This window comes from Giraffa tippelskirchi, chromosome 4 (genome assembly GCF_054371585.1).
Source record: "Giraffa tippelskirchi isolate mGirTip1 chromosome 4, T2T-mGirTip1v1.2.pri, whole genome shotgun sequence".
NCBI lineage: Eukaryota > Metazoa > Chordata > Mammalia > Artiodactyla > Giraffidae > Giraffa > Giraffa tippelskirchi.
In genome coordinates, this window is record NC_137278.1 from 110,568,997 (window position 1) to 110,641,085 (window position 72,089).

Here is a 72,089-nt window from a genome sequence, read left to right on the forward strand (position 1 = left end):
AGAAACGCTGGGCTGGAAGAAACACAAGCTGGAATCAAGATTGCCGGGAGAAATATCAATAACCTCAGATATGCAGATGACACCACCCTTATGGCAGAAAGTGAAGAAGAACTAAAGAGCCTCTTGATGAAGGTGAAGGAGGAGAGTGAAAAAGTTGGCTTAAAGCTCAACGTTCAGAAAACTAAGATTATGGCATCTGGTCCCATCACTCCATGGGAAATAGATGGGGAAACAGTGGAAACAGTGTCAGACTTTACTTTTTTGGGCTCCAGAATCACTGCAGATGGTGATTGCAGCCATGAAATTAAAAGACCCTTACTCCTTGGAAGGAAGGTTATGGCCAACCTAGATAGCATGTTTAAAAGCAGAGACATTACTTTGCCAACAAAAGTCTGTATAGTCAAGGCTATCGTTTTTCCAGTGGTCATGTATGGATGTGAGAGTTGGACGGTGAAGAAAGCTGAGCGCCGAAGAATTGATGCTTTTGAACTGTGGTGTTGGAGAAGACTTTTGAGAGTCCCTTGGACTGCAAGGAGATCCAATCAATCCATCCTAAAAGAGATCAATCCTGGGTGTTCATTGGAAGGTCTGATGTTGAAGCTGAAGCTCCAATACTTTGGCCACCTCATGCGAAGGGTTGACTCATTGGAAAAGACCCTAATGCTGGGTAGGATTGGGGGCGGGAGGAGAAGGGGGCGACAGAGGATGAGATGGTTGGATGGCATCACCGACTCGATGAACATGGTTTTGGGTAGACTCCGGGGGTTGGTGATGGACAGAGAGGCCTGGCGTGCTGCAATTCATGGGGTCGCAGAGAGTCGGACACGACTGAGCGACTGAACTGAACTGAACTGAACTATAAGGGATATCTGATGAAGGAAATGGCAACCCACTCCAGTATTCTTGCCTGGAGAATCCCATGGAGAGAGGAACCTGGTAGGCTACGGTCCACGGGGTTGCAAAGAGTCGGACACGACTGAGCAACTTCACTTACTTTCTTTATAAGGGATATCATATGATTTTTCTCCTTCTCTGTCTGACTTCACTCAGTATAACAATCTCTAGGTCCATTCATGTTGCTACAAATGTCATTATTCCATCCTTTTTAATGGCTGACTAATAGCCCATTATAAATATTTCCCACATCTTCTTTATGCATTCCTCCATATAGTGGACATTAAGGCAGCTTCTATGTCTTAGCTCTCATTTTCCGTGGGTTGGAGGTCCAGCCATAGCTGACTTGGTCCTCTGTGGGGCTGCAGTCACAGTGTCAGGCAGAACTGGGCTCTCATTTAAAAGTTTAACTTGGCACACATCTGCTTCAAACTCAGGTAGTTATTGGCAGCATCTACTTTTTGTGAATTGTTAGACTAACGGCTTCAGTTTTTGCTGGCTGTCAGTTTGAGACCTACATTAGTAACCTGACATCTGCATTTCCCCAACATGGCCATTTGCAACATCAAAACCAGCAGAGGAGAGATTCTTAGCCAGACAAATATCATAATCTTATACAGTAATAAATCATCATGGATGTGACATCTCATCCCATTACCATGTTCTATTGGACAATCCCATCACACTCAAGGGGAGGGGCTGCACGGGGTCATAGGGACCAGAAGGCAGGAATGATCGGGCTCTCTGAGTCTCTCCTGAACATATGCTGATACACATTGCTTCCAAAATCACTGTTTTGGTTTAACTAGGAGTGTGTAAATTACCTTCTTAAATATTTGGCAGCTGTATATTATGATTTAAAATGTTATCAGTTATGTTCTACATTTATAGTAGAAATGGACCTTAGAGAGGCTGAAACATTTTTACCATAAGAATTGAGATGTATTCACACAGGCTGGGAAATATTATATCTTATTTATATTAGATATTTTTAAATTATATGTTAACTCTTTTAGACTGCTAGAAAATGTGTTATATTGCTGTGTTTGTAACTTAGCAACCTAAGGAGGGTAATGTAATATCACCAAAGACAACATCATTATTTATGTTCTGGAAGAAACTTTTTCTACATGTTTGAGGCAAAAATTGTCTTTTCAGGCAGCTTCTTAGTTACCTTGAAAAGCTTAGAAATATTTTTAAAATAGAAAAAAAAATACTCCATGTGACATCTTTCGTACAGTGAATCCACTCAAGCTCCCAGTGATCTAGTATATATACTCAAATTACAAATCGTCAGTTAAGAAGCACATTTTAGATTTTTTTCCCAAAAATTTGCCTTGCTGACCTCTTTTTATATACTAGAATATTTATTAGAAATATTAAAGTATTTTCTTTTTAGAAAATTATGATATGACACTTTCATTCTTCTTGTACTTCTTCTGTGCCTCCAAGGTTTCTTAAATATTCCTTATGGTATTTCTGAAAATAATTTGCCAATATTTCTTAATGCAAAAATAATGTAGATCATCTGGAAATCATAATGACAAAACTATCATCATCATCATTACATGAATAATTCACAAATACCTGATACCAGGGTAGCTCTAATCTCTGTAGCAAAAATAAATATGTCCTATCAGAAATGAACTCTCTGCTTTCCCTCTCCTCAAAAAAGAAGATAAAGAGTGTTCTCCTCCCTTAGCATATTTGGAAAGAAAGAGGTTTGTCTTATATCCCTGATGAGTCATTCCCCATATGGCCCTTGCTTCCCTGTGTTGTCTGGCCTAACTTTGTCCACTGAAGCTCAGGCTGTTTTGCTCCAGACTGAACACAGGCCCCTTTTGTATCATCCTTCATGGCACCACTAACCAAGACTACTGATGGGAACTGCCCTCTGCTAAAATTTGGGAAGTAATAGGGCCATTTATTGCACATTACTGAAGAAAGAACAACTTATGATTGTGACACTCAGGGTTCTTAAAAGTTTTATTTTTTTTTTTAGCTTTCTCTGAGTTGGAGAATGTGTCTTTGGCCAATATTCTTATCTGACCTCTGCTCTTTGTGAGATGCTCAGCCTCCACTCTGACCTCTCCATCTCCTGTTCCAGCTGCCTGGAGGAAACTTCCAGATGTGTTCTTTTATTCTGCAGAGCACTCTACTGTCCTCCTAGGTCACATCCATAATGTCTTGGCTTTCATAATTCTGAAAGAAACTATCTAGCTGTTTTACTGAGTAAGAGTAGTTCGCTGCTTAAAAATAATTCTGGTATCTTCCCAAGGCACCTAATTCAAACTCTTGGTAGGTTTAAAAAGAACAACTTTTCATCCAGCTTCATAATAATAACCATTACCATTCAGTAAGACATAAAGTACTCATAATTATCATTTATTGAGCTCTTCCATCGTGCAGTGGACCTTGGCCATCGTCTGTGTTTTATACTTTACGTATTTTGAATCATTTAGTTCTCAAAATATCTCCATTATTATTCCATTTTACGATATAGTGATTGTGAGAAGAAGCTGTGTTTTTAAAATCATGTATATCCCCACAAATCTACCAAATGAAAGCTCTGATATCCCAAGATTTCAAAAGTAGGGAGACCCCATCTATGGAATTTGATAACTTTCCAGCTAAATGGGAGAACCAGGTGTTTCTGGCTACAGAATCTCCCAAATTAATCACAAATTAATATACAAACATAGAGAAAATTCTTTTGAAGAAAGATGTGCACTCTTATGATATTATCTGTTGTGGTAGCTAGAATAATGTCCCCACCCCCTCACCCAGGTATCTACCTCCTAATTCCAGGAACATATGAATATGTTAGATTACATGACAAAGGGAAATTAAGATCATAAATGGAGTTACAGTTGCTAATCAACTGACCTTAAAATAGGGATATTATCCTTGATTATTCCATGGGCCCAGTGTCGTTACAAGGGTCTTTTAAATGTGGTAGAGGGAAAGAGAAGAGTCAGCATCAGGGTGATTCCATGTAAACAAGACTTGACTGGTCATTATTGGCTTTGACGCTGGGAGCAGGACTTGAGCCAAGGAATACAGATGGCCTCAAGAATGTGGAAAATGTGAGAAAATAGAATCTTTCTAGAGCCTCCAGAAAGGAAGATCACCCTGCTGACACCTTTATTTAGCCCTATAAGACACACTTTTACACTTCTGATTTCCAGAAATATAAGATAATTCATTTGTATTTATTTAAGCTATTAAATTTGTGGTAATTTATTACAACAGCAATAGGAAACTAATACATCTGTTTTAACTTTTTATTGTCTTATTCCACCATTCCAGTTTGAAAATTATGCTTGATTGATGTATAAGTTGACACATTACATCAACACTATCTGTTTCAGTTTTCCTTCCCCTTGACATTTCCAAGTAGCAGAACTTATATTTTTGTTTCTTCTTGATGCTTACAAATTTCAACATCCATTTTGTTTATCATTTAAAGACAACAACTAGTCTTCTTTGGAATTTAGGCTTCCATAATTTATTTCAGTCAAAGATAAAGTATAGCAACAAAATGTTCTTTAGATAGCATGAAGCCTGGAGGAGGTGAAACACAATGAAACACAAAAACTGGGAGTTCTTTTTAGGTAGACATTTTCTAGGTAAAGGACATGGAGTGGCAGCCACGTGCAACCATAGTACAGCCATAGCGAAACAGCCATGTGCAACAACGTGGTTGAAAAAACAGAGGCTCAAATGGGAAGATTACTGGAACAGACAATGTAAATAGGACAGGAAGTGAGAGATGAGATTGGAAAGGATCATAACCTAGATTAAAAGGGGTGTGAATATCCTAGGAAATTTGGATTTTATCTTAGAGGTTATGGGGGATTTAGGGGAACATTTCATCAAAAAGTTTAACTATGAACTTGATCACAGTTGAGTTTGGAAAGTAAATGGTGGAGACAGGGCAGTGAATAGAATTATGATGCAAGTCTAGAGATGGGGAAATGGATCAAGAGGGCTTTTGGTACCCTAGGAAAAGGAAAACAGTAGTTACAACATATGGCGGTGGCCCTGGGGGTAGAAAGAAGTAAAGAGATTTGAATGATATTAAGACAGAATCAGTAGTACCTGTTGACTTAATGTGGACTGAGAATGCAAAAGAAATTATGTTGATGCCATAGACAACAAGCTGTAAGTATGATCACCAATTTGGAGAATGTAGCAGATTTGAGATAAGATGTCATGCTTGGTTTTGGTTGAGTTTGAGTTGCTCTGGTTCATGGTGTTAGAAATGTGAATCACTATCATTTTCTCCTGGATTTGTACTCGGTGTTCCTGTTGAATATCCTGTTGAGTTTTTAGGACCTAATTCTTGCAAGTTGGTAAGTGATCAGAGTCTTCCTTTGGCATGTGTTGTCCTAGCCTCTGCAAGAAATCTGTGATCATGTGCAGAGACATCTTACATTATTTTAAGTCCACTTTTGTGTTACTTGTTTGCAAAATAACAAAATAATTAAACTTTGGAACTTCATAAAGACATGGTGAGAAACCACATAGAGACTTGATATTTAATAAAGAAGTAGTGGTACAGTGAAAGCTTAAGAAATAACAAACTGATGTAGCTGAAGCAAGTAAAATAGACAATGACATGACAAGACCTGTAAGAGGTCAATATGACATTTGAGACAACTGGTGAAAAGGTTTTCTTGACTGCTTCAATATTTTGCTTCGGCCATAACAAAGATCTGTGAATGACATAATAATGTCAAATAAATGACAATGGAACCTGTTAATCTCAGTCTACTCTTCTGTTTATTGAGCTGAATGGGACAGTTGTTTGCACCTCACAAAGTAAAAATAAATTGCTATTGGACTTGTTCTAGTATTAAAGGCTTGTTAATATTTATTGAGGATTACCTATTAATGTCTAGTACTGTGCTGAATGTGATGGGGAAGTTAAGGAAAATATAATATGGGATTCCTATCCCCAACGAGCTTACATATCTCTTAGGAAACACTAGATTAACAAGTATAAGAAACCATGAAAGTTATTTTAAAAGACTAAATAAAATCAATTATCTATGTTTCATATATAAATAATTCAATAAATGCTAGCTAAATTCACCTCTAGTATTTTGTTTTATTATTATGGCAGTTCTAGAGAGCAAAATATTATTTACTCTATGGAAATGATATAACTCCTTGAAAATATATTTCCTAAATGTTGCTCGGAAGTTTGTAAAGAGGAAAGATTATGCGTTGTTTAGCTAACCAACCAATATATCAAAAAGGTACATCTACTAATTACCAATTGTGATATTTCTAGCATGTAACTTTTGTGTAATTTATGAATAGCCTGTATAAATGAGAGCATATGATTAAGCTGATGTGATATGAATTGAGGTTTGGGACCTTTGAAGATCTGCCTTTATAAATAGCCACAGAAGAGTGACTTCCTACAAGGACAAAGGATGGATATTTTAAAAGTCTAGGAGAGCCTGTCTGACATGTTAAGTCTGTGCTCTGCAGAGCAAATCCCTGGCTTGCCTTAAAAAAGATTGATTTTTGATGTAAAGGCACATTTATTCAGACCTTTGAAAGTCTGAAAAGTGTCTGTAAGGGTTTGCTTCTCAGTGGATTGGAAATCTATTAGTATATAGCCAAGAGGTCACTGAATAGCAGAAATAACATTTTTCAAGAGTTCTGATGCAAAATTTGTTGAGACATACCAAAGTACTCCATTTCTAAAAGCACAGCACTGAAGCTCTTCTAACAGAAATAAGACTAAGAAAATACATGCTCATGAGTATATTGCTGTGGCCATGCTTCCTTCAGGTTGTAGTAAAAGTTAACCAAACTTGCAGACACTTAAAAAAAATCTGGGAACTTATAAAAAATATTACCAACTAGGAAATATTTTCATGGCATTAGCCATAATATTTAATGATTCTGGCTTCTTCCAAATCCATTATGGAACAAAGTATATACTTTATTGTCTGTCAGCTAAGTTGCATTTTATACATGTATAAGCTGTGTTCATAATGATGCTTTACCAGCCCACAAGACAGAGTAATGCCTTTTGTATCTTCTTTCGTTTGGTTTAATACTGTTAATTTCTAAAGTGTCATCCCTGTTTTTCAGTTTGACTCCCTTTCCATCAGTTTTCCACTCTGCCATCATGATGAACTCTTTAAAACCCAAACAAAATCGTGTTACCCATTGCTTCAAATCCTTCCATCATCATTGTTACCATCAGGATAAAAGCCAACACCAGAAGCAATGAAACGACTGGGGCAAATTACTTGGACAAGCAGTCAGTGTATGTACACCAGCTGGCACGCTAGCCTCCACATTGGACCCCGAACACAGAAGGAGTGCTGCAACCGTCAAGGTGAGATAGCAATTGGGAGATGACAGTTTCTAAGGTGCATTTTGTATGCCAAGAGTCCAGATTAAGCAGATTCTACCCATAAATAATATTTTGCTCAGTTTGTTATTTTTATATCACATATAATTGAAATATAAGTTATACTCAAATTCAATAGGAGTTGTTTCCTTACTATAATACTTTACAAAGAACTGTTAAAAAGGAGATAAAAAGAAAGATGAGAAATCATGTATAAGACAGAAGATATTTCCTCAGTTACCTTTTTGTTAACATACTCTGATCCCTCCACATTTCTCCTATCTTGGTGTGGGCTTAAAAAATGTGCACAAGGTGAACATTGCGAGTTACTTTTTATTTGTGGCAAAAGGAGGACAGCATTTCAATCGGCTCTGAGAAACGTCCAGAAAGAGCTAGGGGGGAAGGTCAGTATATATGTGACTTTAGTGGAGGGACAGTACATGCAATCAAAATCATATATATATTTTTTTTTTTTCATAAAGTGTGCTGGTCACATGGAGTAGTCATCACCAGGATGGATTTTAGTGCTTTTCTAGATATGAGGAAATACAAGAATTAGGTTCATAAAATTGGCTCCTGAAAATACCTAACTATCTGAGGACCTGTTCTGCCAGTTTTTCCCAAAGCACAGAGTGCCTCGTTTTTGCTCTCCACCCTGATATCTTTTCAGAATGTGTTGAAAGAGTCAGCAGTTATGGCAGCACATCGTTTAATCCTTGCAGAGGTAGGCGCCAAGTGCCAATTTATACTTGACGCAGGTTATTAACAAAAGTGCTACAAGACAATATGTTTTCCTTCTCATTTTCTCAAATTTTTATCTCCAGAACTAGCATTTCTTTGTACTTAGTTTTTCCTGTTGACTTCTAATTTCCTCTGTGCTAACTCCTACCTTCCCAAACTTGGGGTCCACATTCTTCCATGAATGTGTAATTAAGTGTCATTACTTTCCACAGATACTGCTGGCTCAAGTTTCTCTCTTCTCAAAATCACTAAAGCTCACATTTTCAGCAAAATAGTTCAGTGTTCTTAAGGGAGAACATAAAATTTATGCACTCTCTCTCTATATATATATCACTTTCTTTGCTACTTTGATGGAGAAGGAAATGGCAACCCATTCCAGTACTCTTGCCTGGAAAATCCCATGGATGGAGGAACCTGGTAGGCTACAGTCCATGGGGTCACAAAGAGTCGGACACGAGTGAGTGACTTCACTCACTTTGCTACTTTGAAGTTACTTACCTACTTCCCAGAGAAGGTTTTAATTCTTCTTTCACACTATGAAATATTTGTTTCATAGTCCTTTATTCTATCCTGTATTCTGACTTTATATCTGAGACTGCTAATTGTCTCCCAGTTATGCAGACTCCCAATATGCAGTCTTTATTTCTTCTTTTTAATCAAGAGCCCCAGTAGGTTTACTGAAACAGAGTCAGACAGCCAGAGATATATATTTCAACCATTCTTGCATATGGGCAGTGGGCTGTGAGAATAGGAGCTGTACCATTTCCAGATCAGCTGCCTTAAGCTTCTCTTGTGCTTCTTGCAAACTGATTCATGAACCCAATGGAGAGAGAGTTTGGACTACTTGGGAAAGGAAAACAGCCTCGGGAATGGTAGAGGAATAAAATAGAGAGAACCTGACTTTCTGTATTATTTTGTGGGGTTAAGTTCCCACCAATACTCACCTGTAACTTTAGGGAGCAGAATACTTATTTGAATGAGTGTATTTGGGGATTTGTTGTATAAACAGCTTAGCCAGCACCAACTTAACTGACAAAGCATCTTGATAACACTTTTAAAATCCCCGAGAATATCTTCCTTCTATTCAAAGACTACCATTTCTTTTTTCCATCTCAGCCATGCCCGTATATTTTAATAACCTCTGTATACCAAGAAGTGTAATATCAAAATCCCCTCTTGAGTCGTGATTTATGGTCCTTAATTGTTACATACTTTTAACTCTCTTCTTAGCACCATAATTCTAGACTGACTGGTCTCCTTTATTTGCCTGGATGCCTATTTAGGAGTATCAAGAGACGGAATAGTCAAGCGAGAAGAATTAAGCATCTGTTTGAAAAAAGAAGGAGAAGGTATTTACCAATATCACATGCTGCTGAGAAGTCAGATAAGATGAAACCTATGAGACAAAGGTTGTAACTGGATGTAGAAAGTTCAGGAATGTGGCGAGTTTAGTGGTTGGATTGCTTTGAGGAATAAGTAGACGCAGATGATGTTATTAATTCTAGAATTCTATAAATGTAAGGGAAAAGCAAGAAAAATTTAGTAAGTCTTACTCTGTGTCACATTTCAAACAGAGACTTTCCTTACTGTTTAACTCCACTTTTGCTTCCCCTGTTTTTCCCTGAACACTTATTTTTACCCTACGCGTTCTCTCCCAGCTTATTCAGAAGATTGAAATGGTTTGACTGATCAGATTTCACCTCCTTCAGTCCAAAACAGTCTCCATGCACGTGTTGACTGGAAAACATGCACAACAGAAAAGTTCAGCGTTATGTTTCATTTGGTGGACATTCTTACGATGTCAAGTCTGGAAGGCAGCATCTCCAGTAACCCACAGAAAACTGCTCCGAGGAGGTGAGGGGGGAGCTAGGATCTAGTTTTGCAATAAAGGGCAGGTGGTTGGAAGGTGTAAAGATTATTGTTAATTGAAGAAAGCTAGATATCTCAAGCTAAGAGATTTAATGCTTTTCTTTGTATGGGAAGATGGAAGAGTCGGGCTCAATGGGATAATTCCTTTGATCTGCGCCCGCAGCTCTTTGGGGCCTGTGTATCCTGCCTTTTCTCAGGCTGCTCCCTTGGGATTGGCTGCAGTCTAGTGACTGCTAGATGGCAGGTATCTGCTGTTTCCTTCCTGAGTTCCCTGAGGGCTCACCACCAGGAGGCTGCAGTTGCTGATGACTGGGGCGTCTTTTGTGTACTGGCGTGGCCGACAGTATTTTCTTTCTCAAATGTATAATCTCACTGTTGTTTCCTTGTGCTTCGAACAAGCCTCCCTCCCTAGTTTGTGTTACAGTCTGCAACCATAGACATGATTGATTTGTCTTAGGCCACTTCTATAATGACCACCTTCTCTTTGCCTGTAGTAGCAAATTCGTGTCTCTTCATCCTAAGTAAAATTCTCCCCTCAACCTCAGTTGCTTTCAAGCTGCTTTCCAGTCCTTTCTTTAGTTACCAAACGTGTTGCAAGAACTTTGGCTTGGTGCTTCCTTTTTGTCTCACTATGCCAGAGTACCATGTGATTTGACATCTTTCTAGTATTCTATCTCAAAAATCAGTGATCCTAATCATCTTAATGTCATTATCTGACTTAGGCATTCTACACGCTTCTTTCTTTTAGCTTTTTTGTCCAAATTTTTTAAAAATTTAATTTCTTTGTTGACAGAGATAGTATCTACTTTCTATAAAAATTTTGCAATATGCATAAAGTCATTAAAGTGACATATAACGTAAAAATGTAACCAGATAAGGTTATTTTAAATTGTTTTGGTTTTCTTTCTAATCTCTCATCTGATCTATTTTAAAAGATGTTTCCATGGTTATAAAATTTTTTACTGTTTTTTAAGATAAAAATATAAAAGCTCAATTCTACCATGTTGACACTTTGCTCATTTTTATTTAATATTATAAATTATAATGTATATTAAATCTGCCAGTGGTGTGCTGTATCCATCAGTTACCATCGAATTACTACAGATGTTATTTTATGCCTTGTTACCATTTATTATGGGAAAAATATTCATCCCTACAGCCTTCATTTATATTATTGCCTTCATTTATAAAATGTGACTGTGTGCATTTGAATCTTAAATTATGCATTGTCTATTATTATTACTGATACTCCTGATGTTTTAAAATTCTGTTTGCTTATATAGATTGGCCCACAATTTTAATTCTGTTTGCATACCCTTTTCTATTATTTCCTTTCATCCACTCATTCATTAATTCTCTCAAATAATATTTTTTGTGTCAATGTTGTATCTTATATTAATGATATAATGGTGTATGAGATAGGCCCAGTGCATGCCTTCAGAGGGTTTATAGTCTAGTGGATGATATAAATAAGATGATTATAGTACAATTCATAAGCATAGTAATGGGGAAATTATGAGTATTTTGAACATTTACAGTGTGTCTCTGAACTACAATTGGAAGAGTAGGAAAAAGTTTCTAGCATGGGGACAAGGGGAAGAACTCAGAACAGGTAAGTAACAGAAAAGTAAACACCACACAATTCTTGATTACCGTCTTAATTGTGTGAAGAAAGTTGAGTTTTATTCTAAGGACAAAGAGAAACAAACCATGTACCAAAGTCTTTATTCAAAGGAATGAAAAGATGAAAGGGGCACTTTAGAAAAGATAACTCTGGTTGTATTATGGAGAAGACTTGGGGAAATACAAGTTCAGATGCTAGGAAAACTGTAGGAGGTTATTCAGATTATCTAGAAGTAATTAAGCCCTTAGCTAGGTAGTAGCTTTGTGAGTGGAGAAAATTGAAACATTTGAGAGATATTTAGGAGGGAGAATTTTTATCTCATGTGTCTGAAGCTTAGGCAAGAGACCTAAGCAGGAGACCAAAATTTGAGAGTCATAAGCATGTGTGGTAGATATTCACTGGAGCCTTGTGGTTGGATGGATAAGCACATCCAAGGAAAGTGCATAGAACAGAGGCCCTAAGACAAAAGCTCAGGGAGTGGCAACATTTAAGGATTTAAGGCAGTGAAACTCAAGGTGGAGAGAAGAATGGATGTGGCAAGTCCAGTTGGGGGATTCCTAGGGCTAAGAGAATGCCCAGAGAACAAGTGGAGAATGTATGGTTTAAAACAAACAGAGTATGATTTATTTGTTTTACTTCCACTCACACTCATATTTATTTTTGAAATCTCAAGTAATATTGTTTTTAAGAATAATAACAAGGGGTGAAATGTTTAGGCTATCCGAAGGAGTCTAGGTGGATTTTTAAGACGTGAGCAGCATAGCGACCTTGGCCAGCGGAGTTTGGAGTAGAAGGTCTAGGATTGAATGGTCAATAGGAGATGAAATATTTGAAGGCAAAGATTGGCTGTGAAGAGAAGAGAGTGGTATTGAAAAATTAAAAGGGGAAACAGGATTGAATCAGGGAGGTTTGTTCTTAAAAGGGAAAACTGGAAAATGTGTAACTAGTGAAAAGGCTTCAGGAGAGGGGAATAAAGTATGATCTAGAAAACAAGTCATTGCAAAAGAAGAAAGGGCATGTGAGCATTGTCTTCAGACAAAAGTTGTAACACCTTTTCCATTGAAACTGGAGGCAAGGAAGAATGATTAAGCTATATGTAGGTTTCTGGATTTGGCAAAGTTTAGGATTAAATGTTACTCTTCTGTTTTATCTTAGAATTCTGCCTTTTTATAGAGAAATTTAAATAAATTTCACTGTTTTAAACCTATAATGTTTAATTAATTTTATTTAGATGTGCATGTACCTATCTATATGTATGTGTTTATATACATATGAATATATGTGTCTGTGTGAACGTATGTATTTATGAATGTGTGTATTCATAAATGTATGCATGATTGTGTATTAATGTGTTTGGTATAAATGTACACATTTTGTTTACATATGTGCATGTGTGTAGGTTGCAGGCAGCATAGTTTGAAGGTTAAGGGTAAACTCTGACAGGGATCATCTGCTTCTAATCCTGGCCTCACCATCTACTAGCTGTGTGACCTTGGGCATGTTACCTCACTTCCTCAAACTTTGCTTTTCCACCTGTTGTGATGAAGTAACAGTAGTGCATATTTCATATGGTAATTTTAAGGGCTAAATGAGATAAGCCACGCAAACAGAAAACAGAGCATGTAATAAAATACTCTGTTATAGCTGTTATTTAAAATTTGTATGCTCTCCGTGTTTTACATTTTGTACTTTGGCTTCTTTTTATATATTTTTGTTTTGTGAAGACTCCTTTGTTTTTTATATTATGTACCTATTTTTGAAATTGGTATCTTATTTTTAATTAAATTTTTAAAATAATTTGCCCTCTCTCTCTCTGTCTTATTTTCCGTGTTGAATGAAGACTCTTTAGTGTCTTGGAATATTTAGATATTTAAACTTCTGTTATCATCAAACTGTGCCTGGTTTTAGGTGACACATTCATCTTTAAAAATGTTAAAAATCTCTTTAAAGAAAAACTGTGCATGCCTAATATTTTACAAACACATTTGCCACATTTTTAACTATTTCTACATTTTTTCTGTATGTTTAATTCTGTTCAATATCCATCATCAGACTTTTCTTCCACAGCTTGCCATCCTTGAACTTGCTTGTTACATTCATCAATCACCTATGAATCTTTTAAGAGAAACTTTTTCAAAATTGTTGTCTATTTTATGACACTCTATACAGGTATTACCTTCACATTTGAAGAGCAGCTAGACAGAATGTGGAAATCATGAGTCTTAGTCTTTCCCTTCAACCTCTAGGAATATTGTCCCCTCATGATTTGGTATTTGGTTTTTGAAAGGAGCACTGCGCCATCTTGTTTATTGCTGTTACTGTGTTTGAAGCATTCTTTATGCTTAGAGTTTGCCAGTGTCATCAGATTATTGTATGTGTGTGTGTGTTGTTTTTGTTATTCATTTGGTTGGAACATGACTAGTCTTTCAATCTCAAAACACAGATTTTTAGAAACTGGATAATTTTTTTTGGAATTTGTCTTTGATTATCGTTTAGTCTACTTATTCTGCTTTCTCTTTGGAAATCTCTCTGACAGAGGCTGCATTTCCTTTTGCCCTGCCAGTTTTCTCATTTTCTCTCTATGCACCCTCTCTGCCCTTTTATGCGCAGTTCCTCAGTTTATTCTCAGTCCTGCCCTGTGCATCACTAATTAAATTTTCTGCAATGTCAGGTCTGCTAATTATTGATTCAGGCTAAAGTGTTTTTTTTTAATTCAATAATGTGCTATTCATCAACAGTTTTTCCTCATCTTTGTCATCTCTTTCTATTTCATAGGGGCAGTGTTTCACTGATTTGTTCTTCTTTCTGTTGTTTTTTAAGGATAATGTGAATTTACTGAGTCAGACTGTTCTTGTATTGAAATGCTTTCTCATGTGTCTCTTACTGTTTTTTGTGTGAAGTATCTTTTAAAAAATAAATGTGCATTTCATATAGTTTTGCAATTATTATAAATCATAGTATTACAATTATATATTGCTCTGGGTTTTGTCACAAATTGTCACAATTCTCCATCCAAATCTATCATAGAGGATCCCCTCAAGTTGCCCTCAATCTTCTTCCTAAAAATCTTAATAGAGTGTCTCACTTTTCACATTAAATTAACATGTCCAAACTAGACTCAGTATTATCATCTTCTTCTGAAGTCCCATAGCAATTATATTATCATTCTGCCAGTCATCCAGGATTAATCAGAGTATCTTTCACTCTACTTTTTACCCTTTTTAAAAGGCAGAGTTCTCAGTTCCAGTGTTCCACGTGGTGTTCCCTTTACATGTGGGCCACTCCACGTCATGTTGTACATTTAATACCTTAATATCTCCTTGGTCTTAGCAGGTTGTTCTTAGTGCTCAACTCTAGTAATGTATTTCTTCAGAAACTTTCAGGTACTGAGATAAGCAGTGAGACAGATTACCCTACAGAGCAAACAGGAATTGGCCATAAGCCAGGTTTTCAGCTCGTATGCTGGTCAAAGAGTTATCAGGAGTACAAAAGTTTCAGTAAGTGGAGCTTGAGAGAGAGTGGAGAGGAAAGCTCTAATGTGAATCCCAGTTCCACCTCTCACAGGGAAAGCTGGGGATGTATTTTTTTTTAACCTAAAGTAAAACTGGGAAGGGAGGAGTCCCAAGATCACTGCAATATTTTAATGGGCATCTTCTGCAATTTTGGGGGGATAGAGTGGGCAGATAGTTGACTCCTACTTTCAGAATTTTAAAAGCAGGGGAAAAAATGACTTGATAACAAATCTAATAGCTAGAGTAAGGAAGCTGTTTTGGTTGTGGCAAAGAAGAATGAATGCTTGAGTATCCATGAACCACAGGTAGGTTAGGTGCTAAAGGCAGTCTTTGGGAGTCATCTTGTGTAAAGTGCTACCTGCCGCTCTCAGTTTCTGGAATCTGGATGATGTGGGTTGTAGAGAGAGTCATTGAGTACCCAGAATAGAGATTCTTTTAATGAGTTTAGGGAACCACAAGTGAGAGATTGCCAGTGATTGAACAAATTCCTGAAAGCCCATGGACGCTCTAGTGAGGAAAAGGGTCTGCTCTAGACAGTTGCCAAACCCACTGGGTGCAGCTCAGGACAGTAAGGTCTGTCTTCTCTTCCCTTCTGCTCTGCCCTTCCTGGGTTTAACTTACTGTGATCAGAAACTAGCATACTGTCAGTTTCCACTTCCTCCCTGCCTCACCGCCCCCACAGTGGATCTTTTCTTGGGAGTAAAGGATACATGTCAGTATTAAATCAAGTGGGACATAATATTTTACTTATAAAACTGAGATACTAATTTTGATTCAAGATGATCATCTCCTTTGAGTGACCAAAAGAATCATAAGAATCATAAGAGTTTTCATTCAGTAGAAAAGAAACAACTAAATACATTCCCCAAACAATGGGAGACTAAATTGTTTTATGATCACATCTTATGAGTCATACTTATCCAGTGTACTGGTTATATAAAGGAGTTTGAAGAACGTGTCTCTATTTGAGAACTATTCTCCACAGGCTGAAAGAATAATAATCTGAAGTGGGAAAGATGAGTCAGGAAGATCATCTCTTCCTGTCTAAGTCTTCTGTATCATCAAGATACCACTTCAGACGTTAAGTCACTACTGATTTTCTTCCACCACTTTTACTGTCCAAAGGTGATCAGTTATTAACTCAGTGATCAGTAGATATTAATCAGGTGCCTACAATGTTTCAGATATTGATCTGATGCATGGCATGCATCAAAGAATGAAACAGATAAAAATCTCTATCCACATGAGATTTACATTCTAGTTGGTAGAAATGGATAAGAAATAGAACACATGACACCCTAGTAACTTCTACAGTATACCAGAAGATGATAAGTACAACAGAATAAAGAAAATGTTAGGCAAAGTCATTTGAGTAAGGCAGACTCATTTGAAAAAGATGGATTAGAGATAGAATTTTAACTTTAAATAAGGGAGTCAGTAGGCCTTCTTTTCAAGATGAGATTTAAGTCAAGTCTTGAGGAAGGTGAGAGAGTTAACCATGATGGCATTTGGAGGAAAGAGAGTTCCAGAGCCTCAGTGTGGTATTGCATTGGGTTATCTGCAACAGCAAGTAGTCTTAAGTGGCTTGCTGGAAAGGGAGAAAACTTTCTTCCTCTAGATTCTCTTAGCCAGTCTAAGAATTGAATTGACATGAGACAGAGTAACAAGAGAAAATAAGATTTTGTATGTATGGGGACCCCACGTGTATGAGAAGTTAGAGACAGAAAGGTAAAATGAGGTATATGTGCCATCCTGAGCTAAGGAATAGGATAGGGGTCCAGAGCTTCCAAGGGGTGTCATTTACAAGAGGACAAGAAGAGCAGATGTTGTTAATTAAAAGTTTACCCTGCCATTTAGATAAAAGTTTTCTCAGGTAATAACTCTTTCCTGGGAAAAATTCCCAATTTAAATTATTCTGTGTAGTTAATGGGTAAGGCAATAATTCTTCTTGAACATATGGTCTCAATTGGCTTTAGCTCAAAATAATCCTCATGCAAAAGTGACACCTTTTGGGAAGGCTTGGTCTGAACCCCAACAAGCTCAACAGGGTGAGCTAGTGTGAGCTAGGAGAAGGAGGTGTAGGAGATGAGATCAAAGATATAATAGCAATCAAAATGTGCAGAACTTTGAAGATCATCACAAGGACTCTGACATCTCTATTGAGTGAGGCAAAAAAGAGCTAAGCAGGGGAGTGACATACTCTCTGACTCATGATCTAAAAGAATGGCTCCTTTCATCTTCTGTAGCCTTCTATACTGGTCATGCCACACTTACCAGAGCTGATTTTTGCAATGTGGTTATTTGTGTGTGTTTCCTCTTTTAAATTACAAATGCACAGATGAAAGAGGCTAGGGCTTACTCAGCTTTGTATCATGTGCAGCAAATAGTCAGTATTTTGTGTATAAATAATGCTCGGCCTGCATTTGTCAGACTATGGCTTTATATTGGTTTAGGTGAAGGATACTGATGTTGTTTGGCATTCAGAGAATTTTTCATCAACTAGAATATCTGATTATCCTGGCCTCATTTTCTTATGCCAAATAGCATAAAATTGCCTTTTTTGTAGACTTGACTATCCTGTATTCTCTAGAATAGCAAATGGTTCTTTCAGGTCTCCAATCAGAATGGGATCTAACTTTTTTTTTAAAAAGTGTGTGTTACTGTCTTAAATTTCTGATTTCCCTATGGGGCCCGAGCTTTCTAAATATCTTGTTCATTGTTGACTCCTTAGTGTCTAATTCACTGTTTGACACATAGTTAAGTAATCCTAGACATTGTTGAATGAACACATAAAAGAATGAAAATAGTGTCACATTACCATAACATTCTTTATGACCATAAAGGATCCTCCAATTGAATGTGAATCATCCAAGTTTATTTCCATATGTCTTATGGCTAAAGGCAGACTTCTAGAGTAAATCATGGCATTTTATATTGCTTTGACAGAACATAAAGAAGAATGAATGAAAGAAAAAGTACATAAGGAAGAGGAAGGAAGGGAAAAGCAAAGGAAAGAAGGGAAGGAATGAGAAAGGAAAGAGGGATGGAAGGGAGAGAAACACTGACAGGTGAAGGGAAGTGAAGGGAAGCAGAATCTGCCACCTCAAAATATGCCTCTTTGGCATAAGTATTATTTCAAGCTGGGTGTTTTTAAAGACAATTGACTTGAGAGACACTCTGAAAAGCAAGTACAAGTTACCTTTTTATATCAGACAATTACATTTGTAAGGGAGATCTCCTTTTGCAAGGGTATGACCCTCTCAATACCAGGGAAAGAAGGGCAACTAAATCTCTATGAAACCTTATCTGTAGAGAAGTCATGGACTTCAGTTTACACAGCAATCATACCCTTGTGCTTTGCCTGATAATCTCCCATTAACAGACCTTCTCCCACCTCAAAATCCGCACCCCCCCACCTCCTATGTATCTTTTGTCATTAGCTACAGATGGTATTTAACGTGGTGGCTTGGGCCATTTCAGGAGTTAGTCAGCTTTCCTTGGTCTCTCCCTTATAAACAGGAGGTATTCATGTAATTAAATCTCTATTCATTTTTCTCCTGTTAATACGATGTTTTATCACGAGGAGGCTCAGCCAAAACCTAAAAGGGTAGAGGGAAGACAATTTTTCCTTCTCCACCAAGGAAGAAAGGAGAGAAGAAGGCAGGCAAATTCCTCATTTCTGCTGAGGCTACTTCTCTCTCCATATGCTTGTAAGTTTCTCACTTTGCCCTTTGCACACACTATGTTCCATATTACTTTGCACCCCACCACTCTTAATGGTTAAGCAGTGAAAGGTACATTAGAAAATATTTCTGACTTGCTTGACATGGAGTGATCAAAAAAAAAAAATCCATTGCTCAGTGGGATTTTTATTCTGTAATAAAGAATAAAAAACTAGAGCTGCTTGTCAAGCAACTGGTGAGATTTACCTTGACTTTTTTACATATTAGGCAGCAAGCGTGCAGAGCAGAGCAGCCAAGAACCTAGTGATTAATGCAGCTGGCTGAGGAAATCAACTCCAGTGAACTTCCTTCATTGTAGAATGCTTCTAGACTACAGCTTAATAGATACTTCCAGTGTTTTCACCCAGTCATTCTGGTGTGTACAAGATGAAAGCAGGTTTAGATAGATTCACTGTATCTCTGGGGATGTTCTGATCCAAAGAGGTCCAAATTTAAGATTTGAACAATTCAGGTTCCTATGACTTTCAGAGATGGCAAGGCACTATTTCTAGGGAGATAAAAGGTGTACTTCATGAAATCAGGTGTTCTAGGTCCCTGACCATTAAATCTTCTTACATAAAGCAAGACACCTGGGCCATTATTTCGATCGGCCATTATTTCGAATGGAAAATGCAGCATTCCCAAAACATCAAAGCACTGAAACTTATCCTGCCGATATCTCACATGGTCTTGTAAGGTGTCAAAAACATGTTATCTGCGGCTCTTTTCAGAATCTCACATGATAAATATAGCATCAGCTTTGTCCAGAAGGTAAGGAAGGAATCCTGCAGCAAAGCATAAGAGAGAGGTAGAAATATAGAGGTGGACAGAACTGCTTTTCCCAGCAAAGTATCATTCAGCCTTCTTCAGCTAACTTATCCAGACATTCTTTATTTTCTCTGTTATATATACACTAACATTGAAAAGAAAATATAACAGGAAAACACAAGAAAGGAATGAAATGAGCCTTTTTATCGGCAATTTTGTTGATATGAATCACAGTTTCTTTTCATAATATAATCCAGTTATTGAAAGAAATGGTCTGAATGATTTTCATCTGTATTTTGCTCAAACTCTATTACTGGCAATACTTACCTGACCTTATTGGATTTATTTAGACATCAGTTTTTATGTCCTGTCATTGTATCAGATGCCAAGTAGACAAGTTCTCATAGGTTAGAGCATTTACCTTGGAATTAGACAACGTGGATTCCAAGGCTGAGTTAAATTCTGACGTGTTCTACCACCTTCTTTTGGTTTGACTTTGATAAATGATTCATTGTTCTTATCATCAGCTTTGCCTTCTGTAAAATGAGGATAAGGATAAAACTATCTTTAATAGTTGTTATAAATATTGAAAAGAAAGTGAATATAAAATGCTTTTAAACCATTAAGAAGACCTGCAAGTGTGTAGGGGGATTACTAGTACTACCATATGGCCAAACCTTAAATCTGTATTACTTGTGATTGTGCATTTTCCACCTGTTTACTCTCAATAGATCATCGTTGTACTGAGTTGACTAGGATCACCAAAACAATATGCATACAAATCACAATCCTTGAATTGTGAATGTGACCTTCTATTGAAAAGGGTCTTTATAGACGTAATTAAGGGTCTTGAGATGATGGCATCCTGGATTTGGGTTAGGCTGTACAACAGTGACAAGTGTCCTCTTAAGAGAAAGCTAGATGCATAGCCACAAAAGGAGAAAGCAAAATACGGAGGCAGGGATTGGAGTTACATCACCCTAAACTGAGAAGCGTCAAGGATTCCTGACAGCCACCAGAGGCTAGAAGAGAGGCAAGGGATGAATTTTCCCTCAGAGCCTCAGAAGAAACCTACTCTGCAGACACCTTGATCTCAAACTTCAGGCCTCCAGCATCATGAGAGAGTAACTTTCTGTTGTTTTAAGCCACCTAGTTTGTGATGATTTGTTCCATGGCAGCTCTAGCAAACTAACGCAATTTCCATGATGTTATTATTAGAGTAACCATCTTGGACTATTTCAGAGCTTAATGAATGTACTCTGGATTCAAAGTTAATTTCATTTATTTTTAAAATTTATTTATTTATTTTTGGCTGCATCAGGGGAGGGGGTTCTTAGTTGGGGCATGCAGAATGCTGCACATGGGCTCTCTAGTTGAGGTATGTGGGCTCAGTAGCACACAGGCTTAGTTGCCCTGTGGCATGGGGATTTTAGTTCCCCAACCAGGGATTGAACCTATGTCTGCTGCATTGGAAGCTGATTCTTAACCACAGGATCACAAGGGAAATCCATCAAAGTTAGTTTTAATTAGAGGAAAAAGCAGACTCCAAGATGCTTTTCAAAGTACATTGCATTTTACACCAAAGGATATGCATCTGTTTGGGTAGAATGATTTCACCATGTATGCTCAGTCACTCTGTGGTGTCTGACTCTTTGTGACCCAGTCGACTATAGCCCTCCAGGCTCCTCTGTCCATGGGATTCTCCAGGCAAGAATACTGGAGTGGGTTGCATTTCCTCCTCCAGGAGATCTTCCTGACCCAGGGATAGAACCTGTCTCATGTCTCCTGCATTGGCAGGTGGATTCTTTACCACTATGCCACCTGCAAAGCCCCAGTTTCACCTTGGAGATTCTGAAATTTGTTCGTTCTTTCAAACATCATGTATAATTCAAAAAGCTACATTTCATGTTTGAAATAATTCAAAGAAATTTAGGTTCCTTTTGCAACCCCTTCTAGAGTAAATAGTCCATCATTTCATTTGTGGTATTCATAGATAGTCCAGACATTATTTTATACGCTCAGTGTTATTTGCAAAAATAATTCTTAAAATCACATTTTTCAGATCATATTACCTTACTAATAGACCTAATTATTAAATATTATTTATTAGAATTAACTTTTAATTTTTGAAATAATACATGTTAATAAAATATGTGACCTATTCACATTTCTTAATATAGTAGGTATATTGTATCATAAGATGAAGGTTTCTCCATTTTTCTAATGCTTTCTACATCTTCTGTCATAAGTCATGCTCCTGATTCTGTCTTTATTCTTGGAAAAAAATGAATTAATTGGATGGGAAAAGTAAAATGGGATCAGCTGTTTTACTAATCACATTTATTGGATTTGTCTTCTTTTTAACTGTGTAAACAGCCCTTGCTGACCCAATCTCATTTATTTTTAGCTCTGTATGAAATTAGGAAGGAGCAGGGTGGGAGAGGTTTGTGTAGACATTCAGCAAAAATACTACCAAAGTCCCCTGCTGTTTTTCTGGATCAGAGGGGGTTTTGTGAATGAATCATTGTACAGATAAAAAGTTCTCAAAGACTATTATGAAAGTCTCTCAGTTGTGTCTGACTCTTTGGGACCCTGTGGACTATACAGTCCATGGAATTCTCCAGGCCAGAATATTGGAGTGGGTAGCCTTTCCCTTCTCCAGGAGATCTTCCCAACCCAGAGATTGAACCCAAGTCTCCCACATTGCAGGTGGATTTTTTACCAGCTGAGCCACCAGGGAAGCCCAAAGATTAGATTCCTGAAAACAGATCTGTTTGAATCTTGTCAACTCAGAGGAGCTCCAAGGAGGATGCTCAGTTGAGTCCTTGGGCCTGTGCTCTTCTTAGGTTTAACAAGAAGGATTAGGCCTGAGGTTCTTAACGCTTTTTATACCAGGTACCCCTTTTCAGTCTGAGGAGGCCTATGGATCCCTTCTCTAAATTATGCTTTTTGCTTTTTCCTTTTTATTGAAAAATAATTGTAGATTCACAGGAAGTTGCAAAAATAATACAGTCTGTTAATTCCCTCAATGGTGAGATCGTAGGTAACTGCAACACAAAACCAGGAAATTTACCTCAGTACAGTACTATTAGCCAGAGTGCTGCTGCTGCTAAGTCGCTTCAGTTGTGTCTGACTCTGTGTGACCCTATAGATGGCAGCCCACCAGTCTCCTCCGATCAGCAGACAAATGGATAAGGAAGCTGTGGTACATATACACAACGGAATATTACTCAGCCATTAAAAAGAATACATTCGAATCAGTTCTAATGCAGTGGATGAAACTGGAGCCTATTATACAGAGTGAAGTAAGCCAGAAAGAAAAACACCAATACAGTATACTAACACATATATATGGTATTTAGTTAATCGGTAAAGATAACCCTGTATGCGAGACATCAAAAGAGACACAGGTAAATAGAACAGTATTAAGGACTCTATGGGAGAGAGCGAGGGCAGGAGGATATGGGAAAATGGCATTGAAGCATGTAAATTATCATATGTGAAACGAATCGCCAGTCCAGGTTCGATGCATGATACAGGGTGCTCGGGGCTGGTGCACCGGGATGACCCAGAGGGATGGGATGGGGAGGGAGGTGGGAGGGGGGTTCTGGAAGGGGAAAACATGTACACCCATGGTGGATTCATGTCAATGTATGGCAAAACAAATACAATATTGTAAAGTTAAAAAATAGATAAATAAACTGTTAAAAAAAAAAAAAAGAACACTGGAGTGGGTTACCATTTCCTTCTCCAATGCATGAAAGTGAAAAGTCAAAGTGAAGGCGCTCAGTTGTGTCCAACTCGTAGCGACCCCATGGACTGCAGCCCACCAGGCTCCTCTGTCCACGGGATTCTCTGGGCAAGAGTACTGGAGTGGGTTGCCATTGCCTTCTCTGTAGCCAGAGTGCAGAACTTATTTGATTGTCATAGGTTTTACTTGCAGTCATCTGTGTGTCTGTATATGTATCTATCTGTGAATCACATTTTTTTGTCCGGCATTGCTGAGGTTGTTGACTTGGAATTATTTTCTCCTGCTTCATTTCTCTGATCAGATCTAAATTTATCATCCAGTTACACCTTCTGCTGTATATTGTCATAATATCTTCAGTCAGCTCAGTCGCTCAGTTATGTCTTACTTTTTGGGACTGCATGGACTGCAGCACACCAGGCCTCCCTGTCCATCACAAACTCCTGGAACTTTCTCAAATCCATGTCCATCCAGTTGGTGATGCCATCCAAACATCTCCTCCTCTGTCATCCCCTTCTCCTGCCTTCAATCTTTCCCAGCATCAGGGTCTTTTCCAATGAGACAGTTCTTCCCATCAGGTGGCCAAAATACTGAAGTTTCAGCTTCAGCATCAGTCCTTCCAATGAATATTCAGGACTGATTTCCTTTAGGATTGACTGATTGGATCTCTTTGCAGTCCAAGGGACTCTCAAGAGTCTTCTCCAACATCTATTCTTCGGCACTCAGCTTTCTTTATAGTCCAACTCTCACATCCATACATAACTACTGGAAAAGCCATAGCTTTGACTAGACAGAACTTTGTTGGCCAAGTAATGTCTCTGCTTTTTAATATGCTGTCTAGGTTGGTCATAACATTTCTTCCAAGAAGCAAACATTTTTTAACTTCATGGCTGCAGTCACCATCTGCAGTGATTTTGGAGCCTAAAGAAATAAAGTCTCTCACTGTTTCCATTGTTTCTCCATCTATTTGCCATGAAGTGATGGGACTGGATGCCATGATCTTAGTTTTCTGTATGTTGAGCTTTAAGCCAACTTTTCCACTCTCCTCTTTCACTTTCATCAAGAGGCTCTTTAGTTCTTCTTCACTTTCTACCATAAGTGTGGTGTCATCTGCATATCTGAGGTTATTGGTATTTCTGCCGGCAATCTTGATTCCAGCTTGTGTTTCTCACAATGTACTCTGCATATATGTTCAATAAATAGAGTGACAATATACAGCCTTGACGTGCTCCTTTTCCTATTTGGAACCAGTCTGTTGTTCCATGTCCAGTTCGAACTGTTGCTTCCTGACCTGCATACAGGTTTCTCAAGAGACAGGTCAGATGGTCTGGTATTCCCATCTCTTTCAGAATTTTCCACAGTTTCCTGTGATCAACACAGTTAAAGGCTTTGGCATAGTCAATAAAGCCGAAATAGATGTTTTTCTGGAATTCTCTTGCTTCTAGAAAATAATATCTTGCTAACATCTTTATAATTGTCTCAGATCTGTAAATGCTCATAAAAGTTTATTGATGAGAAAATGATAAAAGGAAATAAAAATGTAAATCATAGATCAAATATTCAGCCCTCCTGTATATATGGAACACTTGGTAGGTACAATAAATTTTTTGCTTAGAAACTAGGAGATTGTATTCGGCAGAGAAAAATTCAACACCCATGACAGAAGCCGTTAGAAATAATTTGCCAAAATGGAGAGGAGAATATTAAGTTTATTGTAAGAATCTTCTATTATTTTCAGGCTATTTAAATGTTTAGAATTCAAGGAATATTACTTTGATTGAACGCTTGAGGTTAAGACCCAATTTTGGCTCTGTGGCCTGAGGTAAATCATCTAACTTCTTAGAGTCTCAGCTTATGCAGCTGCAAAAGAGGAAACTATGTGCTTCAAAGCCTTTGACTGTGTGGATCACAATAAACTGTGGAAAATCCTGAAAGGGATGGGAATACCAGACCACCCGACCTGCCTCTTGAGAAACCTGTGTGCACGTCAGGAAGCAACAGTTAGAACTGGACATGGAACAACAGACTGGTTCCAGATAGGAAAAGAAGTACGTCAAGGCTGTATATTGTCACCCTGCTTATTTAACTTATATGCAGAGTACATCATTAGAAACACTGGGCTGAATGAAGCACAAGTTGGAATCAAGATTGCTGGGAGAAATATCAATAACCTCAGATATGCAGATGACACCACACTTAATGGCAGAAAGCAAAGAAGAACTAAAGAGCCGCTTGATGAAAGTGAAAGAGGAGAGTGGAAAAGTTGGCTTAAAGCTCAACATTCAGAAAACTAAGATCATGGCATCTGGTCCCATCACTTCATGGGAAATAGATGGGGAAACAGTGGAAACAGTGAGAGACTTTATTTTTGGGGGCTCCAAAATCACTGCAGATGGTGACTGCAGCCATGAAATTAAAAGACGCTTCCTCCTTGGAAGGAAAGTTATGACCAACCTAGACAGCATGTTAAAAAGCAGAGACATTACTTTACCAACAAAGGTCCATCTAGTCAAGGCTATGGTTTTTCCAGTAGTCATGTATGGATGTGAGAGTTGGACTATAAAGAAAGCTGAGCGCTGCAGAATTGATGCTTTTGAACTGTGGTGTTGGAGAAGACTCTTGAGAGTCCCTTGGACTACAAGGAGATCCAACCAGTCCATCCTAAAGGGGATCAGTCCTGGGTGTTCATTGGAATGCCTGATGTTGAAGCTGAAGCTCCAATACTTTGGCCACCTGATGCAAAGAGCTGACTCAGTTGAAAAGACCCTGATGCTGGGAAAGATTGAAGGTGGGAGGAGAAGGGGATGACAGAGGATGAGATGGTTTGATGGCATCACCGACTCGATGGACATGAGTTTGGGTAAATTCCAGGAGTTTGTGATGGACAGGGAGGCCTGGCGTGCTGCGGTTCATGGGGTCGCAAAGAGTCGGACTTGACTGAACAACTGAACTGAACTAAACTGATGTGCTTTAAAAATAGTATGAACACAATAGTTTTTTTTTTTTTTTTTTCCGCATAAGCTACACCAGGTGTATCTTCAGTTAAACCAAAAAATAAGAAAGATTCTCTTTGGGATTCCATATCCCTTTGCATTGTGCCTCTTTGAATTGGTGCTTTTTCTGAACTTTTTTCTTTTCTCTTTTGTTGGGTTTCGTTAGTATACAGTATTATATAAGTTTCAGATGTACAACACAGCAATTCACAGTTTTTAAAGGTTATATTCCACTTATTGCAAAATGTTGGCTATATTCCCTTGTGTTGAACAATACATCTCTTGCTGTTTTTACGTTCCTCCTTTAAATGTTCTACCATTGTATCCTATTAATAGTTGACCTTTGTCTTTGAAGCATGATATGTCCCAAATAATACTTGACTGCAGACTTCTTTACTCCTTTAACCAAAAATCATCACCAAGCCACTTTGGGAAACACTTCCTCAGCCTTTCTCCTCAGAACATTTGTGTTTTATGAAACTATCCCACCAGGAGAATATATCTTATAAATATATTCATACTATTCCAATATGGGAGGTCGAGTAGTGTTTTTACATGCAGTTAACTTATTTTCTTTTTAAAAAATCATAGACTTCCCAGAGAAAATGTTGTAATCGAACAGTCTTGTCTTCCATAATTGTATTCTATAAAATATGACCTGTAGAACTTTGGCTATGAAAGAAAGTCTTATTATACAAGAGAGTCTGTTTGTAGGCCATCTACATTATTCTACCAGTTTTATTTATGCATATTGATCTGTTTTTTTCCATGTAGCTTCCATCTTAGAAAACATTTCACTCTCATTTTTGACATTAAACAAATCTGATTCCATTTAATTTTTCAGCTAACAGAAATCTGTTTTCCTGCCTGGGTAGGGGATGGAAAAAGACAAATCAGACATTTTCATCATGGCAGTTCTTATTCTCTTTCTTGGTTTTCCCAGGAGCTGATGTTGTCACTGATTGGTGACATGCTTGATTTAAGACTCTCCCTCATTTTACATACCACTTCCAAGTTCTGCATCTCACAGACTGATCTGACATCTATCAGGGTGGCCTCCTGTCAGCACCTCCACTACATTATCCTTGTAAAGCTCTTATACATACTTTATATCCTATCATTCTCACAACTATAATGATCTTCTGAGAATTTGACTTTCCAGCCTCTGCATAGACACTCTGGTTCCTGATAGAAAAGATTGTAATTGTTGTGAAAACCAGAGGGCACACAAGATCATCATCCACTCTTTAGCTATGAGACACCTCACACTGACCTGACACTTTTTCTTTCTTCCATTATCTCCCCAGTTTCGCAAACCATTCTCGAGAGCGGTACATGGCAGGCAGCGTTATTCTTTACAGTCACCTGGAGGCACAGAGAAATTAAATGACTCACTCATTACACAGCAAACCTGGAACTCGTCAGTTCTCCTGTGTTTGAAAAAGGAGTTTAAACTGTAATATCTTCTAGTGCTCCATCTCATATGAGACAAATCATGCTTCATGTATGAGAGTAAATTTCAGCTTATAAAATAGTCATGCTATATCAACCTAATATGTTCTACAACTCCATCACAAGTATGCCTATACTTAAAATCTGTCAATGGGTCCTAATGTTTTTCAGATGATTTTGCTAAACCCTTAGATGATCTGCTCCATCCTCCCTGAATTTGTACATTGCCTACTACTTTTACCTTCCGTCTGTGTACACATACCTCTCCCCACTTTGATATTTTTCAAACATACAGGGCACATTTCAACCTCAGGGCTATTGTACTCACTGTTCCCTCTGCCTGAATCATTCTTCTCTGGGATACAAACCCCTCAGATAATTAAATGTTTCATTCTTAATGAGTCCTAAATTATCGTTCACTTCTTTTAAAATTATCATCCCTCCCCTCACTTCAGTTCTCACCTTGCTTTATTTTTTCCATTGCACTGATCATCTTGAATATACTATGTTATTTACTTATTTGATGTATTTATTGTCTGTGATCTATTTCCCTCAACCAGAAGTTAAACTCCTCTATGGTTGGGTTTTTTGTTTGTTTTGTTTGCTGATGTATCCACAGCACCTGGTTTGTGTGTGTGTGTGTGTGTGTGTGTGTGTGTGTGTGTGGTTATTTGCTCAGTCTTGTGTGACTGTTTGCAACCCCATGGACTGTAGCCTGCCAGGCTCTTCTGTCCATGGAATTCTCCAGGCAAGAATACTGGAGTGGGTTGCCATTCCCTTCTTCAGGGGATCTTCCCTACCCAGAGATCGAACCTGGGTCTGCTGAACTGTAGCCAGATTCTTTATCATGGGAGCCCACCAGATCCACAGCACTTAGTACAGCTCAGTAAATGTAGACTGAATTAAGAAACGTATTATCTGCCAGGTTATCTGTAGGTTTGCAGATACTAGCTCCCTTTAGAATGCATTTTTGGGATACAGCCTGTGTTTCCTAAGGTACATGGTTAATTACCTGGAGGCTCCCTCAGAGAAGATAGTGGAGGAACAACACACTTACTTTTGCAGCTTGAGGAAATCCAATTTAAAAAGCCACCATATTCTATAATAGAATATAGCTTGATAAAAGATTTGGACAATAATTTAAAAGCTTCCTGGTCAGCATTACTTTTATCAGCTGATATATCTCTACTGTAGCTCTTCTTTTCTGCTTGGAAATTGTAAAATGCTTCTTTTTCCCTGACTCTAAGTTTGAAGAAAACAGTGTCTAAATGCTATTTCCCTTAAGATGGAGTAAACTATGGAGAGACTTGCTGCATTCTACTTTTAACACTTCTCACTAACTCAAAGGATTGTCTAAATTCATGGGGCTAGTTTGCAAATAGCCAGCCTTCTCCAGTTAGACGTGTATGTGCAAATGTCTTTGTCTTTGTGTGTGTGTGTGTGTGTGTGTGTATTTGGTGAATTTGTCATTTAGAACTCTAGTATTTGTTTCAGTGCCTGAAAGAGCATTTTAATTATTTTCATCCTACAAGAGTGCAGTCTCTTTAGAGAGGTGAGCTTCACTTCTCATGCAGAATGCAACGCCGAAGTTTCCCTCACCACCACAAAAGCGCTTCCAATCAGCCTAAACAGTGATTACCTAAAACGAGTGGGAAAATTTTTAAGGACTCTTCATTTAAGAGATACAGAGGGAAAAAAAGACAGCTACTTAGATGTCATCCTAACAAGCCCCATCCGAAGGATTCCTTTCCCTTTCATCAATTTACACCTTCTTTTCCTTAAGATGTCGCCCAGAGACAAAGGGAAATAAGGGAACTTATTTCAGCTGGATTGCCCAGAGGAGATGTTAATTGAGGGCAGTGGTGTTGTGTAGCAATTCACTGGTCCTGTCATCTGTTCAAATCTGTTGATTTACTTGGAAAATGAGAAATGGAAAGGTGCATTTGTGGATAAGCACTTGCACTTTTTCAGATATGTGTTGGTCACTGAAAATGGAGGTGAGGAAGTCAAAGATCACACATACACATACACGCACAAAGAACAGGCATGTCTCGGGAGGACTATCTTGTCCAATAAATGACATGCTAATTTTCTCTCTGAGTATTACATTTTTGTTCTCCCTGAAGTTTATCATCAAATAAATGATAATGGCAACTTACTCATTCCAGTGTTTCATGAAGCCTGAGAACAAATCTCTCTCTCTCTCTTTCTTTTTTTTAGCCAAGCTAAAAGAAAATTGACTTTATTTCAAGATGCATATCAAGTGGAGGAACAGTGCACTATCAGGCACAAGAATTAGATGCTCTTTCAAGCTATTTCTCAACATAGCTCATTTTCTTGAAAAGTCAGCTTAAATTAGTTAAATCACAATAAGGAGGATGTCTGCAGTTTTAAAGTCAACTGTAGTGATTCTGAAGCATTTTTAGAAGTGTGGTAAACTAGGAGAGTGTTGGATCTGGCCTTGAAAACATGACATTATTTTGGAGCATCACACTGATGGGCTGAGCTGACATCTTCTTCCTGTGTGATGTCTGGATGTGCAGTACAAAGTGACCCCACCCTTGGGAGGTGGGAGTGGAGGGTGGAGCAGGTGGAGAAGTTTTGAAGCGAGCGATCCTTTCCCATAGTGCATGAAAATCAAGATGATCCTTTGTTTTTAAGAAAGGATGGGTGAACCTTTTCCATAGAGGGCCAGATGGGAAATATTTTAGGCTTTGCTGGCCATAGGGTCTCTCACATTTATTCAGCTCTATCAAACTATACTGCAGAGGCTGAGTTCCAATACAACATTATTTATAGACGTCGAAACTTCTTCAAGACATTCAAAAATATACAAACTATTCTTAGCTCCCTGGTTGTATAAAACCCAAGATTTAGACCAGGAGCTGATCTCTGGGTTGCTGACACTTGTTCTGATGCAACAATCGATATGTGCAAAGTGCATAGTGCATAGTGATGGATATCTGTACATTTTTAAACCCAACTGGACATAGGTTGAGTTTTTTTAAAAAAATCAAGCTCAGGATGGGCACTCTATGTTACTGCTAGTCAATCTGGCTAAAGTTAAAATTTTCAGTGGTCCAAAAATAATAGTAAAATGAATTCTTGCGTTTTGTGGATTACTTTAAGCCCCAGTGACCATGAAATCAGCTCTTAGTATAAAGAGGAATAGTTCTTGGAAATTTAGTTACACTCCCTCTTATAGGAAGTAAAGAGAGTTATATAGTCTCCTGTATTCATACCCCTTGCTTCAAATATAATCTCTTTCTTCACCTCTATAGCAGCAGTTTTCATTATTATTTAGTGATTACTGTGTTCTAGGCACCATAGTGAGAACTTCAGAGATGTCATCATATGTAATCCTCCCAACGCTTTATGAATGTTTGTAATTCTTGCTCTAGAAGTGATGAGTCTTATATGTGTTACATAAAGTGCTCAAAACTACAGTGCTAGCACAGTGTGGATCTGGATTATGAAATATGACTTTCTACTTCCAAAACCCAATTCTATGATGTTTTTTCCCTACAGATATCAGCAGAATATTAGCATCTCTATAGGTCTCTAAGGACCCTTCAGATCCTCAGATTGTGAAAGTCTAAAGACATATTTCATTTAAAAAATGATTAACTAACGTATTAATTTAAAATTTTGATTTTGCTATGTAATTCACACTAGGGCTGATCAGATAAATGAATATGATCCCTGTCCCAAAGGATTGATCATTCTAAGCCAGGAGATAGAGAAGTATAGTTTTCTACTCCAGCAAAGGTAGGCATAGAAAGTAGGCATAGAAACGCAGATTCGTGAGTGATTCACTGAGAAGAATGGAGGGTTGTGGGGACGTTTCACAAAGTTAGTAAGTGAGCAAGATCTTGTAAGAATGGAACATGAATGAATGGTTTCTGCCCGCTAGACTTGATTTGTTTCTAGCTGTAGTTTCTACTTACCATAGTTAAGGCGGCACTTGGAACTGTAATATTTGTTTAAATTCTTCTGTAAGAATTATTTTCTGGGTGTGGATTTTAGAGAAAAAGCTATTTTTTTTCTGCCCCAATGAGATAAAACACCAAAAGCTTTCCAAACCAGATCAACTGTTAATTCTCTTTCTGTGGTCTCCATTCAGTTGCTCAGTTGTGTCCAACTCTTTGTGACCCCATGGACTGTACCCCACCAGACTCCTCTGTCCATGGTAATTTCCCAGCAAGAATACTGAAGTGTGTTGCCATCTCCTCCTTCATGGGATCTTCCTGACCCAGAGATAGAACCTGTGTGTCCTGGATTGCAGGCGGATGCTGTTATCAATTAGAACATCAAATGAGTACTTATACTTCTGAAAAGCACCATAAACTAGTGGAAAGAATAAGAAGGCTTAACAGTAAAGTCCAGTGGCATTTTTTTCATCCATTCAATCATTTATTCAGCCAAATAGTTGTCGTAAATTCTTGTTAATTGCTCATGACAATTTTGGGAGTTGGAGATGTAGTGGCAAAATAAAAATTTCCTGATTATATGAGTTTACATTCTAGCACAAGCTAAATAACAGTCCATAAGACATGAAATATGATTTAAAGAATAGAAAGCACTGAAAATTAAAAAATAAATAAATAAACTATGGTAATAAGATAGACGGTGAACTGGAAGGAGAGGAGCACTTTTGATAGGATAACCCGAGATGGCTATTCTGAGAAATGATACTTCAGCAAGGATGTCAGTGGATTTAAGAACTCAAGTATGGGAAACCTGGGCCAAAGTTTTGTCAAATACAGGGAAGGAGCTTGGTGGTAACTTTCAGAATCAGAAGAAGTCCTGGTTAGTAGAATATGCTTTTTAAAAGCAAGGGAGATGGTTATGAACTAACCCAGAAGGTGATATTAATCTTTAACATTATGTTTAGGGGTTTTTTTGAAGATTAAAAAAATTTTTTTTTATTGAAGGATAATTGCTTTTGATTTTATTTTAATTGCACTAGAAGTTATTTAAGGGTTTCATGCAGTCACGTGGTCTCTGATTTATAATTTATTAACTTTTCTATTGAATGAAAAAATGAAATGTAGTTAAGTAAATGCAGAAGTCAATGGTAGATAACTATTAATTCACACTTTGGATGAGAATACCTTGTGCCAACTGTTTGAAGTAATAATGGTAGTAATTTTTATGTTTCTGAACCAATCAAAATATTTTCTTGAATTTGAGGTAAAGAGAATTGGCCAATTTGTGAATAAATTTGCCTATCGGAAAATGTACCAATTTATACATGGGGTATTAATATTTATAAGAAGACGGACCTACATCTATCCTAACTGAAACCTCACTAAGATGCTTGTGGAAGCCAAATATCAAGATTCTAGTCAAAATGTCTTATTTGGACAAAATGCTTTGTTTGGGCCAACGAAAATATGAAATTACTTACTATGAAATCCCTACCTTTAAGAGTGTGGTGCTTTTGTCTGTGTTACTTGCAAGTTTTCCAATTCCTTTCTTGATAAATCAGACATTTTAGTTGGCCAGCTCTAATTAATGCCCCATTTCCAATAACATCTTTTGCTGTGGTGAGTGTCACTTTAGTGTATTCTTTCAAGATCCTTCACTTGGCACAGTTAAAGTTGTTTTGACAGCCCTTTATTGCCACAATTATGGGTTCTTCATTAAGTCCTGGTCTTACAGCCTCTACTGGCTAAGTGCCTGGTGCATAACAGGTGATCAGGAAGTGTGGGAATGAGTGATACCAGAGGATATGTAATAATAGCTGATATGTATTCTGTGCTTATTAAAAGTCCAGTACTGTCCTAAGTGCTTTTGTAGCTCTTCTTTCCTACTCCTAGTAGATGAGGAAACTGAGGAACAAAAAATGTAGATAGCTTTCCCAAGTTCTCCCAACTAGTAAAGGAGGTTGGTATGGAATCCCGGCACCCTGACCCAGTAGACTGCAAAGAGCCAGGTCTTCTGTTCTTTGTCTCCAAAGTCCTGAATTGGGAAGATTGGAGAAGGCACTGGCAACCCCACTCCAGTACTCTTGCCTGGAAAATCTCATGGACGGAGGAGCCTGGTAGGCTGCAGTCCATGGGGTCGCTGGGAGTCGGACACGACTGAGCGACTTCACTTTCACTTTTCACTTTCATGCACTGGAGAAAGAAATGGCAACCCACTCCAGTGTTCTTGCCTGGAGAATCCTAGGGATGGCGGAGCCTGGTGGGCTGCCGTCTATGGGGCCTCACAGAGTCGGACACAACTGAAGTGACTTAGCAGCAGCAGCAGCAGCCTGCCCTTTGAGGGCCTTTGCAGGTGGCACTAGTGGTAAAGAATCACCTGCCAATGCAGGAGACATAGGAGATACGGGTTCAATCTTTGGGTCATGAAGATCCCCTGGTGAAGGGCATGGCAACCCACTCCAGTATTTTTGCCAGGGAAATCCCATGGACAAAGGAACCTGGTGTGCTACTGGAATCAGAATTTGCTTTAAACGCAAAAGGAAGACATCGTGAGAAACTCGAAATACCAGTGGATCTTAGCATGTCCTTTGTTACTTGCATTTCTTCCCTGTATTAGCCAACTATTTATACTGAAAATGATTACATACTAAGAAAGAGAAAGATGGGGCAAGCCATAGTTCCTTTTTCTTTCAATTCTTCTCTTTCCTTCAGTAAGTCTGAAAGTAGAGGGCATTGGTAGACTGTGCGCATATCAAAGAATGAAATAAAAATGGTTGAGTTAGATTTTTGCAGCACCTGCATTGTAAGAACAAAATATGTATGTACATACAAGCTGCAAAATACAAATTGCATAATTCAGTGACTCAGCACAGGAGTAAAATGCTCTTACATTTTCAATTAAAACTTACATTGCAAAAAATAAAGATGAATGGCACAACTAATGTTTGTATTTTAAAATTTTAATTTTACTTAGAATGACATTAAATAGTAAATAATAAACATGATGTGAAAGACAATGAGAGAAAGACTTTGAAAGAAAGGGAAATCTTTCTATTTTAGTATCTTTAACAACATTTTCCTCCCTGCTTTTTGAACAAAGAGCCCAATGCCATATTTTCATTTATCACCAGGTCCCACAAATTACATAGCTGTGCTTAACACATACTATTCGTATAGTCAGCAAGCCAGCCTCCCCTACCCTACCTGACAAACAGGCAAACTTAAGATCTATCTCAGATGATATCACATCAGTACTTTTTTTCACTATTTGGCAAAATTAAATGTTTCATTTTCTGTGAACTCACAATAACCAGTACTTTCTTACTCATTCATATTCATTCATTCTATAAATGTGTGGTACCTACTATGTGCCAAGTGCTGTTCTGCATGCATTTTATACCTTTCTTAGTGACCATGTCCTTCTGTTGTGTTTGACTTTTTATCATTCCTGCTAAATATATTGTCCCTGAATAGATACTGTGTTTTGCAGCTGTCAATTTATTTATTCATTTTAAAGGCTGTTGAGTTCCTACTACATACCAGCCACTGGGCTTCATTCATATTTGTTTTATCCCCTGGCACAGCAGTATATGAACAGAAATCAATAATAAATTAATATTTTGTAGGAGACCAAATGGATGAGATAAACAGGAGCCATAAATGTAGCTGAATAAAACCTAATCATCATGGGCTTAAGTGGGAAGAATAAACCTAAAGTAAAAAAATGTATTTATCCATGATGATTTTATCAGCTATCCTTCATCTACATCTTAGTTCAATGCCAGAGACTTCAAATAGGCTTCTGATGAGTTCCATCAGTTACCTCCCAGGCATCAAGTGGTGGACTTGGAACAGCAGTGGCAGAATTCTGGATGGCAGGGCCTATCAGCAGTGAAGCCGGTCCTGCTGCCCTTGAATGTTGCTGAATGTGATGTGGGCAAAAGGCAGTTAACAGCAAGATACCCAAGAAGTTATTAATACATAAGAAGGGAACAATTTTTTTTAATTAAAAAATGTCCTTAGGGCATCTTGGAGATAACTTTAGTCAAGAGAGCAGAGCTGTGAAACGTTGTGGCTAAGAACAGCAGGGTACACAGTAGGTCAATATGCACCATCAGAAAAAGAAGGGTTTTTTCTTTCTTTTCTTTTCTTTGATCAATGTATCCAACAATGGATGAAAAGAGGTAGAACCACAGGCGTCATCAAGTTGTCTTGAATTCAGACACTATAATTACAACCCAGAGGGATTTCTTACTTTCTTCATCTTAGGAAGAAAAGAAGCAAAGTGAAACAAAGTGAGGTGAAATGTAGAGAGGGATGGATGACGGAAGGTGAGTCTGAAAAGCTGTGCTGATATCAGACTGTATAGCCTCTTATATAGTGTTACTGAAATATTTACTTGTATTCTGAAATCAGGGAAGGAGTTAGCAGAGGGTTTTTAATAGTTGAATTAAGTGATTATGTTAGCAGAAAGGCAGAGAGATAGAGTACAGTTTTAGAGCTGAATGAGTTTTAAGTGAGCCAAGTGGATATTTTGGGAATAGCATTTCAAGCAGAGGGAACAATAAGTACACCTAAGAAACCACAACGTAGGTGAAGTGGCTGAAACAGAGTGATCAAAGGGGAGATATGTAAAAATAAAATATAAAAATTTTTAAAATATAAAAATCATAGAGGGAGTCCAGAGGAACCAGATCACAAAAGAGCTTGTATGTTGTGGTTGGGACTTTGATTTTTATTCTAATTGCAATGGGAAACCATTGGAGTATTCTGAATGGTTGAATGGCTTATTTGTTTTCTATTTAAGAAGAATCAGTTTGACTGTTCCACATAGACTCAAAAGTAGCAGCAGAGGAGTTGGTAAGATGGTTAGAGACAATAATAGTTTGTTATCAAGATTTTCATCACAGAAAATTGTTGATAAATAGTAAGATTATAAATATACATTGAAAATAAACCTGAAAGTATTTATTGATGATTAAATGTGGAATCTACAAGAAAAAGAGAAAGTGAATATAGCATCAAAGCTTTGAGCCGTTAGGTGAATGTCTAGGTTGAAAGGAAAGTGAATGGAGTCGTGGATTGTGGGCAACTTGGTGGCAATGGGGTAATGGGAAATTTTAGCTTCTTACACACTAAGTTTGAAATGCATGTTAGACAACCCAGCAGAGATGTCACCTGGGCAGTTGTATGTGATTTGCACTGGAGATGAAACTATAGACAAAGGAGTTCAGTTAGAGAATGTTATGGGAAAAGAACACACACCAACAGACATACACTCACACAACAGGAAGATAAGGTATTTTAAGTCTATTAGGTACCAGAATGGACTTTTACTTAAACTGTATTGTTTAAGCCCCATAATAACCCTATAAGAGAAAGTAGCATCCTCCTGTTACAGACAGGGAAACTGGGCTGCAGGAGGTTAAAATTAACGAGTGGTGGGTTTGTTATCCTAAAACCTGTGCTGCCGTCATGACACCTGATTGCCTTCTCAACAGTGAAGGAATAAACAATTATGGTGGATAGCTGAGGGTAAAGTGAAAAGTGACAATCAAAATGAACAAACAAGTTACAGTTTGGAAACACCCATTCTCGTGGGACTATGGTGGTGCTAATGGTGAAGAATCTGCCTGCCAGTGCAGGAGACATGGGTTCAATTCCTGGGTTGAGAAGATCCCCTAGAGAAGGAAATGGCAACCCACTCCAGTATTCTTGCCTGGAGAATTCCATGGACAGAGGAGCCTGGTGAGCTACAGTCCATGGAGATGCAAAGAGTCTGAAGCGACTGAGCACACAAACATACACATGAAACTGTGCAGGGGCCCATGGAATAAAGATAGGTTATTCTTCAATGTTTCCTATAAATGTTTGCCCTGACTGAAGTCAGTACTTCCCAGCTTCTTAATGGTGCTTTACGCTTAAGAAGAGAGCAATAATTAGTGAAGACAAAAAAAAAAAAAAAAGGCTTAGAGCACAACATAGACTATATGGCTTCTGATTAGGTCTTTATCTCTTCATAAATGTCTGCCAATTTAATAATTGGATACTTGTGATCAGTTCAGTTTAGTTCAGTCACTCAGTCGTGTCCAACTCTTTGCGACCCTATGAATCGCAGCATGCCAGGCCTCCATGTCCATCACTAACTCCCTACGTCCACCCAAACCCATGTCCATCGAGTCAGTGACGCCATCCAGCCATCTCATCCTCTGTCTTCCCCTTCTCCTCTTGCCCCAATCCTTCCCAGCATTAGGGTCTTTTCCAATGAGTCAAATCTTCGCATGGGGTGGCCAAAGTATTGGAGTTTCAGCTTCAACATCAATCCTTCCAATGAATGCCCAGGACTGATCTCCTTTAGGATGGACTGGTTGGATCTCCTTGCAGTCCAGGGGACTATCAAGAGTCTTCTCCAACACCACAGTTCAAAAGCATCAATCCTTTGGCACTCAGCTTTCTTCACCGTCCAACTCTGACATCCATACATGACCACTGGAAAAACCGTATCCTTGACTAGACAGACCTTTGTTGGCAGAGTAATGTCTCTGCTTTTCAATATCCTATCTAGGTTGGTCATAACCTTCCTTCCAAGGAGTAAGCGTCTTTTAATTTCATGGCTGCAATCACCATCAGCAGTGATTTTGGAGCCCAAAAAATAAAGTCTGACACTGTTTCCACTGTTTCCCCATCTATTTCCCATGAAGTGATGGGACCAGATGCCATGATCTTAGTTTTCTGAAAGTTGAGCTTTAAGCCAACTTTTTCACTCTCCTCTTTCACTTTCATCAAGAGGCTCTTTAGTTCTTCTTCCCTTTCTGCCATAAGGGTGGTGTCATCTGCATATCTGAGGTTATTGATATTTCTCCCGGCAATCTTGATTCCAGCTTGTGTTTCTTCCAGCCCTTATTACTTGATTAATTTCTGCATCATCCATCATAACTGAAGTTCTCAGGACAGACTTTTTTGCTTCAACCACAACTATAACCCCAGCCTGCAACACAGTGTCTGATATATTTTAGGCACTCATGCAATGTTCATTGAAAGAACTAGTGAGAAAATAAAAGATTTTGGCAAACTCACTTAGATTTTTGACTCTGCCTTTCTCTGGGATTGTCCTTGTTTATGGCAGAAGACCATGTATGACTCCCTTTCCAGTATTCTACTATGAGATTCAAGGCAGTAACCAGAAGAAAACAGAGAGTAAATTTTAATTTGGTGATTGTGAATGATAGAGTTTATAGAAACAAATTTAATAAGTCCTTTATGCCTATTGTTTTATTTGTTTAGCACCATAAGCTTGACTTCTTCATTTCCTATTCCCCTTTCCTAAAAGAGAGCTTGGTTCAAGTCTCCCAGGATATTCTTAGTAAGCATAAGTTGAATGAATGAATAAACCCTGATAGGATTATGTACTGATTTAAAACTCTGAAAAGTATAAAAGCTGTAGTGATATAACAGGTTAAAATAAATGCAGCTGTTATCATGGGGCATATACTAGTTTTTATATTGTTCTTTACCTTGTAATGACAATCCGAGGGATTAGATATTCGGGGACTACTTTTGACCTGCTTAAACCTCCTCTGATGTGTGAAATTCTCAGAGCTATAACATAAAGCAAAAGTTTGAATATAAGTTATTCAAAGAAAGAATGTAACTGTGATAGGACAGCATGGGGCTTGCAGAATTTTTTAGTGAAATGAAAAAAGGCTTTTCAAAGCCCAGCAGTTGCTACTATGTATTCGACCCAGTGTTTCAGCCTTCAATTTCAGATGTTGTGCAAACTTGGATAGAATATACTGCCACCAAAAGAACAGTGTTCTCTTCCTGAACCTTGCCTCTTGCTGATAAAATATAAAGTGTAAAACAGCAAAGAAAACTTTAGGCTGAGACTTCACCTTCAAAAGACAAAACATGTGGGTTACTTCTTAGCAGGAGTGAAACATATACATTTCAATGAGAAAATGGGAAACCAGAGGTCACATTTGCTGTGGAACACATTTCAAGGTGTAATCAATATCAAAATGATCATTAAAGGTACCATGGAGGGCACAGAAGGCCAGAGCAATAATGTTCAGGACTCTGAAAGAAGAAGTGAGAGAGGAAAAGCTTTCTGTCTGCCCCATAAATGTGCTTTTATTTCTTTTTAAGTTTATTGTGAAATATAAAACACCACATACCCTAACGGTTGCAAAAACATTTTTTAACAAAAATCCTAAAAAGGATATAGAAATACAAATATCTTCTCTTATTGAGTACTATGATCCTAACCCATACTCATTAGGGCATAGTCATGACTGATGAGGTTGATTTCATGTGGAGCATTGAAGAGGTGGGAGGAGGAATTAAGTATGTCAGGCAAGACTCTGACTTGGGCAGCTGGTTAATGGGTGATGCCATTCACTGAATTAGGCAAGACAGGAAAATGAATGGATTCTGGTGAAAGATGAGGCTTTCTTTTGGACACGGTCTGGTTGGGGTATTTGTTTTGTTCCCTCCTGAATTACCAGTGCTTAGCAGAGACCTGGCACTTAGCAGTTGCTACATAAATATTTGTCCAGTTGATGAATGAATGGCATAATGGAACTGTTAAAGATAGAGTTGGAGAGATTTGAGTTGGAGACACAGATTTGGGGATTGTCAGTACTTAGGTGGTAATTCATGGAAATTTAAAAAGAATGAGAACAGACGGAAGTTATAAAAGTGAATGACAGTCTTTTAAACTAAGCTATGTTTTCTTATAGGCAACAGATGATATATCTGTAGTCCCTAGAGTTGAGTAGACACCTTTTAGGCCTTCATCCAAATGTAGGACTTTCTGGAAATTGTGCAATTGAGAACAAGAGAATGTGTTTGGAGTCAGTCTTGTGCCATGAATGAAGGGCAAAGAATAGAAAGAAGCAAGAGAACAAGATACACATGTGGAGTTCCTGTTGATATTGTGCTGTTTTAGCTTTCACAGCAAATCATTTAATCATCATATCAACACTGTAGGGGGAAGGAGGGCAGATATTAAAAAATACATTTACCATTGATGTCTGTTCTCGTTGGTCACACTTCTGAGATGATTGATTGGTACATGAATTTCACTAATTACTAACTTGCTTGACTATTGTCCTTGAAGGTAGGCATAGTCAGTCATATTTCACAAAAGAGAAAAAGTGAAGCTCCATTTTTTGGAGTCTGAAAGTCCAAGGTCACAATATTTAGAATTTTTGTACTTCAGCCGAGATGCAAGAATCTGCTGAACATTTATCCAGGCAAAAGCTTCCCTCAGCTTCTTTCCTGGAGGTTCCAGGTCCCTTTGTCTTCCATTCTCCATGGCAGAGAAGGAACCAGGTACTGAGGGTCCAGAACTCTGTCTATGTGGACGGTGGTCTCTGTCACGCTCGCATCCTGGATGAAGATACGCTTAATAGGCTAGTGGTTGTTTCTAGCTGGAAATTCTCATGAAATAACCATAAGTTGCTTATGTCTGTGTTGACTTTTGGAGTCTGCCTTCATCCTGGTTGGTTCACCTTCTTACTTTATCTTTTAAGTCACTGAATCTAAAGAAAGCAACTAAAACGCACCTCCTTTGCTCTGCTCTGCTCTGCCTCCTTGTGGTTGCCCTCAAACCAACTCAAAACTCATTTTATTTTATTTTATTATTATTATTTTTTTAATAAATTTATTTATTTTAGTTGGGGGCTAATTACTTTACAATATTGTAGTAGTTTTGGCCATACATTGATATGAATCAGCCATGGGTTTACATGTGTTCCCCTTCCTGGACCCCCCACCCACCTTCCTCCTCATCCCATCCCTCTGGGTCATCCCATTGCCCCGGCCCTGAGCATTTGTCTCATGCATCGAACATGGAATGGTGTTCTGTTTCACATATGATGATATACATGTTTCAATGCTATTCTCCCAGAACGTCCCACCCTCACCTTCTCCCTCAGAGTCCATAAGACTGTTCTATGCATCTGTGTCTCTTATTCTTTCTCGTATATAGGGTTATCGTTACCTTCTTTCAAATTCCGTATATATGCATTAGTATACTGTATTGGTGTCAAAACCCATTTTAAACACAGTTTCTTACAAAAGAGAATAAATCTTTTGAAACAAAAGTAACTGCAAAGCAGACGCTTGCTCTCTGTGCTCTTTGAATGAAGTTTAGATGTAATAAGTTTTAAGCCTGTAGACAATCATGAAAGTGATGTGCCTGTAAAATACTAAGTAGCATAGTTAAATGGGGTCTGGAATTACTCTGACAGTGAATGTTCAGACACATATGACAGCTACTTAAAGGGATTCATTTAGGTAATTTAAATTGCTTGGATATTGTGTATAAAACATTCTATCTTCCTTAATAATGAGCAATAAGTTGAAAGACTTAATGGAGTAGGTAAGACTGAAAAAAACCATTTCCAAAGAATCCTTTGTTAAACTTCATCTAAAATTTACATTTTATATTTAGTCAAGCAGAGTTTTGAATTAGTTTCATACTAACAATTCCAATTTGTTTAAAATGCCTTTTGTTGAAACTTCTTTCAAGCTGTAATTAAGGATATTTTTTAACAATTAAAATCAAATAACAAAAATCCTTTAGATAAAGATAAATAGTCTCTTCAGGGACTCATAGGAATAACTTTTTAAAAAGTTTCTGCTAAAAGATAACCGTAATGGCAATAACAGTGTCATAAACTCACAATTCTAATTAACATTGCATTAAGTAGCAGTACATTTTGATAGATTAAAATCCAAGAAAGTGTATGTCTGTGTGCTTATGTGAGGGAGTATTAGAGCAGGTTTCTCAGTATTTTCATAGTTTTAATTATTTCAGAGAAATTTAACATCTACTCATTTGGATCTAATGAGCCTGGAGTCTATCTGAAGAAAGTGTGAGTTATAGCCTGAATATATCTCTAACATCAGGCCCAGTTATGCATATAAATGCTAATCTTAGGAGCAGTGGAAAGTAGGAACTCCAGCATCAACCCCTCTGTCTTTCTCCCCTTCCACACTCAATCACTTAGATGCCCAGGAGATTTCTGCTAAATAAATGATTTTGCATGTTCTTTTCCTCATGAACTCTGTCAGTTTAATTTAGGCTATTATCTTTTTTTTTTTAATTTAGGCTATTATCTTTTTTTTTTTAATTTAGGCTATTATCTTTTAAAAATTTATTTATTTTTAATTGAAGGATAATTACAATATTATGTCGGTTTCTGCCATACATCAACATGGTTATTATCTTTTATTTTGACTCTATTACTGGTCTCTCCTCACCTTGATTCTTCAGTCTACTACCAGAGTTACTTTTGTCGTGAATGTTTTGTTTGTCTTCGATACTAGGCATTCAATTCCCCATTTTTTTTTTTCGGTCTTTTTGACGAGGGCAGCAAATTCTTCTAACCACTGGATTGTTTTGATGGGCATTTTGGCCAGTCTCGATCAGTCATCCTCTTTCTGCTGTTCCCTCTCAGCTCCCAGCACACTAATTTGTCCGGGCTGTTAGCTGAGACAGTGCAATCAGATTGAACCCTGGAATGTGCAGTATAAGCTACAGAAGCAATACTCTCATTCTGCACAGAGACCGTAGGAGGATGAAACTCCGGAGCTCTTGGTAGTGGTCTGGCCACTTGAAGGAACCTTGAGATTTAGAAGAGAGCTGTGGGAAATTGACAGGGTTTCCTTTGGGATGAGTATCTGCAAAGAATATCACTCCAACTCTCTGGCCGTTTACTTGCCACCAGGTGGCGCCTGAGATAAAAGCAGCAGGGAGGAAAGCAGAGACCTCAGAACAGTCTTGGGCACATTCTGACCTCCTGGTTCAACCGGCTAATGGAAGCTACTCCAGTGAGAACAATTTTCTTTGAGATTTCTATCCCTTGCAACCAAATATTCCATAGCTGTTCCCTCTTTAGACTAAGAATAAACCATTTAGTAGGACATTCATATCCCTTCACAATGAGACTTCAATCATTCTTCCAGTATCATCTTTCTGTGCTCAACAGATACACAATCTATTCCCAGGCAGGCTGAACTTATCAGTTTTTAATTTGTTAATATTTGTATTTGTATACTTGGTAAACTTTTCATCTTCTGACCAGCTCAAATATCACCTTTTCCAACAGTATTTCCCCAAACTCCCCAAGGAGAAATTACTCCTTTTTGATTCTCAAAGTTTGGGATCAAATTTCTTTTATTGTGCTGAAAATTTGTCTGTTTCTTGTTATTCTCTTCTACTTATAGCCCCGTTATTGCAAAAGTAACACCTTGTTTATTTTCATATCTCTATGCCTAGTATAGTAACTAGGACAGCTCAGTCTGGTGCTGTAAAGGTGGCAGAATAAGTTTAAAAAAATGCCCAAAATTCTCAAAATTACCATCTTACCTTTGGTATTTTGCCATTGAATGCTTTGTTAAAATGCAAGTGAAATTTTTAAGAATGTCCATTTAGCAGTTCATAGCCTTTTGGATTTATTTTTTAGCTGATTGAGCCCTAGTCTTCCTCAAATTTATTGTGTCAGAATCATCAGGGAAGCTGATTCAAACACCAGGCCTCACTTACTGCCAGACATTAAGATTCAGCACATCTAGAGTGGGGCCAGATATATGCATACTTTAAAAAATACCTAGATGACTCTGATAATCAGATATGTTGATGACATATCACACTGACACATTTAGGAAATGGCACTTTAAATTGAGAAGCTTAGTTGATGGAGTCAGAGGATCAGGAAAATCTTGAGATATAAATTGACTTGGAGTAGGGGAGGGTTGCAGGGAGTCAGCGCTTGGCACTTAGAGGAAAAGCAGTAATGAGGGGCAGAAAGAGAAAAACAAGATGGAACTGGTGTCAAAGACAAGACTTTTACTTCTCATTTTCCCCACTTAAGTCATTTTTGATTTTGCAAAGAATAGTCTTTTCCATGTATTTTTGAAACATAAAATTACTAATCTGTGGTTGAGTTTAGAGAAGTTACTTATAATTTTACTTAACCTGCTTACCATTACTTCATATATATTATAAACTAAGCTGATTGTGAATTTGATCAATGGAACACTTGAAGGAAGGAAGGGAAGTCGCTCAGTCGTGTCCGAGTCTTTGCGACCCCATGGACTGTAGCCTACCAGGCTCCTCCGTCCATGGGATTCTCCAGGCAAGAATACTGGAATGGTTTGCCATTTCCTTCTCCAGGGGATCTTCCCGACCCAGGGATCGAACCCAGGTCTCCCGCATTGGAGGCAGACGCTTTAACCTCTGAGCCACCAGGGAAGTCTAAGGAACACTTGAAGTTAGTTTTTATTTTGTCTTTTTTTTCTTTTTTATTGCATTTGTAAACTAAAATCTCTGTACTGTAAAAGACCCTGGAGGTTATAGCAATGCTATCAGAGTAGCAAGAAGAAAAGTCACTGAGTTTCTCTAATAATTTGTTGATAGCTTCAGACTTGAGAATATTTTGTGAATAAGGTTAAATGTCCTAACATTTGAGAAAAACTAGGGGATTAACTTTTAATCTCATTAGTTCTGCAAATGATTAAGAAATAATGCCCAATTTCTAAAAATAGTGAAAGAAGAGAGTGAAAAAGCTGGCTTGAAACTTAATGTAAAAAAACTAATATCATGGCATCCAGTCCCATAACTTCATGGCCATCGAAAGGGAAAGCAATGACAGATTTTATTTTATTGAGGTCCAAAATCACTGCAGATAGTGACTGCAGCCATGTAATTAAAGATGCTTGCTCCTTGGAAGGAAAGCTATGACAAACCTAGAAAGTGTATTAAAAAGCAGAGACATCACTTTGCCAACAAAGGTCCGTATTATCAAAGCTATGGTTTTTCCAGTAGTCATATTAGAGTTGGACCATAATGAAGGCTGAGCACCAAAGAAATGATGCTTTTGAATTGTGGGGCTGAAGAAGACTCTTCAGAGTCCCTTGGAAAACAAGGAATTCAAACCAGTCAGTCCTAAGGAAATCAACCATGAATATTCATTGGAAGAATGACAGAGTCAATTCCTAGTAGGTTGATAAGAAGTCTGGGGTCCCCAAGGAGGAGAGAGGGATCTGGAGCTATCAAGGAGGAGAAAAGGACAAATGTTTTTGTTCTTTAAGCCCAGAGCTGATTGCAAGACAGAACAACTCATCTTGCTCAAGGTTATGTTTTCCCTTCAACTCTGTGCCAATGATTTTATAACAACAATGTATCCTGCTTGAGGACATGTTTCTTCTTGAGAGCCTTCTGACTAATCCTGTTATCTTAAAATGTAAATTGTAGGAGTAGGTCTGGTAAGACCTTTACAACCTTGAGACATTCTTTTGATTAACTGTAATAACCAATTGAAAAAGTATGTAACTCCCTTGCTGAGTGGGACACTCTCTCTCCCATTCTGATGTCCATGTCAGAAGCTTTATCTGTCCCTTTTTATACTATAACAAAACTCTGCTACACAAAATCTCTTGAGTGATCAGGCCTGGTCCCTGGTCCGGAAGCTAAATCTTCTTTGGAGATCACGAATCTGACATCCTTCACCATAAGCTATCAAGAACTGATGCTAAATGTGTAGCTTCAATCCTTTGGCCACCTGATGCGAAGAGCTGACTCATTGGAAAAGACACTGTTGCTGGGAAAGATTGAAGGCAAAAGGAGAAGAGGGCAGCAGAGGATGAGATGGTTAGACAGCATCACCGACTTAATGGACACGCATTTGAGCAAACTTCAGGAGAGAGTGGAAGACAGAGGAGCCTGGTATGCTGCAGGCCATGGGGTCCCAAATAGTTAGACAAGACTTAGCAACTGAACAGCAACAATTTATCATGTTCTGCTATACTGTGAAAGTTACTAGGGTAACTAGCTTTGAATATATGCACTTTTGTCGGCAAAGTGATGTCTCTGCTTTTGAATATGAAGTCTAGGTTTGTCATAGCTTTCCTTCCAAGGAGCAAGTGTCTTTTAATTTCATAGCTGCTCTCGCCATCCACAGTGATTTTGGAGCCCAGGAAATTAAAGTCTGTCACTGCTTCCACTTTTTCCCCTTACATTTGCTATGAAGTGATGGGACTGGATGCTATGATACTAGTGTTTAATGTTGAGTGTCAAGCCAGGTTTCTTTTTTTCCACTCTCCTCTTTCACCCTCATCAAGAGGCTCTTTAGTTGCTCTTCACTTTCTTCCATTAGAGTGGTATCATCTGCATATTTGCAGTTATTTATATTTCTCCCAGCAATCTTGATTCCAGCTTGTTGATTCATCCAGCTGGCATTTTGCATGAGGTACTCTGAATAGAAGTTAAATAAGTAGGATGACAACATACGCCTGTTGTACTCCTTTCCCAATTTGGAACCAGTCTGTTGTTCCATGTCCAGTTGTCACTGTTGCTTCCTGACCTGCATACAGGTTTCTCAGGAGACAGGTAAGTTGATCTGGTACTCCCATCTCTGTAAGAATTTTCCACAGTTTGTTGTGATCCACATAGTCAAAGGCTTTTAAGCAGAAGTAGATGTTTCTCTGGAATTCCCTTGCTTTCTCCATCATCCAACAAATGTTGGGAATTTGATCTCTGACTCCTCTGCCTCTTCAAAACCCAGCTTGTAGATCTGTAAGTTTTCAGTTCATGTACTGCTGAAGCCTAGTTTGAAGGATTTTGAGCATGACCTTGCTAGCATGTGAAATGAGCGCAGTTGTATGGTGGTTTGAACATTCTTTGGCATTGCTTTTCTTTGGGATTCGGAACGAAAACTGACCATTTCCAATCCTGTGGCCACTGCTGGATTTTCCAAATTTGTTGACATATTGAATGCTGCACTTTAACAACATCATTTTTCATGATTTTAAATATATCAGCTGGAATTCTGTCACCTCCGCTAGCTTTGTTTGTAGTAATGCTTCCTAAGCCCACTTGACTTTGCACTCCAAGATGTCTGGCTCTAGGTGAGTGACCACACCATTGTTGTTATCTGGATCATTAAGACCATTTTTGTATAGTTTTTCCATGTATTCTTGCCACCTCTTCTTTATCTTTTCTGCTTCTGTTAGGTCCTTACCATTTCTGTCGTTTATTGTGCCCATCCTTGATGAAATGTTCCCTTGATATCTCCAGTTTTTTTTTGAAGAGATCTCTGGTCTTTCCCATTCTATTGTTTTCCTCTGTATCTTTACATTGTTCATTTAAGAAAGGCCTTCTTATCTCTACTTCCTATTCTCTCGAATTCTGTATTTATTTGGGTATATCTTTCTCTTTTCCCCTTGTCTTTTTCTTCTCTTCTTTCCTCAGCTACTTGTAAAGGCTTCTCAGACTAAATATAGTATTACTGAAATAGTACTTGGCTGTAATTGTAAGTTTTACTTGGGAGCCAGTGCCAAATTGAAATAGTTTTCTGTTTTTCCTGTACATTTACCATGCTATACCCAGGCCTGTATAGTGCAGTTTAGTTTGAAGAGGGAATATAAACCTTTATTTTCTAGTTAAAGGGATGGGTGTTTCTAGTTAAATGGATGAATAAATGAGTGCATAAATGCATGAATGAAATGAAGGCTGCACAATATGATGGAAATATTGGTGGTTGCCCTTTTATGACAGTCAATGAAAGGACTAGAGTATTGATCAATAGAACTCTTAAATTGCTTTTTTGGTAAAAAGGAAATTTTGCCCTGGTGCTGAAACCCTAACTAAAGGTATTTCCCTTGGACTCTGCCTTTGATACCAAGCCTGTTTGGTTGACATGATGAATTTATTGATTGGATATAGGATGGTATATGTAAAATCATGAACACACTAGCCTTCAGAGAATATTATAAATTATTTTGGGGATAGAAATAAAGTTATTTGAGGAGAGAATGAGAGAAAAGAGAGAGCAAGAGAATAGAGAGGGAGAGAGCACTTCAGTTGAGAAAAGTCCTTTAGAAAAGTGCATTAAGAAAAAACATACATACATAACTAAGAAAAAAATATGTAACCAGGTCTATCATACTTCTATGACCATAATTGTGGTTATATCTTATTTCAGATATATTTTTTCCTTTTTGTCTTTCTATTTAGTTTGTTTTCTGTTTTGCTTTAGCAATCAGTGAAAAACAGAAATGAATCACAAACCTTTTGAATGAAGAATATCTGATGTCCAGTAAATAGTTTGAATAGTAAAGGCCTAATGGTTAACAAGTTCTGTTTTTATTACTAGGAAGCCAGCATGTATGCACCCTGAGGGGCAGATTCCAGGCTCCTCCACCCCTCTCTCTATCCCAGCAGACCTTCCAGCAGGCAAGGGGGCTCCCCAAGGTGAAGGCCTGCCTGCGTGGACCCTCTCTCCTTCACAGATGCCTCCCAGGGGCGTCAGTCCTGTCCTGATGCCGTCTCTCCACCATCCTACCCGGTTATATGGAGATCTTTTTTGCAGCTTTGGTTGTGTAAGAGGTCTTCTGCCAGCTTTCAGTTGGTTTTCTATGTGAATTTCTCTGCATATAGATGTATTTTTGATGTATTTGTCTGGAATGTGAACTCCACACCCTCCTACTCCGCCATCTTGATCCTCCTCCACTTTCTTGTTATTTTTGAGTTACTGAACCAATATATCTTTTTACGAAAGAGATAAGTTGTTGCAAATTGTATTTTCTCACAGCAAGAAATATGCAGAACAGTAGTTAGCTTATTTTTGATTATAAAATTCCCAGGTATATAAAAAGGCATAAAAATGATATGAGTACCTGCATAAATACTAGCTTTAAGAAATAAAATATACAATAAAACTGAGTTTCCCTAGTCCCCTCCTACTCCTCATCTATTACCTTTAAGAGATGGTGACTCGAATTTCAAAACTTCAAATACAGGTTTTTATATTTTTACTGTGTTAGTATTTTTTTGTGAATGATATGATTCTGCATGTGCCCATTTATACTCCCCTTTTCCTCCTCAGTCATGTGCTTATGAGTTCTGTCTTAATGTTTTCAAGGCTACATGATAAAAAAAATATTTGAGGTGAGTGCCAAACTAGTAACTTCCTGATGTTGGAGTCTTTGTACTGATTAAGGCTTAATTTGTAGCTTAATATGTGATTCATTATCATAAATGCTCCATTTGTTCCTGAAATCTATCTGTCCTCTAATTTTTGAATACTTCTCTGTGTGTCTAATACTTGGGCATGTTTTTCTCCTATTGGTCCGATCTTCCATAAGCTCATGCATTTATTTTGTCTACTGATCCTAAGAAATATATTTAATTTTTTTCTGCATCCAGTACAATATAAATTTCTCATTTTGACTTAGCTTTGTTAATGTCTTTTTGTAATTATTTCACTTTTTGCTTCATGCCTTTTTAGTTTGTATTATTAAGTACTAAGTGATTTAGAATTACCAAATTATGTCTTCCTGACTAATTAAAACTGTTTAAATGTTATATTGCATTGCCCTTTTTTATCTTTAGCAATATATTTCTTTTTTAAACTTTGTTTGATAGTAATATAGCTATACCTAAGTTTCACAATGGAGAAGGAAATGTCAACCCACTCCAGTGTTCTTGCCTGGAGAATCCCATGGGCAGAGGAGCCTGGCAGGCTACAGTCCATGGGGTTGCAGGAGTCAGACACTACTTAGCGACTAAACCACCACCATCAAGTTTCACAAACTTGATTTTTAGTAGTTTGGTATTTTAGTATTTAGTGTTTAGTATTTAGTATTTTAGTATTTAGTATTTTGTCCTATGTTTTACATATGTCTCTTTAAACAACATAGGATACTTTAACACAATCTGAAAATGCATTTTGTTAACTGATGAACTGAATTACTTTATATTTATTGTATTTTGAATATATTTGCATTTATTTTTTCATCGGGTTTCCCAGGTGGCGCTAGTGGGAAAGAACCTGCCTGCCAGTGCAAGAGACATAAGAGATGCATGTTCTATCCCTGGGTTGGGAAGATCCCCTGGAGGTGGGCATGGCAATCCACTCCAGTATTCTTGCCTAGAGAATCTCATGGACAGAAGAGCCTGCAGGGCTACAGTCTGTGGGGTCGCAAACAGTCAGTTATGACTGAAGTGAAATTAGCATTTATTCACATATACACACACACATGCTTTTTTAGATTATTTCCCCTTATAGGTTATTACAAAATGTTGAGTAAAAATCCTTGTATTATATAGTAGGCCCTTGTTGGTAGTGTGAATATGTTAATCCCAAATTCCTAATTTATCCCTCCCCCAGCCTCCTTTCCTCTTTGGTAACCATAAATTTGCTTTCTATGTCTGTGGGTTTATTTATGTTTTGTAAATAAGTTCATTTGTACCTTTTATATTCGATTCCACATATAAATGACACCATGATATTTGTATTTCTTTATCTGACTCATTTCACTTAGTATGATAATCTCTAGTCCCTCTGTTGTTTCTGCAAATGGTACTATTTCATTCTTTTTATGGCTGAGTAATATTCCATTGTGTATATATACAACATTTTCTTTACCCATTCATCTGTTGATAGAAATTTGTTGCTTTCCATGTCCTGGCTATTGTAAACAGTGCTGTAGTGAACATTGGGGTGCATGTATCTGTGTGAATTATAATTAGAGTTATCATCAGATATATGCCCAGAAATGGGATCACAGGATCATATGATAACTATGTTTTTAGTGTTTTACCTAATCTATATACTGTTCTCGATAGTGTGTTGGGGAAGTATTCATCACTCAGTCATGTCTGACTCTTTGTAACCTCATGGACTGTAGCTCACCAGGCTCTTCTGTCTACAGAATTCTCCAAGCAAGAATACTGGAGTGGTTTGCCATTCCCTTCTCCAGAGGATCTTCCCGATTCAGTGATCAAACCTGGGTCTCTTGCATTGCAGTCAGGTTCTTTACCATCTGAGCCACCAGTGAATATTTTCCATAGTAGTTTTACCAGTTTATATTCCCACCAATAGTGTAGGAGTGTCCTTATTTTCTCTACACCTTCCCCAGCATTTGTTATTTGTAGACTTTGTAATGATGGCCATTCTGACCAGAGTGACATAGTATCTCAGTGAAGTTTTGATTTGCATTTCTTTAATAATTAGTGGCATTGAACATTTTTTTGTGTGCCTATTGGCCGTCTATATATCTTTTTTGGAGAAATATCTATTTAGATGTTTTGCCCATTTTTTGATTGGGTTGTTTGTTTGTTTTTGATACTGTGGTGTATGAGCTGTTTGTATATTTTTGATAGTAATCCCTTGTAGGTTGTATCATTTGTGAATACTTTCTCCCATTCTGTAGGTTGTCTTTTTATTTTATGGTTTCCTTTGCTGTATTTGTGCTTATTTTAGTGATACTTTTAGCTTTCAATTTATTCTGTTTTTCCTTTTTTTAATACTAGAATACCTTCTTTGGAATTGTTTGAGATATTTTTACATTTTATACCTTCCTATACTGATTTAGAAGTTATACTTTAATTCTTTAATCATCACCCTTAAACATTTAATGTTCACATTTAACAAAACAAAGTTAATCAGTATCCCCGTGCTCCTTCTGAATAATATAGTATGCTTTGACTTCTGTTACTTTCTTTCAATTTCCATAGAACTGTTTCCCAGTGTTTTGATTCCACAAGAGCAATTTTTATTTTTGTCTTCCAAATTATTATTAATCCTGTCACATTATGTGGTTATCATTTCATTAGATTCACTCACACATTTATGATTTTCTTTGATCTCTATTACTTCTTGCATATCACCTTTTCTTTCTGGTTCAGTTTCCTTCTAGAATTTCCTTTATTGAAGGTCGGTTGATATTTAATACCCAGGTTTTGCTTTTCTGAAATGTCTTTATTTCCTTTTCACGTGAAGGTATACAATAGTATCTAATTCTAGTTTAACAGTTATTTTCATTCAGAACCATGTAGCACTTCATGTTGCTTCAGTCTACTTGTTAGGGCATCCTGTACTCAAGAAGCTGCAACTCATGCCCAATTCTCTGTTATAGAGAAGTCACTCTTCCCTCATTTGCATGGATTTAAAAGTGAATTAAGCCCAAGAGTACTGGAGAATTTTATTAGTAGGCCTTCAGCTTTACACTATCTGCTTTACATATTGCCGCCAACACCACCCTTCATTAACAGTGAGAGAGTTGAAATCTTTAGATCAAAAAGCTCAGCACAGTTCAGGTGTAGTCTCTCCATTGGCCATTATATTGGGAGTGGGCATCCCTCTGAAAATTTGTCAATTAGGCACAAAAATGCAGTGACCTTTCACTGCTAGAGGAGCCTGGAAAATAGTCCATCTTTTTTATTTAGGGTGTGATTCACCAACTGCATCAAGACAGTGCCAACCTAGACTAAAATCAGGCTTGAGCCATTTGAAAGAACCAGATACGTAATAGTGAGATTTGTGAACCATAAAAGGGAATTGATTTGGTTTCTCTGTGTGAGAAACCATATATCAACAACTTAGGCATTTATTTTCTGAATCATTATGGCGTGTTATATTCAGTACCAGTTAGAGAGCACAGTAGTGCTGAAATTTCTCATGACTTCCAAAGTGGGTAAAAAGTATATATACCTAAATTAATAGCAAGATTATTTTGTATCTAGACCCCTCAAAATTCCTCTCATTGTTTTTAAAACAACATGTACAAAGGAGATGACTTAGGGCATCTCACAACTTCTTGTTTCTCTCTGTCCTTTATCTTCTCTAATTCTAAAGGGGTTAAATTGATACTTAGATTGTTTTTTCAGTAACTCACACTCTATTCACGAAATTCATTTAGTTTCCAAGGAATTTATTTAGTACCTGAAATAGTCAGTGGTGTTATTACCACTGCAACTACAGGTAGATCTAGGGTAACACTAACTCCCAGGGAAGCCTCTCCTCCTTGAAAGGGGAGCTAGACACCAGCAGGGAGTCTCTATAGATGGGTTATCTTTATGTTGTTTAGTAACAATCTGCTTCCTACTGCTACCATTAACGTCATTTTCTCTCTCATGTAAGTGGTAGTTCTGGTCATCAGTCACACTGTCCTAGCAAGACATTTCTTCAGCATCCCTCATTGCTGGCCAATCACAGTCTCTTACATGTCTTTTCTCCTCCCTTCACTGCACCAAAGACACTAGCTTTACATTTCTTGGTGACACCTTCATCTGTTTCCTGGGTTCCCTATGGGTTGTGTGTGTGTGTGCACACGCGTGTGTGCATGCGTGCGTACTAAGTTGCTTCAGTTGTATCTGACTCTTTGCAAACCCATAGACTGTAGCCCACCAGGCTCCTCAGTCCATGGGATTCTTCAGGCAAGAATACTGGAGTGGGTTGCCATTTCCTCCTCCAGGGGATCTTCCCAACCTAGGGACTGAACCCACATCTCTTACATCTCCTGCTTTGGCAGACAGGTTCCTTCCACCTAGGAAGCTCTATGTGTTGCTTCTCTTTAACTTAAGCCTTCGTCTAAACTGAGCAGTCATTTTCTTACTATTACCTGGACTAGATTTTATCATGCATTGAGCAGTTGCTTTTTCTTCCACAGACGACCTATAATTTTCACCTTTCCAGTCAGACTTTTTCATCACCTCATATTTTTTAATTGCTTGCCTTTGTTTGTTTACTGAGTTGTTTGGGGAGGAGGAAGAAGGGAATGACTCAATAATTTCTATAATCAAAATCACTTTTTTAAATTTTACACAATGTTTGCCATTTGTATTATTGTTATCTGAGACATTTGAGTCTAAGTTTTAAGTGGTTTAGATAAACAGAATCATTCTCAGAGAAAAAGACTTCTTTAACACTGAGCTGCATGAAATAGTAGTGAAAAATGACCTGCCAGCTCTCTGAGTAGGGCGATGCTTGAGAAGTTTATCATGAACATCAAGAAGAAGGAATGGAATTTAGGCCTGACACAAAATCAGTGTCAAGGTCAATTAAAGCGGTTGATTACATGGAAGCACTTTATAGAACCTGTGTCAATAAATAAAGTAGGTATAGACTTAAGATATTTGAAATAGAATTCTTGAGGATTTAAAAATATTTCTTGAGACATTTCTTCCCCACCTCCCTGTTGAGCACCCAGTTGAAATTTTGTGGCACATTTGCAAAGTAAAAATGGAATTGCATGAATTGCGCACTGTGTTGTTAATTGCACGTAGGTAGTCCCTGTTACTGGAACCATTGTCACCTACCCCCGCGTCTTGTCTCTACATCCAAAAAAGAGCTGATTTGTGCTATTAGACATGCCATATTGAATTACAGGGAAGAAATATGCAGAATATCCAACTCCCTACATCCCAAACTAAAGCACTAAAGTTGCACATTGAATGTGTTGTTCAGACAAAAACCAATAACTTCCCTTTGATTTTTACAGTAGTTTTTGCTGTCTGGAAATTACAGGCTGGCATTTCAAAGTAACATTTTAAAAGAGGAAAATGAGTATTTTGGAATACTATTTCTTTTGGTGTACACTATGTCAGAATGCATTTTGTTTTTCTATTGGTGAAGATCCCTGTTTGCTGGGTTTTGTCTTTGAAGGCAGAAGACATTGGAAAATGGCATGTGACTTAATTATATCTTTTTGTGTCTTAACTTCTAACCGTTTCTTCATAGAATTACCTGTGAAAGATTAATTTTACTGCTACTGAAAACTGTCTGAAGATGAGAGTCAGTTTCAGCAAGAAAAGCAGAGAGTAAACAGAGCTAATGTATCAAATGTGAATGCCATGAAGCCTGAATAGAACACAACATGGATAAACTGATTTGTTCTACTCCATTAAGTTACACTGAAGTTGGAGAAGTTTGTAGGACTTTGATGTACATAGAGGTAAAAGTGGTATGTGTTTTTGTCAAACTATATACTGATTGTTCAAAGCTCTGAGGGTGAATGATGGTAGAGCAGCAGAGGAGTTGGAAGAGTGTGAGCTTCTCACCAACTCTGTCATTCACTAGTTAAGTGTGGGCAAGTGACCTAATCTGAATCTTATTTCCCACATTTGTCTGTCATAGCGTAATTGTTTATTATATGAATAATGAGAAGTAAATAAATCATTATCAAAATTAAGCAAAATGAAAACCCAATGCCTGGCATCCATATATTGAGTCCTCAGTAAGGGCTACTTATTATTAATTTTATTTACTATTATTATCCAACAAAAGATTGTCATACAAGCAATGACCAAATTGTTATTTTAAATTTTTCCAGAGTTTTATAATAAATTAATGCTAGTTGTAACCTTATAGATGAAAGTTCCCATAAACTTGAAGAAACTGTGGAAAAATTATTTTATAACATTTTTCTATTTTCTCAACTCTGCTGTATCCTCTTCCCTGATTGTTCATAAGATTTGAGCACTTGTTCTGAAAGTAAGTACTTGTCAGTCCTCCTAATGGCCTCCAAGGAGAGAGATGTCAAGGAATTCATCTGAAGCCTATTTTGGTGTTTAAACTTGCTGAACCCATGTCTCTACAATTTGACATTCAGTAGAAGCAATAAATGATGATCATATCATCAGCAAATCAGATCCATTCATCAAAACATCCCAATGACCCATTCCTTTCATATTCCTGTGAGGATTTTTATATACTTAGAATGATTGTGTGTATATGTGTTTGCATATGTGTGTATATATGCATGTACATTTAGGATGCTGATACCCCAAGTTCAATCCCTGGGTTGGAAAAATCCCCTGGAGAAGGGAGTGGAAACCCACTCTAGCATTCTTGCCTGTTGAATTCCATGGACAGAGGAGCCTGGTAGGCTATAGTCCATGGGGTTGCAAAAAGTAGGACACGACTGAGTGACCAACACTTTCACTTTTTAGAATGCCAAGTCTGAATCTTTTAGTGGTTTGATGTATAATCCTCTCATGGAGTAGCCATGTGTTTGTAGAACTGTACTAGCCTTACCATTCAGTCAAGTAACATAATACATTTTATCTATGTCCTACCTCATCCAACATGTGCACTACGTTGCCTTATTTGGTTGTGTATGAATATGGAAAGACTTACCTGAAAGGCATATCTCTTTTTTTGAAAGCTTCTTACTTGTAAGAATATATTATTTTTTTGAGAATATATTATTATACAACTTATTTGTTGAACATGCTACTTAGTCTTTTATTTATCTCCATTTCTACACACTAAAGTATGTATGTGTATTTACAAACTATGATAAAAAAGACACTTGCTAAATACTAGGCAGTCTTCTTGGTGCTTTATGTATGCTAGCTCATTTCATTAATTCCTGTCACAGGCTTATGATTTAAGTACAAATTGCTGTTCTACAGAGGAGAAAATTTTGGCACAGAAAGATAAAGCCATTTACCCAAAGACACATGGTGTTGCTGCTGCTAAGTTTCTTCAGTCGTGTCCGACTCTGTGTGACCCCATAGACGGCAGCCCACCAGGCTCCTCTGTCGCTGGGATTCTCCAGGCAAGAGTACTGGAGTGGGTTGCCATTCCCCTCTCCAATGCATGCATGCACGCTAAGTTGCTTCAGTCGTGTCTGACTCTGTGCGACCCTATGGACAACAGCCCACCAGGCTCCTCTGTTCACAGGATTCTCTAGGCAAGAATACTAGAGTGGGTTACCAGTTCCTTCTCCCCAAAAACACATAGCTAGATGTATACAATAGATAGGCAGTGAGGATATAGTGTATAGCACACTGAATCATAGATACTAACTTTTAATAACTCACAATGGAGTATAATCTGCAAACATGTTGTTGTTCAGTCACTAAGTTGTGTTCAGCTCTTTGCGACCCCATGGACTGCAGCATGCTAGGCCTCCCTGTCCTTCACTGTCTCCCGGAGTTTGCTCAAACTCATGTCCATTGAGTCAGTGATGCCATCCAACCCTCTCATCCTCTGTCATCCCCTTCTCCTCCTGCTCTCAGTCTTTCCCAGCATCAGGGTCTTTTCCAATGAATTGGCTCTTCACATCAGAATCTCTTTGCTGAACACCTGAAGCCAACACAACATTGCAAATCAACTACAATTTTTTAAATTAATTAATTTATTTTAATTGGAGGCTAATTACTTTACAATACTCTAGTGGTTTTTGCCATACATTGACATGAATCAGCCATGAGTGTACATGTGTCCCCCATCCTGAACACCCCACCCACCTCCCTCCCCATCCCATCCCTCAGGGTCATCCCAGTGCACCAGCCCATGTCTCAGGAGCATGAGCTCCCTGTCTCACGCATCGATCCTGCACTGGCGATCATTTCACATATGGTAATATACATGTTACAACACTGTTCTCTCAAACCATCCTACCCTCACCTTCTCCCACAGAGTCCAAAAGTCTGTTCTTTATCTCTGTGTCTCTTTTTCTGTTTCGCATATAGGGTCATCGTTACCATCTTTCTAAATTTCATATATATGCATTAATATACTGTATTGGTGTTTTTCTTTCTGACTTACTTCACTCTGTATAATAGGCTCCAGTTTCATCCACCTCATTAGAACTGATTCAAATGCATTCTTTTTAATAACTGAGTAATATTCCACTGTGTATGTCTATCACAAATTTCTTATCCATTCATCTGCTGATGGACATCTAGGTTGCTTCCATGTCTTAGCTAGTGTAAACAGCGCTGTGATGAATATTGGGGTACACGTGTCTCTTTCGATTCTGGTTTCCTCTGTGTGTATGCCCAGCAGTGGGATTGCTGGGTCGTATGGCAGTTCTATTTCCAGTTTTTAAGGAATCTCCACACTGTTCTCCATAGCGGCTGTACTACTTTGCATTCCCACCAACAGTGTAAGAGAGCTCCCTCTCCAGCATTCATTGTTTGTAGACTTTTTGATGGCAGGCATTCTGACTGGTGTGAGATGGTACTTTATTGTAGTTTTGATTTGCATTTCTCTGATAATGAGTGATGTTGAGCATCCTTTCATGTATTTGTTAGCCATCTGTATATCTTTTTTGGAGAAATGTCTGTTTAGTTCTTTGGCCCATTTTTTGATTGAGTCTTTTATTTTTCTAGTATTGAGGTGCATGAGCTGCTTGTATATTTTTGAGATTAATTTTTATCAGTTGCTTTGTTTGCTAATATTCTCTCCCATTCTGAAGAATGTCTTTCACTTTGCTTATAGTTTCCTTCATTGTGCAAAATCTTTTAAGTTTAATTAGGTCCCATTTGTTTACTTTTTGCTTTTATTTCCATTACTCTGGGAGGTGGGTCATAGAGGATCCCACTGTGGTTTATGTCAGAGAGTGTTTTGCCTATGTTTTCCTCTAGTTTTATAGTTTCTGGTCTTACATTTAGATCTTTAATCCATTTTGAGTTTATTTTTGTGTAGGGTATTAGAAAGTGTTCCAGTTTCATTCTTTTACAAGTGGTTGACCAGTTTTCCCAGCAACACTTGTTAAAGAGATTGTCTTTTCTCCATTGTATATTCTTGCCTCCTTTGTCAAAGAGGAGGTGTCCATAGGTGCATGAAATTATCTCTGGGCTTTCTATTTTGTTCCATTGATCTATATTTCTGTCTTTCTGCCATACCATATTTTCTTGATGACTTTCTTGATGACTTCATGATGTAGTATACTCTGAAGTCAGGCAGGTTGATTCCTCCAGTTCCATTCTTCTTTCTCAAGATTGCCTTGGCTATTCGAGGTTTTTTGTAATTCCATAAAAACTGTGAAATTATTTGTTCTAGTTCTGTGAAAAATACCATTGGTAGCTTGATAGGGATTTCATTGACTCTATAAATTGCTTTGGGTAGTATAATCATTTTCAATATATTGACTCTTCTGATCCATGAACATGGTATATTTCTCCATCTATTTGTGTCATCTTTGATTTCTTTCATCAGTGTCTTATAGTTTGCTATATATAGGTCTTTTTTTTCTTTAGGTAGATTTATTCCTAAGTATTTTATTGTTTTCATTGCAAAGGTGATGGAATTGTTTCCTTAATTTCCATTTCTATTTTCTCATTGTTAGTGTATAGGAATGCAAGGGATGTCTGTGCATTAATTTTATACCCCGCAACTTTACTATATTTATTGATTCAGTTCAGTTCAGGTCAGTCGCTCAGTAGTGTCCAACTCTTTCCGAGCCCATGAACCGCAGCACGCCAGGCCTCCTGGTCCATCACTAACTCCCTGAGTCCACCCAAACCCATGCCCATTGAGTCAGTGATGCCATTCAACAATCTCATCCTCTGTCATCCCCTTCTCCTCCTGTCCTCAATCTTTCCCAGTATCAGGGTCTTTTCAAATGAGTCACCTCTTTGGATCAGGTGGCCAAAATATTGGAGTTTCAGCTTCAACATCAGTCCTTCCAATGAACACCCAGGGCTGATCTCCGTTAGGATGGACTGGTTGGATCTTCTTGCAGTCCAAGGGACTCTCAAGAGTCTTTTCCAACAACACAGTTCAAAAGCATCAATACTTCGGTGCTCAGCTTTCTTTCTTTTTTAATTAGTTTATTTTCTATTTTTTAACTTTACAATATTGTATTTGTTTTGCCATACATTGACATGAATCCACCATGGGTGTACATGTTTTCCCCTTCCAGAACCCCCCTTCCACCTCCCTCCCCATCCCATCCCTCCGGGTCATCCCGGTGCACCAGCCCCGAGCACCCTGTATCATGCATTGAACCTGGACTGGCAATTTGTTTCACATATGATAATTTACGTGCTTCCATGCCATTCTCCCATATCATCCCGCCCTCGCCCTCTCCCATAAAGTCCAAAATACTGTTCTATTTATCTGTGTCTCTTTTGACGTCTCACATACAGGGTTATATTTACCGATTGACTAAATACCATATATATGTGTTAGTATACTGTATTGGTGTTTTTCTTTCTGGCTTACTTCACTCTGTATAATAGGCTCCAGTTTCATCCACTGCATTAGAACTGATTCGAATGTATTCTTTTTAATGGCTGAATAATATTCCATTGTGTATATGTACCACAGCTTCCTTACCCATTCATCTGCTGATGGGCATCTAGGCTGCTTCCATGTCCTGGCTGTTATAAACAGTGCTGTGATGAACATTGGGGTACACGTGTCTCTTTCAAGTCTGGTTTCCTCAGTGTGTATGCCCAGCAGTGGGATTGCTGGGTCATATGGCAGTTCTATTTCCAGTTTTTTGAAGAATCTCCACACTGTTCTTCATAGTGGCTGTACTAGTTTGCATTCCCACCAACAGTGTAAGAGGGTTCCCTTTTCTCCACACCCTCTCCAGCATTTATTGCTTGTAGTCTTTTGGATAGCAGCCATTCTAATGGGCGTGAAATGGTACCTCATTGTTGTTTTGATTTGCATTTCTCTGATAATGAGTGATGTTGAGCATCTTTTCATGTGTTTGTTAGCCATCTGTATGTCTTCTTTGGAGAAGTGTCTGTTTAGTTCTTTGGCCCACTTTTTGATTGGGTTGTTTATTTTTCTGGAATTGAGCTCCAGAAGTTGCTTGTGTATTTTTGAGATTAATTCTTTGTCAGTTGCTTTGTTTGCTATTATTTTCTCCCATTTTGAAGGCTGTCTTTTCACCTTGCTTACAGTTTCGTTTGTTGTGCGGAAGCTTTTTAGTTTAATTAGGTCCCATTTGCTTATTTTTGCTTTTATTTCCAATATTCTGGGAGGTGGGTCATGGAGGATCCTGCTGTGATTTATGTCGGAGAGTGTTTTGCCTATGTTCTCCTCTAGGAGTTTTATAGTTTCTGGTTTTACATTTAGATCTTTAATCCATTTTGAGTTTATTTTTGTGTATGGTGTTAGAAAGTGTTCTAGTTTCATTCTTTTACAAGTGGTTGACCAGTTTTCCCAGCACCACTTGTTAAAGAGATTGTCTTTTCTCCACTGTATATTCTTGCCTCCTTTGTCAAAGATAAGGTGTCCATAGGTGTGTGGATTTATCTCTGGGCTTTCTATTCTGTTCCATTGATCTATACTTCTGTCCTTGTGCCAGTACCATACTGTCTTGATGACAGTGGTTTTGTAGTATAGCCTGAGGTCAGGCAGGTTGATTCCTCCAATTCCATTCTTCTTTCTCAAGATTGCTTTGGCTATTTGAGGTTTTTTAATATTTCCATACAAATTGTGAAATTATTTGTTCTAGTTCTCTGAAGAATACCGTTGGAAGCTTGATAGGGTTTGCATTGAATCTATAGATTGCTTTGGGTAGTATATTCATTTTCACTATATTGATTCTTCTGATCCATGAACACAGTATATTTCTCCATCTATTTGTGTCTTCTTTGATTTCTTTCACCAGTGTTTTATAGTTTTTTATACATAGGTCTTTTGCTTCTTTAGGTAGGTATATTCCTAAGTATTTCATTCTTTTTGTTGTGATAGTGAATGGAATTGTTTCCTTGATTCTCTTTCTGTTTTTTCATTGTTGGTATACAGGAATGCAAGGGATTTCTTTGTGTTAATTTTATATCCTGCAAATTTACTATATTCGTTGATTAGCTCTAGTAATTTTCTGGTGGAATCTTTAGGGTTTTCTATGTAGAGGATCATGTCATCTGCAAACAGTGAGAGTTTTGCTTCTTCTTTTCCAATCTGGATTCCTTTTATTTCTTTTTCTGCTCTGATTGCTGTGGCCAAAACTTCCAAAACTATGTCAAATAGTAGTAGTGAGAGTGGGCATCCTTGTCTTGTTCCTCATTTTAGGGGAAATGCTTTCAGTTTTTCACCATTTAGGATAATGTTTGCTGTGGGTTTGTCATATATAGCTTTTATTATGTTGAGGTATGTTCCTTCTATTCCTGTTTTTTTGAGGGTTTTTATCATAAATGGATGTTGAATTTTGTCAAGGCTTTCACTGCATCTGTTGAAATAATCATATACTCCAACTCTCACATCCATACATGACCACTGGAAAAGCAATAGCCTTGACTAGACAGACCTTTGTAGACAAAGTAATGTCTCTGCTTTTTAATATGTTGTCTAGATTGGTCATAACTTTCCTTCCAAGGAGAATGGGTATTTTAATTTCATGGCTGCAGTCACCATCTGCAGTGATTGTGGAGACTCCAAAAACTAAAGTCAGCCACTGTTTCCACTGTTTCCCCATATATTCGCCATGAAATGATGGGACCGGATGCCGTGATCTTAGTTTTCTGAACATTGAGCTTTAAGCCAACTTTTCCACTCTCCTCTTGCACTTTCATCAAGAGGTTCTTTAGTTCTTCTTCACTTTCTGACTTAAGATATGCACCTCTGCATATCTGAGGTTATTGATATTTCTCCTGGCAATCTTGATTCCAGCTTGTGCTTCATACAGCCCAGCTTTTCTCTTGATGTACTCTGCATATAAGTTAAATAAGCAGGGTGACAATATACAGCCTTGATGTATTCCTTTTCCTATTTGGAACCAGTCTGTTGTTCCATATCCAGTTCTAACTGTTGCTTCCTGACCTGCATACAGGTTTCTCAAGAGGCATGTCAGATAGTCTGGTATTCCCACCTCTTTCAGACTTTTCCACAGTTTATTGTGATCCACACAGTCAAAGGCTTTGGCATAGTCAATAAAGCAGAAATAGATGTTTTCCTGGAACTCTCTTGCTTTTTTGATGATCCATCGGTTGTTGGCAATTTGATCTCTGGTTCCTCTGCTTTTTCTAAATCCAGCTTGAACATCTGGAAGTTCACGGTTCACATATTGCTGAAGCCTGGCTTGGAGAATTTTGAGCATTATCTTGCTAGTGTGTGAGATGAGTGCAGTTGTGCAGTAGTTTGAGCATTCTTTGGTTGTCTTTCTTTGGGATTGGAATGAAAACTGACCTTTTCTAGTCCTGTGGCCACTGCTGAGTTTGCCAAATTTGCTGACATATTGAGTGCAGCACTTTCACAGCATCATCTTTTAGGATTTGAAATAGCTCAATTGAAATTCCATCACCTCTACTAGCTTTTTTCATAGTAATGCTTCCTAAGGCCCACTTGACTTCACATACCAGGATGTCTGGCTCTAGGTGAGTGTGAGTCATCACACTATTGTGATTATCTGGGTTGTGAAGATATTTTTTGCACGGTTCTTCTGTGTATTCTTGCCACCTCATCTTAATATCTTCTGCTTCTGTTAGATCCATACCATTTCTGTCCTTTATCGAGCCCATCTTTGCATGAAATATTCCCTTGGTATCTCTAATTCTCTTAAAGAGATCTCTAGTCTTTCCCATTCTATTGTTTTCCTCTATTACTTTGCATTGATCCCTGGGGAAGGCGTTCTTATCTCTCCTTGCTATTCTTTAGAACTCTGCAGTGCTGGGGAAGGCGTTCTTATCTCTCCTTGCTATTCTTTAGAACTCTGCATTCAAATGGGTATATCTCTCCTTTTCTCCTTTGCTTTTCACTTCTCTTCTTTTCACAGCTATTTGTAAGGTTCCTCAGACAGCCATTTTGCTTTTATGCATTTCTTTTTCTTGGGGATGGTGTTGATTCCTGTCTCCTGTACAATATCACGAACCTCTGTCCATAGTTCATCAGGCAGTCTGTCTATCAGATCTAGTCCCTTTAATCTATTTCTCACTTCCACTGTATAGTCATAAGGGATATGATGTAGGTCATACCTGAATGGTGTAGTGGTTTTCCCCACTTTCTTCAATTTAACTCTGAATTTTACAATAAGGGGTTCATTATCTGATCCACAGTCAGCTCCTGGTCTTGTTTTTGCTGACTGTATAGAGCTTCTCCATCTTTGGCTGCAAAGAATATAATCAATCGGATTTCGGTGTTGACCATCTGGTGATGCCCATGTGAAGAGTCTTCTCTTGTGTTGTTGGAAGAAAGTGTTTGCTATGACCAGTGCATTCTCTTGGTAAAACTCTACTAGTCTTTGCCCTCCTTCATTCTGTACTCCAAGGCCAAATTTGCCTGTTACTTCAGGTGTTTCTTGACTTCCTACTTTTGCATTCCAGTCCCCTATAATGAAAAGGGCATCTCTTCTGAGTGTTAGCTCTAGAAGGTCTTGTAGGTCTTCATAGAACCATTCAACTTCAGTTTCTTCAACATTACTGGTCCGGGCATAAACTTGGATTACTGTGATATTGAATAGTTTACCTTAGAAACAAATAAAGATCATTCTGGAGATGATTGCATTCTCCTTTTGGAGATTGCATCCAATTTGTGCTTTGGATTCTTTTGTTGACTATGTTGACTACTCCATTTCTTCTAAGGGATTCCTGTCCACAGTAGTAGATATAATGGTCTTCTGAGTTAAATTTACCCATTCTAGTCCATCTTAGTTCACTGATTCCAAGAATGTCGATGTTCACTCTTGCCATCTCCTGTTTGACCACTTCCAATTTGCCTTGATTCATGGAGCTAACATTCCTGGTTCCTATGAAATATTGCTCTTTACAGCATTGGACCTTGCTTCTATCACCAGTCCCATCCACAAATGGGTGCTGTTTTTGCTTTGGCTCCATCCCTTCATTCTTTCTGTAGTTATTTCTCCACTGATCTCCTGTAGCATCCTGGGCACCTACCAACCTGGGGAGCTCATCTTTCAGTGTCCTATCAAAAATATAGCCTTTTCATACCGTTCATGGGGTTCTCAAGGCAAGAATATTGAATGTTTTGCCATTCCCTTCTCCAGAGGACCCCATTCTGTCAGACCGCTCCACCATGACCTGTCCGTCTTGGGTGGCCCCACACGGCATGGCTTAGTTTCATTGAGTTAGACAAGGCTGTGGTCCATGTGATCAGATTGGCTAGTTGTCTGTGACTGTGGTTTCAGTCTGTCTGCCCTTTGATGCCCTCTCTCAGTGCCAGCCGTCTTACTTAGGTTTCTTTACCTTGGACGTGGTGTATCTATTCACGGCTGCTCCAGCAAAGCATAGCTGCTGCTCCTTACCGTGGACGTGGGGTAGCTCCTCACAGCTGCCTCCCCTGACCTTGTACGTGGGGTAGCTCCTCTCGACCACTCCTGCGCCATCTCAGCCACCGCTCCTGTGTCATCACATCCGATTAGCTCTAGCAATTTTCTGGTGGAGTCTTTAGGGTTTTCTGTGTAGAGGATCACGTCATCTGCAAACAGTGTGAGTTTTACTTCTTCTTTTCCAATCTAGATTCCTTTTATTTATTTTTCTTCTCTGATTGTTGTTGCTAAAACTTCCAAAACTATGTTGAATAGTAGTGGTGAGAGTGGGCACCCTTGTTTTGTTCCTGTCTTTAGGGAAAATGCTTTCAATTTTTCACCACTGAGGATAATGTTTGCTGTGGGTTTATTATATATGGCTTTTATTATGTTGAGGTATGTTCCTCCTATGCCTGCTTTTTGGAGGGTTTTTATCATAAATGGATGTTGAATTTTGTCAAAGGCTTTCTCTGCATCTATTGAGATAATCATATGGTTTTTATCTTTGAATTTATTAATGTAGTGTATCACATTGATTGATTTGCAAATATTGAAGAATACTTGCATCTATGGGATAAAGCCCATTTGGTCATGATGTATGATCTTTTTAATAGGTTGTTGGATTCTGTTTGCTAGAATTTTGTTGAGGATTTTTGCATCTATGTTCATCAGTGATATTGGCCTGTAGTTTTCTTTTTTTGTGGCATCTTTGTCTGGTTTTTATATTAGGGTGATGGTGGCCTCATAGAATGAGTTTGGCAGTTTACCTTCCTGTGCAACTTTCTGGAAGAGTTTGAGTAGGATAAGTGTTAGCTCTTCTCTAAATTTTTGGTAGAATTCACATGTGAAGCCATCAGGTCCTGGGCTTTCGTTGGAAGATTTTTTATTGCAGATTTCTGTGATTGTAATGGGTCTGTTAAGATTTTTTATTTCTCCCTGGTTCAGTTTTTGAAGGTTATACTTTTCTAAGAATTTGTCCATTTCTTCCAAGTTGTTCATTTTATTGTCATATATTTGCTGATAGTAGTCTCTTATGATCCTTTGTATTTCTGTGTTGTCTGTTGTGCTTTCTCTATTTTCATTTCTAATTTTGTTGTTTTGATTCTTCTCCCTTTGTTTCTTGATGAATCTGGCTAATGGTTTTTCTATTTTATTTATCTTCTCAAAGAACCAGCGTTTAGTTTTGTTGATTTTTGCTATAGTCTCCTTTGTTTCTTTTTCATTCACTTTTGTCCTAATTTTTTTTTATGATTTCTTTCCTTCTACTAACCCTGGGGTTCTTCACGTCTTCTTTTTCTAGTTGCTTTAGGTGTAAAGCTATGTTATTTATTGATTTTTCTCTTGTTTCTTGAGTTAAGCTTGTATTGCTATGAACCTTCCCCTTAGGACGGCTTTTACTGAATCCCATATGTTTTGGGTCTTGTTTTCATTTTCATTTGTTTCTATGCATATTTTGATTTCTTTTTTGATTTCTTCTGTGATTTGTTGCTTATTCAGAAGTGTGTTGTTTAGCCTCCATACGTTTGTATTTTTAATAGTTTTTGCCTGTTGTTGACATCTAATCTTACTGCATTGTGATCAGAAAAGATGCTTGAAACGATTTCAGTTTTACTGAATTTACCATTTTTTTTAAAAGGATACATAGCTAGTAAGTGGTTGAGTCAGGAATGAAACCCAAGCTGTATATCAGAAAAGTATATCTTTAATTGAATAAAGTGTTCTACTATTCTAGATTTTCAACTCTTTCTAGATTGTTCAGAATTTTTGATGACAATTATGAGAGATAAACTTCAAAAAGATTAAGAATAGAAGAAATTTATAATAAGAAAATATAGGATAGAGATTCTTTATGAACCTGAATGTAGGAAAGCTCTCAAGCTTCTAAAAGAGAGATTACAGTTCACTGGCTGACCTTTAGAAATCCTGTACTTTATTTCTGAATACCTGTTGTAAGTTCTTGGCCTCTATTGTTTGTGGAAGACAGTTGGTTTATATCTGCTAATTCATGTGAACTTAGTTTTCACATCTATAATCTCAGGAGAGAGAAACTCAGAGAGAGAAGTTTAGGTCAAATACACAATTAGACTTAAACAAAACTTGAACACAGAGCTAAGGTTATAGACCATAAACAGGATTCCCTAGTTGCTTCCCTTTCATGTTTTTGAGGAGTTGAATTAAAGGATCATAATGAGTTAGGCTGATACTATGGTGGGAGTTACTTACTCTTCATCACTTTCCAGTGTGTCAAGAAGAACTCTGTGTCTCAGACCTTACAAGAGGTACAGTATTAATTTCATATTTACTCTGACTCCTCCAAAACCCAAGGTTTCTTTACTGTATTTATGTTCTAATCTTTGATCATAGTTACTTTCTAAACATTGTTGGTGATCTCTTCCAGAATCACCTGAGATTACTTTGAATCATATGTCTGCATTCTGTTGGTAGTATGTTTAAACCTGAATATGCTGCTATTCTTAAGTTTAGTAAGGTACTATTTATTCTAATATCTACAAGGTTTATAAATACTAACATTGACTCAGTTTTTAGAATATGAATTATTATATTGTTCTGAATAGATATACATGTACTAGAGCTATAATTCACCAGGTGGTACCATTTAAACTTATCAAACTAAAGCCAAGACATAAAAATCATTGTGTGTGTGTATGTTTGTCTTTGGTGGGTACCCACATCTCTTAGGATCTTGCAGATTCTGCATAGGTTTTAAAACATAAGAATCAACTGAAACGAACATAATCATCTATTACAATATCTATTTGAGAATAGTTATAGAAGTTTGAGGTTTTCATGACTGTGTGTGTGTGTACTAAGTTGCTTCAGTCATGTCCAACTCTTAGTGACCCTATGGACTCATCTGTCCTTGGGATTCTCCAGGCAAGAATACTGCAGTGAGTTGCCATTTCCCTACAGTTCTATTGTTATAATTTGCTTGGCACACTAGTTTCCTAGACTATGAAAAGGTTCCTACTGTCTCCTTTAGTCAGCTCTCTGTTTAACAGGAGGTGGCAATCTACGTGCAGCTTGAGCTAGTGAGATTCCTGAAAGGACTTTTAAGGACATCTGTGCTAATCTCCATTCCCTCAGTTTCCCAAAGATTCAGTCCCCTTCCCCACCTCTTTCTTAGCAAATGATTTTACTCACAGCTTCCCTGAGGAGATGGAACTTACCTGACGTGATTGCACCATCTTTAGTCTGTGTTCTCACTCTCGTTACTTCCTGTATTTGCTGAAACTTCACTCCATCAAATATTCTAAACTTACTCTTTTTTCCCTTTTGTTGAATAACATGAATAGATTCCATCTGTTATAAAAGATACTCCCTAATGGTGACATATCTTGACTTGCTTTGGCGATCAATTTGAAATCTATAGAAATATCAAATCACTATGTTGTCTAGTAGGAACTAATGTAGCATTGTAGGTCAACTATACTTCAAAAACAAACTCCTGGAAAAAGAGATAGGTCTGTGTTACCAGAAACAGGGATGGGGTGGAGGGGCTATCAAGGGAGGGGAAATTGGGTGATTGAATGAAGGCAGTCAAAAGGTACAAACTTCCAGTTGTGAGATAAGTAAGTACTAGGGATATAATGTGTAACGTGATAAATATAATTAGCACTGCTGTATGTTACCTATGAAAGTCAAGAGAGTAAATCCTGAGTTCTGGTGGTGGTTTAGTTGCTAAATCTCATGCGACTCTTGTGACTCCATGGACTACAACCCTCCAGGCTCCTCTGCCATGGGATTTCTCAGGCAAGAATTCTGGAGTGGGTTGCCATTTCCTTCTCCAGAGGATCTTCCTGCTCCAGGAATTAAACCCGCTTTTCCTGCATCGCAAGCAAATTCTTTACTGCTGAGCTACCAGGGAAGCTCTTGAGAGTTCTCATCACAAGAAAAAAAAAATCATTTACTTTTCAGTTCCTTTAATTTTGTACCTGTATGAGATGATGGCTGTTCACTAATTTACTGTGACAATCACTACATGGCATCTGTAAATCAGATTGTTATGCTGTGTACCTGTAACTTATACTGTGCTATATGTCAGGTATCTCTCAATAAGACTGCTGCTGCTGCTAAGTCGCTTCAGTCGTGTCTGACTCTGTGCGACCCCATAGACGGCAGCCCACCAGGCTCCCCCGTCCCTGGGATTCTCCAGGCAAGAATACTGGACGGGGTTGCCATTGCTTTCTCTGCTCAATAAGACTGGAAGTAAGTAAATATATAAATAAGATGTTCCCATCGGATCTCTTAAGTTGCTACTCTACTTTACCCCTTCCCTTCTTCATCACATGCTCTAGTGTAAATATCTACACTTAACTGCCCCTACTTCCTCACTACCTGCATTTGAATTGGGCCCTTACAATCCAGCTTTTACACACTTTACTTAAAATTTTTTTTTAACCAGGTAACTAACTACTATCATAATTTTCCAGTGCTTAGTACATATATAAGGTGCTTCTGAATTTTATAAGAATTTAGTTTTAGAAAAAAATAAAAGCATCAAGGAACTTTAAAAATGTGTTGAGAATAAGATTATTACTTGATTAACTTAATTACAATATATTGTAAAATAACATCCAATAAGAAATATTCTGTCTAAGTTATAGGTATATTATCATCATAAACAATTATGAATACAAATAACTGAAAATGAATCTAATGAAAACAAGTAAATATTGGTACATAGCAGAGTTGTAATATATAAATTGAAAAAGAACCTGAGAGGCTTAAAAATTTTCCACTGAGTCCCTTGCAAGCCCTTGTTACCTGCAGCTGTTTCTTTCAATCCCCTATTGAACTTGAACTTACTAATTGTTTCTTTCAGCTACTTGATAAATTAAATTGCCAAAACCATGACTATTAAAGTACAGGAACAATTTCTCCCTCTTTAAAACAAATTTTGGCCCACTATTCCTGAAACTAGTTAAACTTCAGATGACTCCATTGCTAAAAAGCTGTAAAAATTCTACACTTTTTTCCCCCAAAGATAATCTGTGGCCTTCTGAATAAAGGCTTATAATTACTCGTGATCTATTTGATTTTTTTCCCTATAAACTGTAAGTTGTTTTATGTATCTTCTGTGGAGTCATAACAGAGAGGTTGAGAAGAGGGTCTGTGTTTTTGGTGTCATATCCAAGAAATCATTGCCTAGATCATTGTCAAGAGACTTTTCTTCTCTATTTTCTTCTAGGAGTCTCACAGTTTCAGATCATACATTTAAGTCTTCAATCCATTTTGAATTGATTTTTATGTATGCTCTAGAATAAGGGTTCATTTTAATTTTTTGGACGTAGATATCCCATTTTTTCAACACCATTTATTGGAGAAACTATACTTTGCCCATTGTGTGTTCTTGATACCCTTCTCTGAATTCAGTTGATCATATATGCAGGGGCTTGTTTCTGGCCTATCTGTTCCATCTGTCTTTGTCTTTCTGTAAATGCCAGTGCCATACTATTTTGATTACTTTAGCTTGTTAATATAGTTTGAAGTGGGGAAAAATGATGCCTCCAACTGTGTTATTCTTACTCAAAGGTATTTTGGCTCTTCATGCTATTTGTGGTTCCATGTAAATTTTAGGATTCTTTTCTGTTTCTCTAAAAATGTGCCATGGGATCCTAATAGAGATTGTATTGAATCTGTAGATTTCTTTGTGTAGTATCAACATTTTAACAATATTTCTTCTAACCCATGAATATGGAATGTCTGTTTATCTGTGTCTGCTTTCATCTGTGTTTTACAGTTTTCAATGTACAAATCTTTCACCTCCTTATTTAAACTTATGCCCAACTAGTCTATCTTTTGATCCTATTTTAAATGAAATTTTTTCTTTTTGGATAGTTCATTGTTAGTGTATAAAAATATAGCTTATTTTTGGATGCTGATTTTATATCCTGCAACTTTTCTGAATATTTATTAGTTCTAGTAGTTTTTTGGTTGGAGTATTTGACTTTTTCTTCATGTAAAATTATTTCATCTTAAAACAGATATAAGTTCACTTCTTCCTTTCTGATTTGGGTGCTATTTCTTTCTCTTGCCTAATTGCTCTAGATAGGAATTCCAATATTATGTTGAAAGAAATGGCAAGAATGGGCATTTTGCCTTGTTACAGATCTCAGAGGAAAACCTTTGTTTTTGACTACTGGGTATTACACCAACTGTGGAGTTTTCATAGATAGACTTTTTTGTGTTGAAGTAAGTTCCTTCTATATATAATTTGAGAGTTTTTATCAAGAAAGGGTGTTGAATGTTGTTAGTTGAGTTTTCCACATTTATTGATATGGCAAATGATTTTTATTCTTCATTCTGTTCATGTGGTGTATCACATTGATTCAGTTTCAGTTCAGTTCAGTCACTCAGTCATGTCCGACTCTTTGCAACCCCATGAACCGCAGCACACCAGGCGTCCCTGTCCATCACCAACTCCCAGAGTTTACCCAAACTCATGTCCATTGAGTCGGTGATGCCATCCAACCATCTCATCCTCTGTCGTCCCCTTCTCCTCCTGCCCCCAGTCCTTCCCAGCATCAGGGTCTTTTCAACTGAGTCAGCTCTTCACATCAGGTGGCCAAAGTATTGGAGTTTCATAGTTGGTGAATAAATTTTGACAATTTAATTAGATTTTGTTTTGGTGTAGAACTCTTTAGATTCAGTATTTTGGGAAATTTTGGGGTTTCATGAATCTGGATATCC